The sequence below is a fragment of the Arachis ipaensis genome, chromosome B7 (genome assembly GCF_059453495.1).
Source record: "Arachis ipaensis isolate K30076 ecotype BB chromosome B7, ASM5945349v1, whole genome shotgun sequence".
In the NCBI taxonomy this organism is placed as follows: domain Eukaryota; kingdom Viridiplantae; phylum Streptophyta; class Magnoliopsida; order Fabales; family Fabaceae; genus Arachis; species Arachis ipaensis.
Genome location: NC_142442.1, coordinates 16,833,578 through 16,905,666, shown reverse-complemented (window position 1 = coordinate 16,905,666; position 72,089 = coordinate 16,833,578). Strand labels below are relative to the sequence as shown.

The 72,089-nt window shown below is 29.2% G+C and overlaps 4 protein-coding genes across 5 annotated transcripts; 2 read left to right on the top strand and 2 right to left on the bottom strand.

Annotated features, from left to right (window-relative positions):
• The first annotated feature begins 13,423 nt into the window (after positions 1–13,423).
• LOC107609591 (uncharacterized) lies at positions 13,424–16,239 on the top strand. Its single transcript, XM_016311593.3, has 3 exons — positions 13,424–13,898; positions 14,839–15,076; positions 15,646–16,239. The coding sequence occupies exons 1-3, from the start codon at positions 13,629–13,631 to the stop codon at positions 15,783–15,785; spliced, it is 648 nt and encodes a 215-aa protein (XP_016167079.1). The 5' UTR covers positions 13,424–13,628; the 3' UTR covers positions 15,786–16,239.
• Positions 16,240–18,486: 2,247 nt separating this feature from the next.
• Positions 18,487–26,150, bottom strand: LOC107609793 (transcription repressor KAN1-like). The gene is made up of 6 exons (XM_016311821.3): positions 24,922–26,150; positions 24,526–24,602; positions 23,190–23,235; positions 22,191–22,356; positions 19,045–19,147; positions 18,487–18,888 (listed from the first exon to the last, which is right to left on the bottom strand). The coding sequence occupies exons 1-6, from the start codon at positions 25,727–25,729 to the stop codon at positions 18,769–18,771; spliced, it is 1,320 nt and encodes a 439-aa protein (XP_016167307.1). The 5' UTR covers positions 25,730–26,150; the 3' UTR covers positions 18,487–18,768.
• Positions 26,151–61,384: 35,234 nt separating this feature from the next.
• Positions 61,385–63,974, bottom strand: LOC107609651 (hikeshi-like protein). 2 transcript variants are annotated; one of them, XM_088492425.1, is made up of 3 exons: positions 63,663–63,974; positions 63,076–63,541; positions 61,385–62,805 (listed from the first exon to the last, which is right to left on the bottom strand). In XM_088492425.1, exons 1-3 carry the CDS (start codon positions 63,763–63,765, stop codon positions 62,790–62,792), a joined length of 585 nt encoding a protein of 194 aa, XP_088348551.1. In that variant the 5' UTR covers positions 63,766–63,974; the 3' UTR covers positions 61,385–62,789. The 2 variants fall into 2 exon arrangements, with proteins under 2 accessions (XP_088348551.1, XP_016167144.1); XM_016311658.3 differs by having other exon boundaries at positions 61,385–63,541; positions 63,663–63,973.
• Positions 63,975–67,722: 3,748 nt separating this feature from the next.
• Positions 67,723–70,845, top strand: LOC107606790 (uncharacterized). Its single transcript, XM_088494502.1, has 5 exons — positions 67,723–67,904; positions 67,956–68,125; positions 68,201–68,444; positions 68,497–68,739; positions 70,257–70,845. The coding sequence occupies exons 1-5, from the start codon at positions 67,723–67,725 to the stop codon at positions 70,843–70,845; spliced, it is 1,428 nt and encodes a 475-aa protein (XP_088350628.1).
• The last annotated feature ends 1,244 nt before the right edge of the window (positions 70,846–72,089 follow it).

Sequence of the window (72,089 nt, the reverse complement as noted above, 5' to 3'; positions counted from 1 at the left end):
GAGTAAAGGCATTCAAGCATTGACTGACATGATGAAAGATGGGAATCATTTTTATGAGAGATCAATTAATATTGCTGAAAAGCAAGTGTTAACAGCTGAAGAACAAGTGCAGGTAGCTAAGGAGCAAGTTCAAATCGCTAAACAACAAGTGCGAATAGCTAAAAGGGGTCTTGTGATTCTTGAGCAAAGTAGGCCTCGCATTTACTCTGAAAATGACATGTGGACTGAGTTAGAGAATTTAGGTGTGATGCCATAATTGCACATGAGGTGTTACCGCTTTTTATGCAGAGAAGATAGAGCTAAGAGGAAATTTTTTGGTGTTCCGGCTGACGTATGTCTTGCCACATTATATGAATTGATGAAAGAAGCAGGTGCACTCTAGGAACAATAGTCCTAGTAATGTGGCTAATATTTTGAGACTGGCACAAATATAACTTTAAGATCAAGATAGGTACAAGTATCTTCATATTTTGTGGGTAACATATCTATGACTTAATTAAGGCTTATAATGATAATACCTCATGTCTTTGTATTTTGTGACTTTCATAACTATAACTATTGTTAACTATGCTATTAGTAATGAGTTAGTAAAAAAAGTCTATGCTATTAGTAATGACTTGATCAAAGAGGTCCCTGTATTAAGTTTGTTAGTTTCATATGTAATGACTTGATCATGTAAGACTTTTTTTTATGTGTATTTGTAAGTGTAATATAAGGCATAATGTATTAATCAAATGATATAATGTGATTGGTTAGCCTCTTTAAAATCATGTACATGTAATTATTGATTTAGATATTTTTTCTTCTTGAAATTATTTCCAGTTTATGTATTGAGATGAGTAGTAAACAAAAATAAAATTTATATTTTATTTAATTAGATCACGCTAACTTTATTATTATTATTATTATTATTATTATTATTATTATTATTATTATATAAAATTTATATTTCTAACTTGTTATATTATAAATATAATTAAATTTTGTTGTTATTATTTAATCACATTTATGAATATTTACATAATTGTATACATAATAACATGACTATGTAATATGGAGGGTAATATTGTCATTATATAACTTAATTCATTTTTTCTCTCCATTTTCTTTTCCAAACAAACAACATAAATTATTTATCTTTCAATATCTTTCCATCGTATTTTCCTTCCATCCAAACACACCCATAGAAATTAAATTTCACTTCATGTTCTTTCCTTTCTATTTCTTTTCACTCAATTTCTCTCCTTCCTATTTCTTTCCACCCCCAAACAAAGTGTAAAGAAGTGTGGAATGAAAGTCCTCTAGCATACCTGCTAGCAACTTTTCCTTCTGGTCCCTTCACCCAGTGGTGGATATTATCCACGAAAGCCCTCAAATCCAATCCCATCCGACGGACCCATCCCCAACTTCTTGTTATTCTCCTCTGGTTCTTGTGGAAGGAACGAAATTCATGGATTTTTTTAGCACCAACAAAGATTCTCTGCCGAAGTTCTCTCTTCAGTCTGCAAGCTCCACGATAAAATGCTACAACTTTCGAACTCCCTTCATCCCCAAATTGGATAGAGTGAATACCCAACTCGGTCCCTGATAATTTTTTCGAAGGACTACAAGGCTCCCAAACAAAAAGATACCCTTTCCGCCCCCTTAATATTTAACTTCGTGGGACTGGTTAGCTCCATGTCAATATTGACACAGGGGCTAATCAGTCTCATAAAAGTAAAAAATTAGGGACTGAAAAGAGTTTTTTTTTTTTGTTAAGAGTCTCATTGTCTTTTAAGATAATTGTTAGGGACCGTTTAGAATTTTTTTTTCAATTGTAGATAATATCATTCTTTTTAGGTTATTACCCTTTTTTTTTGTCATAGTAATAAACAGTTATACTTTCTTTTTCTATTAATGAAAGTTTATATCTTTGTAAAAAAAAAAGTGAATAGTGTATAATAAAGCATTAAAAATATTTTAAATACTTTATCATGTAATCTATATGTACACCGTGTAGGCAACTGTATTTTTTTTTTTGAAAAAATTAAAAATTATTAAATAATAATAAGATAAGGTATATCTATTTTTAATAATTGTGATTTTTTGAAAATAGTTATTTTTTAATTGTGTCCAATTTTATCTTTAATATTTTTAATTTGTCAAAACTATTCTTAGATGTTAACTCAATCTAAAATGTTAGGGACAAAATTAAAACCATCAAAAAATAATTTTAACCCAAATAAAAAAAATTAAAAACAAAATTAAATAAATAAAAAATAAGATAAAATTAAATTAAATTAAAAATTAAAAAATATTTTTAAAAAAAATTATAATTTAATAAAAAATATGTTTTATCCTAATAATAATTTCACAGCATTGTTTGAATCTCACCAAATTCGCAGTGTTTTTAATCCTTGAATAATAATAATGTAACATAAAAAATAGAGTATGAGATATATTTTAGAGTACATATTGAGTGCTTTATTTTTTCTTGCTTACTAGTGCATGACGCCAAAATAATAAGAAAAATATTAGGTATATGTGAATAAAAAACTAAGGTATAAAAATAGTATTTAATTAACTTAAGTATCCGTATAGATTAAAATTTAACAAAAAGATATAAATATACAACATAATTTAATATATCATGATAGAATAATTACTATTATCAGCGGTACTAACTCATGTGAATAATAATTTTTTAAGTGGATATAATAATATTTTTTAATGGGTATAAATTATATGAATATATTAAATTAAAAATTACAAGTCATTTTAACGTTAACTAAAAAATTTGAAAATATTAAATCATTTGTAATTATATGTATATATTATATACCTAGTGAAAAAATCATAAGATACATGGAAATAAAAAAAATAATTTATTATAAAATTTGAGTTACAGATAACTTATTAAATTGATGATGTATGACAAAAATTAAATAGTTAACTATTATTATTAGCTTTGTCTGAGAATGCAAAATCAAAATATTTTATTAGAGAGATGATTTATTAATTATACAGAAAGATGAGTACTTTAATAAAAAAAATAATTACATCAATAAAACACATAATATAAATTTTGTTTATGTTTAACAACTAATAACAAATTTTAATTGATAGCGGATATTAGTGTACACTTGGTTAGTGGGTGTGTTTATCTAAGATATAGTTACAGAAGTATACATTTTTTTTATTTGGATCCTCTAAATTTTAAATTTCACTTTAGAGAGTTAAGTGCAATTTTTTACCATTTATTTCATAGGTAGGACCAAGAATAAATATGAGAGAGAAATCATTCGAGTAGAAGATCACACTTTTCTCTCTAAAGTATAAATTCAAAATTTAGAGAGTCCAAAATCTTACATTCTTTATTTAGTTAGTAAGATATAAAATTCTAATAGATAAAAAAAGACACAAAGGCACATAAAAATACAAAATTTGTGCATAGCAGTGAAGAGTGGAATACTAAATTTGAGATATAGATGCAATATTTTTAATATTTAATTTTTAAAATTACCCTTTAAATTCTTCTCCTTTTTCAGTCTCCTTTCATCCATTTTTTCTTCCACTTCTAAAACACAGAGAGTTAAACACAGAGTTTAACCTCTCATTTTCTCTTCTTGTCACTCCGACCACAACCGCCTTTCCTCCCGTCGTACCACCAGTCCGCCGCCACCTCTCTGCCGTTGCAGTTATTGACTCTGCTTCCCTCCTTGTCGACCATCTAGATCTGCGCCATGTTCTCTCGTCTGTCACCCTATTTTCAGATCCGTTCTCTCGCGCACTGTGTTTTCAGATCCGTACTCTGTAACCATATTCTAGATCCGTTTTTTCTTCTGACATTATTTTTTTTGTATAATTTAATTTTTTTATTTGTTTGAATTTTTGTTAAATTTTGTTAAAATAATTATGTATTAATTTTGTTGGATTGAATTTTTTTGTTGATATTTATTGGATTAAATTTGTTATTTAGTTTTACATTGTTATTGATGGTTATTTTTTTGTTGAGATGGTGACTGATTGTTAATAGTAGTAGTTTGGTTGAGATGAAAGTTTTGTAATGGTGATACTGGTAGCAGTTTGCAATAAGAATAATATTAAAATTTAATAAAATTGTGATTTGTGTCTTCTTTTTTATACTTGTATACCAAACAAATTTAAAAATTTGTGTCTTATTGTGTTTATGTCTTCGATGTGTATGCTTTTGTGTGTATGTTTTAAAGGATACACAAAACAAACACAATCTAATAGAATACATAACGAGTAAGTATTTTAAATATTAATTATTCTTTTAATATTAAAAAAATAAAAGTTTAAACATATTTTAATTTTAAAGTATTAAAAATATTCAATATTTTCTTATTTAGAAATTAAGATGATAATTAGAATAACGAATTAAGATTTTTAAATTTTTTTTTTCTTAAATATATGAAGTATCAATTATGATATTAAGATAAATACGTTAATACAAACGAAGTACATTCATAGGTCGCATAAATAAAATAATAAAATAAGTTAAAAAAATACAAAAATTCATTAATTATACGCATAAGGTTTTTGTACTATATGACTTATAGTAGAATTAGCTAATGACTTAAATTAGAAAATAAAATACAATAATAAACGTGTAAAACACTTAAAATAATAGCACTGTTTAAAAATTGACTATTGTTATAATTTATCACATTTTTGTTGTTATCTAAAGTATTTTATTTTGTCATTCTATATAACATTTAAAATCTTGTATAACTTGAGAGTGAAATATAATTAATTCTAGAAAAATATTTGTAAATAAAAAAAATAATGAGAGATAAATAAATCTAAAGATAATAAATAATTATATAAAAACATATCAATCCTAAAAAAATTATAATACAGTGTTCAATCATTATATTTTGAGGACAATAAAACCAAAAAACATTAAAAGAATAAATTTATAGCTAATAAATATTGTAAATAAGATAAAAAATTTTATTGATAAAACATATTTTTCAAAAGATCATAAACAACTCTAAAAACACAACTTCTACAATATATTATCATCACACACACTATTATTCCCAAAGTATAAACCCTCCAAACTGATTGGAATTTAAAATCGTGAAGTTTGACTTTTTAATCAAAATTACCATCATCACCCACAAGGCCACAACCATAATTTTTCAATGCCTGAAATAGTTAAGATTTATTCACAATGCAATAATTTTACCAAAAAAAAAGGTAGAGAACACACTTAATAAAAAAAACATTATTCATGAGATCATTTTTTGTATATAATTGTACTAAAAAATTTTTGGTAAAAAAAATTAGAATTATCCTATATCATTATTATAAGATAGAAGTAATAATAACATCACAACCTGATTTGAATCTCACCAAATTCATGGTATTCTTAGTCCTATAATAATAATAATAATAATAATAATAATAATAATATAACATAAAAAATAGAGTGTGGGATATATTTTAGAGTACTTATTGAGTATTTTTTTTTTTTTGTTATTTATCGTTGTAATAAATTTTATTCGTATTGTGTTGAGCTTTTTCATAAAAAAATATAAAAAAAATAAATAAAAATTTAAAAAATATAAAATATTTTTATTCAATAACAATTATCTCTTTAAAAAATTAGTATTCATTCAACATAAATATACATACCCATCAAAATCACAAATTTATCAAATATTTAAAGTATTAGATATTAGCCAAAAAAGAAAATTGTTATGTTATGTAAAATTTCACTTAACAATAATAATAAATGAAGGCAAAACCTTTAGCTTGATGTAAATAGTAGTAAATAACTAAACACTCCATTTAAGAAATGAGTATAATCATACAACACCCACCATCAAATAGCAGCTTACAAATAATACTAACAAGTAACAACTATAATTTTTAGAATTGAATTGATAATTAAACTAATTAGATTACCTACAAAGGTATTAGATTATTAATTCAATTAATAGATTATAAATTAAACTGATTAATTCGATTATAATTAAATAATTATATAAATTTTAATTTTTTTATTTTTATAATAAATATCTTTTTTTAAGTTTTTTTTATTAAATTAACTATTATTTTTTAATTTTAATAACTCATCAATTAGTTTATATTTATTATACTTTTTAAGTATTTATAAGTTTATATTTATTATATTCTTTAAATATTTATAAAAAAGAAAATAAAGATAGTTTAATCATAAAAATAAAAAATATATTATAATTAATAAAAAAATATTTTTAATTTGTAAATATAATTTAATTTATATAATACATTTAATAGAAAAATATCATGTATAGAAAATATTTTTTTTCTAATATGACTGAATTTTACCAAATTTTATCGAGTCAGTTTTAACTAATTTTGATCAAATTTGATTGATTTTTATTGATTTTGACCAAATTTAATAAAAATAATTGCTTAACCAATTTAAATAAGGTAGAGATTCACATGGAGTTATCTTAACGTAAGCTCATGGATAAAAACTGATTTAATAAATTTGACTAAATTGTTATTTAATAACTTTTAATAGATAATTTCATATAAAGTGCATATGCATACGAATTTTTTACCTTTAGATAATGATTCAACCCAAGTTGATAAGCCGACAATCGGATTTGATAACTATACTAATAAGTAATAACTACCTGTTGAGTTTGGTAAACTAAACTATAATTAAGATGATGACTGAATATTATTGGAATAATTATCAAATTGTGTGTGTAATGTATTTTATTTAGTGTACAGAATTAAATTAATCGCAATGGCCCATTAAGCATGAAAACAAGCTTACACATGTGCTATCCCAATACCAAGTTCAGCTCTATCAAACCATTCAATTCCAAACCTGCTCCAAATTTGAACGACTAAACCATGAGAAAGAAAGAAAAACAAATTGGCCCAATGTCCAACATAAAGCTTAATTGGTGGATCACACACTAAAATCTATACACTTCACTTAGACTCCAACTAGGTACTCAATTTTCATTTTATTCGAATACCTCTTCATACCCACCAAACTAAAATTCTCTCTTCTCTTTTCTTTCACATCACATCACTCTGAAACAAGAAGAAAGAAAAAGAAAAAATCTGAAGCTAGGACAAAGTGAAGAACAAAAAGCAAGCTTCCATTTTCAAGCAAGAAAAGAAGGTCAAACGGACTATAAAAAAAGGAAAGATCACATCAGAAAAGAAAATTACAAAAAAGAGATTTCTTCGTTTATGCTTCATCAAGGATTGTTGAAGAAATCAATTGGGTTACAAGCACCGAACCAGAAACTATGAAGAAATTGAAGTCAATGGTGCTCTGCAGTTCATCAACGGCCAAGAAACAAACTTGGGGCCAAAGTAAAGATGAATGGCCCGGATTAAAGAAACTTGAAGAAAAAGGTTGAAAGAGAAAGGTAAGGTTGCATGTCACTGCTTCTGCTCTCTCTCACTTCTGTGAACGTCGTTACTGATTCTGATCTTGGGAGAAGAAAAACTAACATGTACTGAAGTAAGGTTTCAAGCCTAAGAAGCTTCACTCTTTTATAATAAGGGTGAACGGCCAATGATTGGAGTAAGGAGAGAAAAGCACAAAGTTTGAGTCCTCATAGCTCTTTGAGCTGTTTATGTTCTTCTCCTTCATGGTTTTCATTTTCTAATTCTTTTTCTCAAATTAGTCTGTTTGAGTTTAATTAGTAAAAGACAAACATGGTAAGATTTGTAAGAAAAAGTCAATGAGTGGAAAAAAGTAGAGAGCTAGACTTAGAGAAAAAGCCTAAGTTATTTTAGAAATCCTTTGTTAGTATTTCTGTTTTGTGTCATGATCCTAAGTGGATTCCCTTACAAGTTGGGTTAGCACTTTGCAGTTGAAAGTTAGAGTGAGTCCTAGTCAAGTTCAGGTTGGGTTAGAATCTGGACTTATCCTAGATAAGATTGGGGTAGATCCTATGGAGAATTAGTGTTTGTAATCTGTTAAAAAGATAGTAAAATTCCATCATTGTTGTGATAGAGACTGGATGTAGGCTATATTGCACTGGGTAGTCGAACCAGGATACATCTATATGTTATCTACTCTCTTATCTGTTTCTGATTCTGCACGAAAGGAGACAAAAACGAAGTATCTCCTGAATTATTCACTAAGCTTCGTTTCATCACAACACTCCTTACAAGTAATACTGTTCTGGCTCCTATCACGTCAGGAGACAAAACTAAAATCTCTCCTGTATTCCATCAACAGAACGCAAGATTACAAGTAAAGTTAAAAGAAAGTCAAGATTCAATTCCCTCTTCTCTTAGCCACTGATTACCATCGCTACCTATTCTTGAAAATTTATACAAACATTATTATTTATAAAAAAAATAAAACATATAATAGAAGAAAAATTTTAAACAATGACAATTATTCAAAAAGATAACAAGATCTTCAACAAAACAAAAAATTTATTTTAGTTCTTGAAATTTATTTTCATGAGACTAATTAATCTCTCTATCAGTATATTTTCTTTTTAGATTAATAGAATATGCCTACATGACACATTAAACTGCTGATTTGTTAGTGCCAAACTGAAATTAATAGATTTTTTTATTGGTGAAAATATCAATTGCCTTTTGAAAATAATTGTCAGAAATCATTTAAAATTTTTATTTATTTTTTGATATTTTTTATTTCTTATACATTGTCCAAATATACTGTATAAGAATTAAGAAATATTAAGAATTTTTTATTTATAAAATTAAATGTATGATATATTTTTTAATTTTTTATTATTGTTTAAAAAATTATTAAAATATTATATTATTAGAATTATGTTAAATTTTAAGTGTATTCAATTTAAATTAACCATCATAATTTATATAAATTTATTATTATTAAAAGAAGTATATATTCTATTTTATAATAGATAATAAAAAATTGACGCAATATTTTACCTAAAATAGATACAATAAATAAAAATATTTATATCAATTACTCATTTATATATACCATCAAATATTCAAATTTTAATATTTTAAAATAATTTTTTTGGTGACTATATTTTAGAATAATTAATAACAAATAAGTAAGACTGATAATAATAATTAATAATATTTTATTAATATAATTTTTATTTAATTTTTATAAATAAAAAATTTAAAATTACTAATATTTTTAATTTTTATATAACAAATTAACTAATATATATATATATATATATATATATATATATATATAAAAGATAAAAAAAATTAAATAGCCTAATAATTATCCTAAAATACAAAAAAAAAACTCCCAAAAAAAAAATTTGTTAATCACTTAACGGTAATGGATAACGTGCCAACGCGGTATGTTCTATAAATTCAAAAAAATTATTGATAAAATAATTAATTAGTCTCACATAATTAAAGATAAAATATTAAAAAAAAAATTTTTGTTAGAAATCTTTTTAATAATTTTTTATTTAAATAAATTAAATAAATATTTTATTTATCGAAATAAATATTTTTTAAAATTATTATAAAAATGGGTAAGATTACTTATTTCGTTTATGGTGTAAACAAGATATTGTATGTATCTCGTTTACACTGTAAATGAGATTTTTAACTGCTATAAAAGAATGTGTAACTCTTAGCATTCTCCACATATATTTTATATCTTTTTTTTCTCTATTTTTCTTTCAAAACATAGGCAAAAATATTTAGTAGTAGTGGATATGTAGTTGTCTGTGTATATCCCAATTGTCGTATGAGAAACAGTAACAATGGCAAAGTCCTGAAGACAACCCACGGCACCTCTCAAAGTCCTGAAGTAGTGGCAACTATCGGAGATTGACCAAGTTGTTCGACTTGTCCGTTATCAGGTACCCCCAATCAGTAACAAGCTGTAACACCTCGCATACTGTCGGAGAGTCCGGATCTTCCGTCTGTGGCATATGGCGGACACGGTCCCGCAGCCATGTAAGCTTCAACGAGAACGACTCCTTCCTCTGCGCCCCCTACTGTGGAACCACTGGAGGCCTAACATCGAGCTATCGCTCCACCAACTCCTTTGTCTCTGTGCCGTGCTACCTATAGAAAACATGGATGCACCCCCATTGGCTCCTTGTGCGCGCGTAGCCCAAGGTGGTACGTCACGTCCTGCAGGGTGATAGTGGCCTCACCCCAGGGCAGGTTGAATGTGCGAGTCTCCGGACGCCATCGCCCCACGAATGCCGTGATTAGGGAGTTGTCGAAGATGAAGTCCCTAAGTGGCACCATGTCGCTGAATCCAGCCTCCTTCAGATACGAGACGATGGCGTCGGGTGGTAGAAATGCGTGACTCACTCGTTGGGGCAGAAGTAAGCGAGGTCTCTGACAAAAAAAATTTCACAATTATTAAAAATTTGTATAGGTCCATCGACATATCAAACTGTCTTAACTATTGTATACATTTGTTTAACAGAATTTTACATGTATGTACTAACAGAACTTATGTCGATCCAACTTTTTCCGTTAATATATACTTATTGACATTTTCTCAAACTTTAACTTAATAATCTAATCATCAAATTTGGATAATGAATAATTAAATTAATAAATTAAGAAATGTGTGACTAATAAGTTAACTTCAACATGTAATGAATCAGGTGATAAGTGATATTCAGAGCGCTTTTATTAGAGGAAGATTGATTAGCGATAATATTTTAATTGCTCATGAGTTTATGCATTTTCTGAAGAATAAGAGTTATGGAGACTATGAATTGGCTCTAAAACTTGATATGAGTAAGGCTTATGACAGGGTTGAGTGGACTTTTGTGTGGGAGATTATGAGTAAGATGGGATTTCGCAAAAAGTAGATGGACTGGATCAAAGAGTGTGTGACAACGGTTTCTTACTCTGTTACTATGGAAGGTCAACCTCATGGTTTTTTTAAACCATGTAGAGAATTACGTCAGGGTGATCCTCTCTCCCCCTATCTATTTTTGTTCTGTGCAAAGGGTTTTTCTCGTCTGCTCCACAAAGGAGAACGGAGGCTAGAGTTTTCTGGTTTCAGACTGAACCCCAGATGTCCTAAGGTCAGTCATTTATTCTTTGCAGATGATTCTGTTTTGTTTAGTAAGGCGACAATGAAAGATTGCAAAAGTTTACTAAATTTGTTTAAAGACTATGAAGAAGTGAGTGGTCAGGTGATAAATTTAGATAAGTCTTCTTTTTTCTTTAGTAAGAACACTCCTCTATCTGTCCGTGATCAGCAGGCTGCTCTGTTGTCTGTACCACATGTTGGCTGACAGAACAAGTATTTAGGCCTTCTAGCAGTGGTCAATAGATCGAAAAAAGAGACATTTAACTTTGTCGAGGACAAGATTTTGCAAAAACTATAGCATTGGAAGCGAGCTTTGCTGTCAGTTAGTGGCAAAGGGTTTTAATAAAAGCAGTGGCAACTGCAGTGCCTCTATACACACTGAACTGCTTTAAACTCCCCGAGGCACTATTAGAGGACATCCAAAAGTCAATAATGCAATTTTTCTGGGGCCAAAAGAACGCAGAGAGGAAGATACAGTGGATTAATTGGCGGATTGCTTGTAGACCAAAGAACTAAGGTGGTCTAAATTTTAAGGATCTCAGGGCTTTTAACTTGGCTATGTTAGAAAAACAGGGATGGAGGTTGATCTCTCGGCCTCACTCTCTAATTTACAAGGTCTATCAAAGCAGCTATTTTAAATTTTCAACCTTTCTATGCGCATAAATGGGTAATAATCTATCCTGAGGTTGGAAAAGTGTTCTGGAAGGTAGAAAAATTTTGGAGAAAGGCATTTTTTGGAAGATTGGAAGGGGACATTCAATTAAAATCTTAGAGGACAACTGGATAAAGCAAATTCAACCAGACGAAATTCAAATTTTCAACAATTCACACAATCTCCCGATTTGGATTTCTGAACTACTCCTACCAGATCAAAATTAGAATCAAGAGCTAATCACCTCAACATTCACACAAAGTGTAGCACAGGCAATCATAAACACAAGCATCAGAACAACAGAAGATATGGTTACCTGGAATAAAGAGAAGAATGAATGCTACTCGGTTGCCTCTGAATATACGTTGGCCTTTCAGTTCTACCATGCACCAGTTGAATTTTTGCCGGAACAATGCAGAAGAAGAGAAGTCCAGAGTTCAATTTGGAAGTTAAAATGCCAACCCAAAATTAAAATTTTTCGATGGAAAGTAATGCATGAAGGCTTACCAGTCAAAGAAAGATTGCACTCTAGAATCCAAATGGTGAACCCAATCTGTAATCGATGTGATGCTACAGTGGAATCAATTCTCCACTGCCTCACCCAGTGCCCGGAATCAGAGAATGCTTGGAAAATAGCAAGCCTTCCCTGGATAAACCAAGAAATAGAAACATGGAGATGGTGGTTATGACTCAAAGAACAACTCAAAGAGAGAAGGCAAATGCAAAAAGAAACTCATTTGGCAGCAATACTAACATGACAGATTTGGAAGATGAGGAACTTGAGAATTTTCGAAGGCAAAGTCATTTCTCCTCAAGAAGTAGTAGCTATTGCAAGGTCCGGAACTCTGGAAACAGTGACTCACCTCCATTGATGAAGCTCCAAGAACGACTCTCCTTCTCCAAAAACTCTTCCTTTTTCACTTTACTCTTTTCACGCCTTTTAGTAACGTTTTATGTCTTAATCGGGAGTTAATATCTAGTACTTTTTCTTAGTTGGGGAATTCCCATTTTTCTCTTGCTGTAAGTCCAAAATGGGCCTTTTATTTTATTGCACCAATAAAATTTGTCTTTTGAAAAAAAAAAATAAGCTAACTTCAATGGTTCGAAAATATCTACCTCCATCATTTAATCTCTAAGTTAATAATTATGTAATTAACAACTTAATTATAGAAAAATGATAACCACATTCCTAACATTATTAAATACTATCAGTGACTTGTTCCTAACGATACAAATTCTATTCTAGTTCTTAGAAAGTATTTTAACCATGACTATACATATACGGGATAACACAAACGTCGAGATAAAATAACTAACTGCAAAGTCGGATGCCCCGGCATTGTGTTATGTCACGTTTAGTCTATTGATGTCCGGATTACGTACATTTGTGCGCGCCATATGCGTCTTACTCAATAATATGGCCAGAAAGAGAGGAGAAAGTGGAAGAAAAAAGGTTGAAATGGGACCAGAATGTCGCTGTAACGACATCTATATATAGGCGTGATCAAGCCTTATCTCGTTTACTGTATAAACGAAATAAACTTGCATGTATCTCGTTTATACTGTAAACGAGATATACACGTATCACGTGCACTTACTTTACTGTGTGAACGAGATATGTACAAATTTATCTCATTTGCACGGTAAACAAATAAATAATTTTACCTATTTTCGTAATAATTTTTAAAATTATTTATTTCAATAAATAAAATATTTATTTAAATAAAAAATTCGCCTTCCTTATCCTTAGATAAATTGGTCCGAGTATTCACCAATTAAAAAAAAAAAAGGAGAGAGTCACGAGTGTCACGTTCTAACACGAGGGACTCAGCTGGTCGCTATCGCCTATCGGTTTCTTCTTTGAAGTTTTCTTCACTTTCACTTTCACTTTCACTAACTCAACTCATCACTCATTCATTCCGATCCCTTACACTTTCACGTTCTCCATCATAATACACACTCATGGCGTCAGAAAAAACCAACGGAGAACAAGAGATGCCGAAGAAGAAGAAGAACAGAAATGAGGAGGTGAAGCTTCACGACCTTCTTAACGACGTCGTTTCCCCAATTCTGTTCCCCGAACCCACTAACTCTGCGCCCCTGCTCCACCGAATCAAGACCTCACTCTCCCGCAACGCTCCACTCATCCCCCAAGCTTCTAGAAACACCGCACGTGACACCCTCCTCTGGACACGTGCCGGCTCTCCCCTCCGCCCCATACTCCTCATCTCCGTTAGTCTCCAAACACTCCTCTCTCTTTTCACTTTCCATTCAATTAACGCTCTTCATATTGTCTTTGTTTATTTATTTATATTTCTTTTGTATCGATTGTTATGGTGTCTCCTCTGGTGCAATTTTTCAATCCCTGCGTCCGTTAACTTTATTGCCTGAAAATTGTTACTGTTTCCTTTTAAAGGCTTAGTTAATTTGAATTTGGATGTACATGATTTGCACCAAAAGGAATAATCTGATACTAACAAATATTTGGGCGTTAACTCTTTATATTCTTCAAGCTTGTGCTAAGTATCTAGAAGGTTGCAGAGAATTGCATCTCAATCTTTTTTGTCCATATGCATCATAGAGTAGTGAACTTTTAAAGATTCAAGTATCTTTTATGATTGTGTGTCATTTTGGAGGAAAAATTATCGTAGGTATTTGCTTGTGCGTCGTTTTTTATTTCTTATAATTTTTTGGTTAAATTACTCTACCAATTCTTATAGCTTTACTAAACTTGTAATTAAGTTCATAGTATAAAATTTTTTAATTGGGTCCCTACATTATTTTAAATTTTGTAATTAGGTTTTTATCTTGCAACAGAATATTCTGAAAAATGAGAAGACGTTCATATTTAGGAATTTAGCCCTTAAATGTGGGTATTTTCAATTTGGGGAAGAATATTCTGTCAACTCTAACGTTTTTTGCAGGTCAAGAACCTAATTATAAATTTCAAAACAGTGTAGGGATTCAATTAGAAGCTTTTCAATTAGAAACTATAGGGAATGACGGAGTAATTTAGCCTAATTTCTCCTTTTTGATATCATACTATTTAACCGGTGGGCGAAAAGTACTTTTTATGCATTACAGTTTTCAATCCTTTGTTTGGAGAAAATGGAGTTTTGTAATTTATGTTTAGATTTTAATGTTTATGATGTTTTCTTCCAATTTCCTGCAGGTTGGGACAATTACTATTCTTGCTTTGACAGGACTACTTGTATTTACGCTTTTCTTTCTCTTTGCGACTATAAATGTTGTCATTGTCTCCCTTCTTATATCTTTGGCAGCAGCTGCAGGATGCTTGGCTCTTTTCTTTGCTTGCGTGACGGCTATATATATTGCAGCATTGTTAGTAGCAATATTTGCTATATCCACGGTTATATTTTGGACCATTGTGGCTATTGCAATTACTACAGGTATAAAAAATTATGGCATCCTCATTTCTTTTATCTATATTTATCAGATACTTCATTTTAGTAGATCTTGGTTTTGATGATTTGAATAGAGTTAATATGTTTTCAGCAAGATGCAACTCTGAATTTTAATTGAGATGCAACTTTTTGTTGAAATAGGAAAACTGGTAGTATTTCTGATTAAATAACTCTGCTAGCAGTAAGATTTAATTTTACAATGTCACCAAATACATGGACATATACTGATATACATATACATGATAAATGCATGTTCAAATTTTTGCTTGCAATTGTGCTGTGGCATTAGACATATCTTCTTGACAAAGACCTCCAATGGATGATTGATTTAATGCTTTAGTTTCCCTTTGTGAGAGTTCCCGTGCTCTGTTGCATATCAAAGTATAAAATGGCAATAAATTTTGTCAGTTCCACACTAAATTATAATTTATAAGGCTATGCTTTACCTTTTTTCCCCCTAAAAAAAAGATAATGTTGCTCTTTTTTATGCACTTTTCTTTTTATGTGGTTAACACTGTAATGTTTCCTGCTGGATATGAAATGATGCAACCCAGCATGGATTGGATTCTTTTACACGGTGTGGTTGGTAACTAGAAAGAGCCTCGGATTTGCCAAACAATCGTTGAGCGTGACCAGCTCGGCGATTTCAACTTGCTCTGCTGCTTGGGGTACTCGCAACTTAAAACACGACTGAGATCAAGTGCTGAATTCATAGAGTAGACGATGCAGACAAATCATAAGTTGCATTTGCATGTTATGGAATGAATGGCACAAGAATCTTCTTCAGTGGACTAGTTGTGGTTCATGTCTATTCTCTTAGTCACGGTTTCTTCCCCCTTTTTTTCTGCTTTGGATGCCTATATTCATGTTTTTTTTTGTACTTGTGAAGTGGCAGTGAGTAGTTTTGATAAAAGCTGTAGTTATGTTTTGTATTGGGTTTCCAATTCTGTGTTGGAATCTTTGTCAGCCTATGTTGTTACTCGGTATTGTACAACTTGTAGCAGACATGAGAAATTGCAACTTTTTTATTTTGGGTAAATGTTGTAATTTTAGAATAAGCTTGTGTGAATATGTATGCGATGTTGATAGAAGCTACTCATTACATAGAGGTAAAAGTGAAATTAAAAACATCTTTAATTTGTTGTATTTATCGAAACTAGTTAGAACGAACATGAACATTTATTATCACTCATTGTTTTCCATGATTGAAAGATACTTGTATTCTCAAGGAGGAAGAGCATTTCATTTCTTCCTTCATCACTTCATGCATCTCACACCATGCAAAGTCAAAATTAAAATGGATAGGACCAAACATGATTTGATGGTGTGACTGCGATGTATATGAATGTGGAGTAAGAAATCCTCTTCAAATTTTTCTTCCATGATCCCCCTAAACTTTACTTTTTAACTTTTTGTGAGAATTGTAATGATATATAATATAAGTTAAGCAGTTCATTATTGTTATTATAATTAACTTTCTAATGCATTATGCATATATGTGTAATTTAGGAGTGTATAGTTTGTTATAAGCAGGGGAATGGATCCTCTCAATCTTTTTTAACAATTGAGGGAGTAAAGTGTGATCTCTCACCGTTAATTTTATAAGTGGGACCAAGAATAAATATGAGAGAAAGAGTAATGAAGGATTAGAGATCATACTTTACACTCTCAATTTTTTTTAACAATTGAGAGGATCCATTCCCCTAAAATACATGTATCATAGGGTAATTCATACTGAACAATTATTTCGTAACTGTACATGCATCAAATGCGTGCAAATTGTTCTAATAAGTTTGATTTGGGATAAAATAGATTAAACAAATACTATTGAGTTTGAATTTGTTGGAGAGTTTTTTTTTCTTTTTCTTTCTTTAATTTCACGTTTCACTACACACAATTGGTTCAAAATCATACTGGGTGTAAGGGATACACACAATGATAGAATAGAATTAGTTGATAACTGAAAGTTAGTTAAGATAGGTTATTATTAAAAGAGGTTCTGTTATTCTATTTTGGTTGTTATCTCATTTTCTTGTTTTGCTCATTTTCTAACAAATCATGATCAATATTCCAACGTTATATATGCATGCATAATTGAGAAAAGTCTCACATCTCTTCTAAGTTCTAATCTCTTTCTCTCTAACCTGCTGCACAAGCTGTTCACCATCCTTTCACTGAGAAATTTCTGATGAGTTGTCTATTATACTGCTCCCGTCGTGATCTCGCATAAGTTGTGTGGAATACATGCATATTGGATTTATACTCATTCCATGGAAAACCATGTAACTGTTTGTTTAGAGTTATATGACGAGGGAATTATTGTTTAACAAAAATGTTCGTCAAAAAATTAGTTACTATATATTTTGTATAATTTTACATATGGTGTTCATACATTTTCAATCGTATTTCATATTTTAATATATATTTTATATAAATAAGTAATTAGTAGCTAATTTTTTATATACATATAACAAGTTACACGCTTGGTTGTTTAAATAGCTGGACTCTAAAATTAAAGCACCAAATATTTGCCATATTGCCATCTAATAACCAAACTATACATCACACATAGATGTGGTTGTCATGATTAAAAACTGTGGGGATGTGGTTTTATAAGAGTAATAATAGTATCAAATTTAGGTTATAAAATAAATTAAAATTTATTATTTTATGTAATTTTTTTTTTACGAATTGGGAGGATTAAAGGGTTTCACATATAGGATTGGATAGAATTTCTAAACAACTTTATATCTACGGATAGAATTAGGGGAAGCTTAAATTCTACTTTACTCTATTTATTGTTACTCCTAATAATAGATAACATTTGACAATATTAATTTCCAAATTCTCTATGTTAAATCCCTCGTGCATAGAATAAATTTTTTTGATTTTTTTCTCGATTAATGTTGTCAAATCTAATCTATTATCATGCAATATTTTTTGTCACATATTTTTTCTTAGTCTATTTAAAAATATATATAATGAAAAATTATACCTTATAATATTAATAGGAAAAAATTGAGAAAAATTATTTTTATATATATAAAAGAATGAAGGAAGAACAGAACAATAGTGAAGGATTTCGTTATATTGAACAATGCAACAATATGCAATACGGAGAGATAGAGAAAAATTATTTAATGTAAAAAAAAAAAGGAACTCTTTTTTTTTTTTTTTTTTATATGCATAGCACATATGATGACACCAAATAATAGATAGTTCAGTACAGTTAATTATCAGTATATTTTTATAAGCTGATATTAAAAGAAAAAATCCATTAAATACACTAGTAAAATGTGTGTGCCGATTAAAATTGCAAGCGCATGAATTTTTCACTATAATAAGTGTGGAGATGAGTTCTATATTGAAAGGGGGAATAGTGAAATAAAGAAAGATTTGGGGAGAAAACAATAAGTATATATTGTTCGTTAAGTGAACAATATATATGCATGACTAATAAATATAATTATAATAATAAGATAAACAAAATTGTTCGTTAAGTGAACACAGTTCCGGGAGGAACAATATATATATGCATGACTTTTTCTTTTATCTCCTGAATCCTGAACCCTAGGCACCACTCTCTCCATATATATATATATAATTAAAATGCATAAAATTAAAAGAGAATGAGGGAATCATAATTAATCGATCAAAATTAAATTATTAATATATAATTAGGCTTGTTCTTTGCCATTCCAATCAGGTCTGCCTAATGTGAACTCCAAGCATGGGTTCTTGCATTCCAAATTATTAGAACCTTGCAAATTGTTCTTTAGTTGCATTGAATCGCACTCCTGCATGGTTATTATTTCGTTATTATTCTTCTCACATTTTGTTTTTTATAGGAAAACTATGGTTTAATTTTCTCTATTTCAATGCAAAAATTTTGAAAAAATAAAATTACATAATGCAATTAAAAAGTATATTAATTCGTCATATATAATTAGTACCTGAATATGACTATTTTGCCCTCCCGATTTTGTTTGAGAGTGTAAGATAGGTTGTCTTAGACCATTTATATCAGATGTAGTTTGTTGCCATGTCTCTCTACAACTGAACAATTCCACCAAATTCAAAAAGCCACATTAATAATCAAAGCAGTAATCATATTCTATAGACCATAGCATATAATATAATTAACTACCAAAACTCAATTCATGCAAATGAAAAGGGTCCTATCATATATATTTTATCAGAATTTATATCTGCTAATGTAAGTTGCAACCTAGCATAAAACAAATTAATTAGTATGTATTCATAAGGTAAACTAATTTTATTTTATTTTGTTAACAAATCAAATTTAACTAGGAAAATAACCGCACCATATACTACCATTCACATGAGTAGATTTAGTGGATACAATTTAAATTTTATTCAATTCATCTTTTAACTTTATGAAATAAAAATAAAAAATAAAATAGTGACATGACATTACTAACTTCAGGCTAGCTATACCACATTAAGTAAGAAAACAAGTTGTGCATGCGTTCTGGTTTTTCCAGCCTTTATAAAAAGTGCAAGCTCTCTACTTCAAGAAATGACATGGGATGACAGATACAACTTTAAGGAAATTATTCACACTGATTCATATATTAAATTGTATTATGAAACTAATATTTTTATAAAAATAATTATATTTTTAACACGTTATTTTATGCCAAAAAAATTAGACTTTGTATGAATTTTTTTATAAGTTTTTTCTTTGTATTCATCTTACTTTTTTCTTTTTTAAAAACAATAAAGATCAAATTTTAATTTTTTTTCTTCAAAAATTTAAATGTAAAAATACACTCCTTTAATATTATACCTCTAACGAATTGATTTATCATTATATATCAGTTTAAATGTAAAAATACATTCGCTTATTATTCGCTATATCTCTTGAACCGTGTCTAGACGGCTTTTGTTATTTGTTTAGCGACAACACAAAAGCAAACGCCATACCATGTACTTCTTTTTTCATACTATATATATAAGTTAAATAATTAATAACATCATTCTAATATGACTATGTTATTGTGATTATAATTATTATAATATTTTAAAAAATATTATTAAAAATAAAATAATACTTTTTTATTATTAAACAATAGTTTTAAATAATAGTTTTTTTTTAAAAAATATTTAAAAAATGTATAAAAAATGTGATTTTAATATATAATCACCGTAATTACCATAATATAACAGAATCATACTAGAATCTACTTTATAATAATTCTGTATAAGTAATTCAAACCTATTCACTTTTCAATATTCTAAATATATACAATCTTTGTGTACGTAAAAGAAATTTTGTAGTATCATCTTTTAAGAGGGTCAATTCACCTATTCAATCTCCAGGAGAACCTATGGATATTTTTTGTGTACCACCATTTTAAGGTAAAACATCAAAAGCAGTATGTGACTTTTTTTCGTCCAACATCATATATATATATATATATATATATACAAAAATACTATTTGTACACTAAAATTAATTATTAAAATTAAATTAAATTATATATATTTATGTATAAATATATATAATTTAATTTAATTTTAATATATATTTTATACTAATAACTAACTTTAATGAACATAATATATATATGCTTCTAAATCATATTATTAGCACTACTACTAATAACTACTGTTAATGCCTATTTCATGATACCCAAAGATATAGTTCTGATTTTATTCAGTAGTAGCTAGTACTAATAATATATATTAATTTTGATACACTAAACAATATTAAATATTTTATATAATTGTCCAATCATATTCGTTCATTTAAATTATTTATGCTATTAATATAAAATGTAATTATTTTTATTGACGTAATACTACGTAATTAAATACATATGTAAAACCATTTTATATTATCAGTGCATCAACATTATTTATATATATATATACCTAAAGAAGAAAAGTAAAAGTGCATGCAGCTGCTAGCTGCTACTGCTTTGCTTTTGCATTATATACCTATCAAAGTATCAAAGTTATATACAGAACTCATGAGTTGGAAAAAGAAAATTGCTAAGAAATGGATTTCATTATTTGACATCAAATTCGGACACACCAAAATGCGTTACCTTCTCACATAAAACACAGTGTAGCTTATTTTTTTCATTTTCTTGTTATTTATCTCTTTCAGTTTTTGGTATATTATTTTTATTAATGTCTCTAAAGACAAACTTATATCAAAATCTGCCAATTTAATGATATGATAAAAGAAATAATGTAGCATATCTTATTATCTTATACTATATCTATTTATATATGTGATATTCGAAAATTATTTTATCTTAGAAATCATATATCCTATATGTATATAAAAGTAAGAAAACAACCCAACACATCCAAGCAAAGTAAAAGCTGACAACAAGAACTGTTTTTGTTCTCCACAAGGAAGAATTGATATGGTGGTGAACGTACGTGTGGGTTTGCATTGATTTCTAAATGATCAATAATACCATGCAAAAGTAAAAACAAATTATATCAAGAAATAGTGTATATATATATATATATATATATATATATATATCGAGCAATGTTTGAAATATATCTATGTGTTTTATTTTTAACTAAGTAATTTTATGATATTATATCATTACTTTTATAATTAAAAATATTGAATTCTATTCATATTATTTTTAAAAAAATCAAATCTAGCATAAAAAAACTAAAAAAAAAAAAATATACACAATCACACTTCAAGCTATATATATAAAAAGTATAGTGCTAATGATTGTGATACTCACAGTAGTTATATAAATATTGTTAAAATTGAAGTTATGTTTTTTACATTTTGATAATATTTTTTTATCTTTACATTAAAAAACATTGTTAAATTAAATAATAAAAAACATTACTTTAATGTTAACGACCATTTTTAAACCGCCCTAGTATAGATAATATAGCATGCACCATATGTATAACCATCTGATGAAAGTGATTTTTTATCGGACAAAAATAAAGGTTTAGTACAATATATCTATAAAAGGCTGCATTCTCGAGACACAATATAAAGCATTATTCAAAATGAATTAATGTTCTAATTAAAAAGAGAAATTAAACAGGGGTTGTTATAATAATATACAATGAGGTAATTTTGTACCTTGAAGAGTTACTCCACAGAGTGGTGGTGGTGGTGGAAGAGTAGTCCATATCTTGTTGCAATAATGACCGATCCGGCCGCCCTCTTTGGTCCGAAAATTGCCGGAGACTGCCACTACAGTCACCGCTGCCGCCCACCGGTGACATGTCATCGTCCCCGGATCCATCTGATTGGATGCAGGCCAAAAGCCGTGAGACTCAAATATGAAATTATTCCCATATGGTGTTTTAATTTGTTCCTATATATGCATTTGAATTTCTTCTAATTTTCAGGTATTATATATTGCCTATATAATATAACATATAGTTACACATATAAATGAGTTGGATTAATTAACATGCACTTCCAAGATAAATTCAAGACTTTGAATGACATTTAATGTCATGCATATAATACATATGAATATATAAAATTAAAGTACCATAAAAAATGTACACTTTTTTAAGTATATTCAAATGAATTTATATAAACAAATATAAAAAATATTATTTATATACTAAAATTAGTTATTATATATTTGTGTATAAATATATATGTATAAGTATATTTTATATTTTAATATATATTGTATTCCAGCAACTGATTTTAGTGTATATTTATTAGCATAGTTAGTTGAATAAATATGTGTATGTGCATGCATGAGTCTTCAAAGTTTTTATTATTATTATTATTTATTATTGTTATTGAGTAATGTGGATACCAGAGTAATGACTATTTGAAAAGCCTTTAAAGGGTGTGTGGTAAGTTTTCGATGTAAGAGACAATAAAGAAAGGAAACAGGTGCTGTGAAATTCAAAAGTAATAGTAAAAAAAATGTAGACACTGAAAAAAGAACAACCTAAGGTAACTTCTAGGTAAGTGAGATTTTCTTTACCTTTATTTAAACATTTTGAACTCTATATGAAAAAGGAAAATTGAGTGTGCTTAAGGAAAAGTTATAAGGCTGCTAAAAAAAGAAAAGAAAAAAAAAATGAATGAAGATTAAGCAATCCGAATTACCTGAAGAAGCTGCAGGCTTGTCAGTGGTCTTAACAGTTCTATACATCTGGAAAACAAGTCACTCACATAAACGAGGCATTTTATAGAAGCCTTTTACTAATGCTTGCAAATTAATATTGATTTAACAATATATGCCAAATACATTGATTTAAAGTTATATTAAAAGATAAAATAATAAGGCCTTGTTTGATAACTATTTTGTAACGAAAGTAGAAAAATAATAGAAGACATGTATGAGTTTATGCATAAGAAGAATATTACTATTTGTATAGTTGGCATACATCAACTTAAGTCAGAAGTAAGAAATATGAAATAAAAATTACAAATTTACAATGGTTATAAATTAAATATCTACAAATAAAACACCAATTTAAATTTAAAAATAGCAATTCTAAATAATTTTTTTAGATTTATTTAAATTTTTACTTAAGTATTCTTTTTTATTTAACTTATGTTAATTTTATTTTTCTTTTAGAATTATTAAAGATCGAATTTTAAACTTTTAAGTTATATATAAAAGTTTTATTATTATGTCATAATATTATTTTTAAAAAAATTTAAATTAATTAAAAAATATATAAATAATTATATTTCTGACATATATAAACAAAGTTTATTTCTTATTAAGATCATTCTTTTATTATCTAATTAAAATTAATAAAAATAGAGATAAAACATAAAACAAACTATTAATAAATAAGAAAATAATGAATTATAATAAAATTAAAAAAAAAAGTGAATAATCCTCATTTGGTATCTGAATGAGTCAAGTGAGTGAGTGATATTATGTATAGGATAGGTTTGGGTTTCTGGGGTTGTGTGGGTAACCTCATTAATCACGAGGTTGATGTTTGATAAGATTGTAATGAGACCCTGTATTATTATTGCTAAATGATGACTTTTGTCTCTTCTTTTCTCTCTCTCTCTCTCTCTCTCTCTCTCACTCACTCACTCAAAGCAGAACCTGTTTCTGTGTCTGCTCGTCTCAGAAGTTAAAGTCTTAATTTCCTTCCTTCCTTCCCTTACCTTACTAGTTACCACTCTCACTCGCTCTTTAAATTCAAACAATTCAACTTAAAAATAAAATAATTGAATCCCACTGCCACATTATATATTAGCTTCATCGGTTACCGTGCTCTACACCAACACACCGCCCAACATGAGCGGTAGACCTGTTTTTAGAATATATTTAATATAATATATCTTATTTAAAAAAAAAAGAGTATTATTTGAAAATTACATAAAAGCATAAAAATAAATAGTTTTACAATATGACCTAAAATATGTTTAATTTAAAAATTAATTAACCGAGCATATATAGTCCTAATATATATACCTGCAAATGGCTTTTGACATGGGCTAATGTGAGATCCTTCACATCCATGAGTTCAAGAACTGACTTTGGAGTTGCTCCTATAATAATAATAATAATTCATCATATATTAGCTACCCCTAATTAAATAAAAAGGCTTAGTAGAAGGTAAAGGAAACAAAGAAAGAACAAGAAAATAATAAACACCCACCTAATACAATAAAATATTTTCAAAAGCTATTAAAAATGGTGTGGTGGTGTGAGAAATTTAGATGATATAGACGAAGTTCATTCTGGAAAAAAAAAAGTCAATTCCAAAAGAGTTTTTAGGGGGAAAAGAATCCCTAAAATAAATGATATAATAAACATAAAAAAAAAAAAATAGGGTAGGGGAAGTGGTTGATGAAGAAAAAGTTTTACTTTCATGGCCGCCAAGAAGCTCAACAGCATGAACAAATCGGGCATGGAGGGTGCTTGTCCACCTCATTCTGGGCGCTCTCATGCTCCTCTTTGTAGGTAGCTTGGGCAAGAACCTGCTGGATCGCATCATAAACCCAGCATGATGATGATGATGATGATGATGCGATGCTGCTACTTCATGATGATGATGGTGCAATGGATGATGATGAGATTTGAAGGCACTGAGCCTTGTGATTGGATCCAAAGCCGGCGAAGAAGAAGAAGAAGAAGAAGGTGCGGGTCCAATAAAGTAATTACTATTATTATTAGGTAGTGATATAGATGAAGGTGATGAAGAAGGAATCATGTATTGGTGGTGGTGATATGAACACATATTAACCTTGTTGTTTTCTCTAGAATATTCCATTGTTGACGGTGATGATGATGTTGCCATGAAGGGAAACGAACGGTTGTGATACACCGGAATACCCTTGATTGGCCTCCTTAACACTCCTCCACCGTCAGATGCATCAAGAAGTGAAACTCCTCCGTAATTTATGTGATGATGAGCACCACTAATCGCTCTATAATAACTGTTGTTGTTGTTGCTGCTGCTATTTGAATAATTGATGAAATTGCTTCCAAGAGAAAGCTCAGGGAAGTTATTATTATTATTATTATTATGATTATTACTGCTACTACTACTACTACCCTTGCAGATCAAAGAAGATGAAGAAGAAGAGATAGTTGGAGGGCTTATTTGAAGGGAAAGATCAGGGGTAGGTGTGGTTGATGAACTTGCTTCCATGAAAATCCCTTCTAACGGCATCTTCTTTTAGCTTTACTCAAATCACACAAGATGATGCTCACAAATTAAAGCGGAAGAAGCAGTTAAAGTGTGATTTGTTTATACATACTCAGATAGATTCTCTCTCTTGCTTTTCTTTCTTTCTTTTTCTTCTGAAAAAGATGCAAAACTTGAGAGAGAAGGAGAAGGTAATAAGAGAGAAAGAGGGAGAATTAATTTAGAAAGAAGAAGGTAAGGGAATAATGTTAATATAATTAGCAATGGGTAGTACCAAACATGAAACAAACATGCTCATCATCAAGAAAGTTAGATAGAGATTGTGATGAGTGTAGTAAAGGGAAATAATGACACATGAGAGAACGAACTGAATTGAATTGAAGAAGAAGAAGAAGAAGAAGAATGAAAAGATAGATAGATAGCTAGGGAACTGTTGTTCAGCAGTGAGAGTGAGGTAGAACCAATTATTATTATATTCATTCTTATCTATTTTTTTATTTATTTATTAATTAATATTGACAACAATTATTAAAAGATAAAAAAATCCAGAAAGGTATGGCAAGAAAAAACAGGTGGATTTGGGTTTCGGTTTTGTTTTCCTCCATGGTATATCTCGGAAAATGACACTAGAACAAGAGGAGAGAACAATTAACAACATCAATATAATATATAAAAAAAATAGCTGTCTTATTTTATTTGTTTGTGTAGGTATATATTATTTAGAAGCTACATTTCCGCTTAAATACAAAGTCAAATACAGTAAATTATCTATTTTGTACTTGCAATAATTATTGACCAATATTAAATTTTTAATAGAATTTAGTTTCACAATAAATTAATACTTGACACTTGACACGTCGAATTAAAAATATAGTGAAAAATATAAAAATATTTACTAGTAATTTTATTAACATTTAGATTTGAGTTCCAGAAAAGATGTTGAAATTTTTTTCTACTAACAAACTCCTAAGCACTTTTAGATTTTATACTTTTTTTTAATTTATGTTAATAGAAAATTCTCTATTTAATTTCAAGAGAAAAAAATTTACTAACTTAATATAGTCTCAATTAATAAATAAAATAATTTATTTACGATTGATATTTATATTTCAAAAATAATTTATAACATGATAATAAATGAAATATAAGTGAAGTTAATATATCTTACCTCTGATCCCACAAAATTGTACCAACAAAAAAATAGGGTGACTATGGATTTCCCCTCTGCGTAGAAGAAGGGATAAAAAATATTAGACAGAAAAGGACACACTCATGTGTGATTCCTTTTCCCCCACTCTCTTCGCTACCACCATATCTCTTTCTTCTTCAATTCTATCTCACTCTTTTTAATATATATTATATTATATTATTATTCTCTATGTAAAGTGATAAATAAAATTCTATGGTGTCTCATTTCCTTGCTTAAATGGGAATGCCAACTTGCCAAGCTATAGTAGCATACTTTTATGTTGTTACAACTTTTCAAATTCTCATGGCATATTGGAATTTTATATTGTTCCATCGCTAGCTACTATAATGAAAAACAACAAAGAAACAAACACCAAACGATTGACTTCACTGAGAGTGAGAGACCCACACAAAGGGGTTTTTGTTTTCTTCTCTTATAGCTAGTAGTCTCTATATAATATTTATATCTATCCTTAATTTAATTTATCTAATTAATCGTATAAAACCTTTTCAAATAAATTAATATTCTCCCCTTTGTCTGTTATAAGATCCAGGCTAATTAGGAGTATCTATTTTGTTTTGTACTATCTTTCCTTTTAGGGTTTATAGACAGATATAAAAAAATCAATAATTTATTTTAATATTAATAGAAAAATAAATTTTACAATACTAAATTTTTTGGAAGGCATCTTTCATTTGTATTTGTATATTTTATTGTGCTCACTCTATTCATAAGCATAATTTAAAAAAAAAAAAAAGAAGAAAATTATTGTCAATAATTTGAGAATTATCAAATAAAAAAACTTGTTGGGACATGAAAAATATCCAAATCAAATGTTGAGATAATAAAGAGAACAACCATCTTTTAATTAATCTAACATGTTATTGAGGACTAATTGGCTTTGAATTTAAAATTTATTTAAGGGTATGTCATTTTATAATATAAAATTTAAATTTTTAATATTTATTTAAATAAATGAGTTAGCTGAACACTCAACTAATTAATTTAGGAGAATAATCATAATTAATTTCAAGTTTTTGCACTTAAAAATTATTTTAGAATATTTGTATGTAGTAGTTGAAAGTTTATTAGGTAGTGTTTGTTTTCGGATAGTGGAACTGAAATTGAGATACTGAGACTCGGTATTGTGTTGGTGGACTAGAGACTAAAATTAAAATTTTAGAGTAATAAAATGTTAGCTAAAATATTTGGTAACCAATAGAAATTAGCCAAAAATAATTAGAATTTGTCTTATTTATTATTTATTAATTATTATAATAATTAATGAATATTAAATAAGATAAATTTTGACTTTTTTTTTGTTTTCTAACATTATCAAAATTTTAATCCTTTTATCAATACTTCTAGAAAATGAAAACAAGAAAAGACTAAAATTTTTAAAAATAAAAACAAATTTTAATAATATTTTTTAATAATTAAAAATATTTTAATATTCTTATTTTATCTTTATATTTATTTTAAACTAAATAAAATATTAAGAGATAATTAATTTTATATATTTTATATTAAATATAATAAAAAATTTAATTTAATTTAAATTTCTCCATTTCTGTTTTTCAATTTTTATGCCTCACTCTCTCTTCCAAATTAACGCAGCCTTAGAGCATTGACCACGGTGGAAGGTGATGTTAGGGTTTCCAAAACCCTAGGCTGAATCAAGATAGTAATATATAATTAATAATTAAGTGTAGTATAAACAATATGGGATCAAGCATTAACTCATATATTGGGAACTAAACCCCTTTCTGGCTTACTTTAATTGCTGACACCGTAGATGACAAACTTTGTTCTAGCTTTCTCTTGGAGTGTCGACTTTTAAATCAAGCACATAATTAATGAGAGTTTTATTACTCCAACTGCAATGTTACCGAAGGGGAGAAAACACTAATTCAGAGGCACTGTTTTGGGGGTTCTCATTTAATGCACAAATTGGGTACAGTGAATGCAATTTTTTTATGCTCACGACTTGTGTTACTTGTTATTCTTTTAAGGGCCTTGTTTGTTTATTTGTTAACAAGTATTTAAGAAAAAAATTTAAGGATATTACTATTTACTAGTAAAAACTTTGAATAGAAAACATAATTCTTTTAATAAGTCAATGGGTTAAAAAGTAAAAAAAAAAAATAGTTTAAATTTTCTTAATTCGTAAGATACCTTTTAGTTTTTTTTTCTTTTATAAATATTCTTACTTATATCAATTCTCTATTTTTTTTTCAGCAATAAATGGAATATAAAAAAAATGTTTTGAAATAAAATTATTTTAAAAATAAATTTAATCTAAATATATTTTTAATAAAATTTTAGAATACAAAATATATATTTTTTAAATATGAATGTTAACCTGATATCTCACATTTATGTATATGTATCTATACATAATATTCTTTTGTTTAAATTTTACTAAAATTAATTAACATTCTTAATTTTGAAGCTAAATAGGTTAAGAATATTTTTTATTAGTTTATATTTTTAACTAAAACATTGTTTATTTAAACTTTTTTGTTAATGTAAATTGTAATCTAAAGTAGAGTCTCTACCCTATCTAAATATTGTCTTTCCTTTTTCCGTGTCATCTTCTTTTTGACGCGTTATGGGATGAAGGGGTCTTTACCCGACATGTACAGAGAAGTAGTTAAATATTTCGTTCAAATTGTTCATCATATAATGGAAATTATTAAATTATTGTAACCAGTTTTACAGGGCAATAGATATTCGAGTTACATAAGTCCAATCAGACTTTTGTCGCTCCACACTACACAGGAATTTTCAGGAACACTGTTTAAAATAATAATAACAATAATAACGACTTAAATTATTTTCTTATGACAGAAGAAATGATGTTTTAAAAAAAAGAATTGTACGTTTCGGTTTTAGTATCTTATAAGCGTTTGGGTAAAAATCGCATCCAGATATTTTTTATTTAAATAAAAAAAATAAAAATTTCATTCAGCGTTTTTTTTTAATTTAATAAAACATAAATCTTACACAGCGATTTATATTTTAAATTAAAAAAAATAGAAATTTCACTTAATAATTTTTATTTGAATTTAAAAAGAAAAATCTCACCTAATATTAGAATGTAAAGTGAAAAAGAATTGTGAATTCATTGCTACTATTTATTTACAAATAAAGTATATATAGAGAGAGAAAGGAGTATGGCAGGGGCTACACTAATTATCTACATCAATCCAACTAACTAATATTTTTAATTAGCTTAAATAAATTACATGAGGTATAATATCTCTTTCAAGTTGGTAGATAACTGTTTATCATGCCAAACTTAGAAATGAGATTATTAAACTAAGCTAGATTACAGGCTTAGTAAACACATAAGTTAGTTAGTGTTGTGTTCGAACGTGAATGAGATTCAGGAATTCTACCACTACTCGCTCTCGAACAAAGTGACAATCGATCTCGATACGCTTTGTTCTCTCATGAAATGTGGGTTCGTGGCAATGTGAATGGCTGACTGTGAGTCACAAAAGAGCATAAAAGATAAAATGTCAATCTAAAAGTCAGAGAGAATGTCTCTCAACCAGGTTAATTCAACTGCCATGGCCCGGTATTCAGATTCAGCGGAAGGCCTTGAGATAGTGTATTGCTTCTTTGATCTCCAAGGAATAAGGAAATCACCAATGAAAATATAGTAACCAGTGATACTTCTTCTAGTGTCCGGATAACCTGCCCAATCAGCGAATGTCATAAGTCACAGTTTTGACTTGGCAGAGAAGAGAAGGCCTTGTCCCACAGTCCCTTTTAAGTACCTCATTAATTGGTGGAGAGCAGCAAGGTGAGTGGTGGTTGGTTTGGATAGAAATTGACTCAATGTGGAGACAATGTATGTGATATCAGGATGTGATATTGTAAGGTACATTAGTCTCCCAATTATACGCCTATAAGTGGAAGGATCATGCAATGGGTCCTATCAAAGACACTCATCCTCATATTTGTCTCCATAGGTAAGGAATTCGGCTTAGCATCAATGAAGTTGGTATCTTTCAATATGTTCAATGTGTACTTTCTTTGACTAAGGACAATGTTTTCAGGGGATTTTGCAAGTTTCAGCCCCAGAAAGTATTTTAAATCACCTAAAATCTTGAGTTTGAACATAAATTCTAATAAGTGTTGCACCTTACACATCATTTTCTTAGAGGAACTTGCTAAGATGATATCGTCCACATATACAACTAAGTAGATTATGTTGTCACCTGTGCCAAAGGTAAAAAAGGAGTAGTCTCTCTTGGATTGTTGAAAATTGTGGTTCAATAATGCTGTCACCAATGGTGTATTTTCCTTGTGGAAGAGGTGCCAAGTTCCATGTGTTAATTTCTTCCATCACCCGAAGCTCTTCATTCATGGCTTGTCAATATTCTAGGTATTTCACAGCTTGGTGGTAGAAAGCAGGTTCGGGTATGGTGTTTACATTGGCTACAAATTTTATGTATGGTTTGGTCAAATATTTGGAATTGGTTATGTTGACAACATTGTGACATTGGTAGTCATAAAGATATTGTGGAGGTTTAGTTATTCTAGTAGATCTTTTAAAGATGGGTTGAGATGGTTGAGGTTCAGGCGTAATATCATGATTGTGATCAGGTGTTAAAGGTATTATTGGGTCATGAGGGTCAAAAGTATTGGCCAAGAATTGCTGAATTGGTGCTGAACCATAAAGAGAAGTGTCTTGGAGCACTGTAGGCATCACCACATCTGAAAAATTATCCATGAAAGGGGACTGATTAGCTAGCAGCTCAATGAAGAAAAATACACTTTCATTGAATGTGACATTTCTGAATATGAAGAAACTTCTTTGCCTCTAAATCATATAATTTGTATCCCTTATACCCTGAAGGATATCCAACAAAAACTGCTTTTACAGCCCTTGCATGAACGAGACCCCCGAAAACTCGCAGTGCATGATAATTTGGTTGCTTGAGAAATAATTTCTCATATGGTAAAGTGTGCTGCAGGGCTGGACTAGGCAACCTATTCACCAAAAAGATAGCAGTCAGAATACATTCTCCACAGAATTTGATGTGCGCCTTGGACTGAAAAAAGAGGGCTCTTGCAAAATTAATCAAGTCTTGAAGCTTTCTTTCTATAATTGAATTCTGCTCGAGTCTCTCTACACATGAAAATTGGTGAATTATGCCCCTCGACTGTAGAAAATCAGTGAGTGATAGCTTCTTGGCATTGTCAAATCGAATCTGTTTTACTTTAACATTTAGTTGAGTTTCAACCATGTTAACAAAATTCATAAAAATATTAATAGTATCGGATTTTTGTTTCAAAAGATAAGTCCAAGTAAATTTTGAATGATCATCCACAATTGTGAGGAAATATCTCATATTATTGTATGTGGAAGCACGATAAAGGCCCCAAATGTCACAATGAATTAATTCATCGGTATTATTATGAAAATTATTTTGTGACTAGAAAGAAAGACGCTTAAGTTTTGCTAAAGGACAAACAGGACAATTTGAATGATTGTATTTGATGGGTTTTAATCACAAAACAATACTCAATTTATTCAAAATCTTTTTAGATGTGTGACCTAAACGAGCATGCCAAACATCACTACTAACAAAGGATACTTGATGACAAGAACTAGTGATGTGTGTGGAAGGTGCTATGGAAGGTAATTGTAGTACAAACAAATCATTTAACTCATCACCTTTGCCAATCACTTTCTTGAAGATCTTGTCCTATATAATGAAAGAGAGGTCAGAGAAGGTAACCATGCAACAAAACAATTTCAGTAAGGAACTTATAGAAATTAAATTCACCCGAAAAGAATGAATATAAATGACATTGTAGAGAGTTAGATAGGGGCTAAGAATGACATTATCTGTGGCTAAGGCCTTAATTCTAGTTTGATTTAGTAGGGCTACAAAATGATGAAGTAATGGTTATGGGTTGATAAGAGTGGTGAAGGTGTTAGTTATGTGTGTGGTTGCCCCTGAATCAATGATCCAGGAGTTGGACACTGCCTTTTGATTCATGTAACATGAGGAAAATATTTCATCTGCACAGATTTCAGGTTCTATGGCTTGCATTGCTTGCTGAGTCTGAAGCAACGCCATTAACTGATTGTATTGTGATGTTGTAAGTGAGAATCCGTTGTTTGGCTGGGAATCTTGATTTTCTTGGCTTGGCTCGAGCTTGTTGACATAATTCACCTGAGCGACTTAGGGAGTATTTCTGCTCTGTAAGTAGTCGGGTAGGTAGCCATGCAGTTTGTAACACTTTTTTTGTGTGGCCGAGATAGCCACAATGTGCACATTGAAGATGATCTTTCTTGCCTTTCATCTTAGATCCAGAAGTTGTCATGCTTCTTGAAGCTTAATTCACGGCAAAAACCATCTGTTGAGGTGGTTGAGATGAAGTATATTCGCTGTTTCTCCTATTGCAGCACTAGCGAGAAAACTTTTTCAATTGGAGGCAGGAGATCTGAGAGTAGAATTTGGCTCCTCACATTTACCAAGTGTCATTCAATCCCATGAGGAACAGCATGACGTACTCCTAATAAAGATACGCTTAGTTGACCTTCACTCTACCGCAAGAACAGGCAACAAGAGGCTTAAAGGTGTTGAGTTCTTCCCAAAGAATCTTTAGCTTTGTGAAGTACTGTGAGACAGTAAGAGATCCTTGATTCAGAATCATCAGTGATTTCTTTATCTCAAAGATTCGAGGCGCGTTGCTCTGGGAGAACCTAGCTTCTAGATCTTGCCATAAAAGCGCAGTTGAGCTAGTGTAGATCACGCTTGCTGCGATATCTTTTGAAATCGAATTTGGCAACCAAATAGTGACGATATCGTTGGTGCATTACCATATTTTTGTAAGCACTGGATCAAGAGTGGGGTCTGATTTTGGCAGGCAGCCATCAATGAACCCGATTTTGCGCTTTTCACTGAGTGCGAGCCGCATCGATCGGCACCAAGAAGCATAGTTGTCTTCTTGAAGTGGTTGAGATACCAATATGAGTCCTGGGTGATCACTTGAATGAAGTGTGTATGCATCAGAAATTGACGAACGTAGCATTGAAACCGGAAAAGCCGCTTGTGACGGAACTTCATTTAAAGGGGTCGACATCCTTGCTCAGGAATTAGTCAAGAAGAAATCGAAGAATTAGAAGAAGTATTAGTAGGAGCGAAGAATAGAAAAAATCGAAAGAATCAATTGAGAAAAAAAAGAAATTTAAATGGCTATGATGTTCATGATGAGAACGAGAGAGGATCGTGACGAAAAAAATTAAAAGGAATTTTCTCGAAAAGGGTTACCAAAAAGGAAAAAATGACAGAAGTATAAAAAATTCTCATCTGATACCATATTGGGATGCAAAGTGAAAAAGACACTACAAGAATTTTGCTCATTTGTGGCGATTTTTTTCTGTTTGTGGCGGTTTCAAACCCCCACAAAAAGGATTGTGGCAGTTTTAAAAACTCCCAAAATTGGAGGTGCCACGAACTCCTTTGTGGCGGTCTTTCACAACTCCCACAATTTCATTCAGTGACGGTTTTCTATCCCTTTTTTAGGGGATTATGTGCTAGCATTTTATGGCAATTCTTGGTTAATTATTGTGGCGATTTGGAACCCCATAAAAAGAATCTCCAATTAAAAAAAAACACACATTCATGTGGAGTTTCAACCTCCACAAAGATGTCAATATTATTCTTAAACAATTAATCTGAATACTAGAATTACATTATTATACTACTAAATAATTATCATTTAAAAAAAATCTTTGAATAAGACACATTAAAAATTTAGAAGGAAATTAAAATATTACATATTTGAACAAAATTTATCCCCTATAAAAACTATAAATATTTATGAGAATGATCAACACTAAACTATAAAAACTACCTATATTTATCTCGTGAGAAGCAACCAGAGAGATATGAGGAAAAGGCTTCTTGATTACTGATATGTACTAAAATCCTCCAAGTGCAGAAACCGGATAAATCTATATTAATTGATTCTTTATATTAATTGTATTAATAGAAGAACAAGAATGTAAAATAAAAATTATCATCATAGATCTAAAAAAAATTAGAGTTGGGATCAAGAGATTAGTGCATCCCTCCTATGAGCCGAAAATAGATGAGAAAATGCAACGCAAGAAAAACCAAAAGTGTATACTCTTCCATGCAGCAAGTTTGCATACACACTCTTATCTATATTTGATTATTTGAATGTTCTTCAATATGGTAAACTAAACAAAACATTAGAAGGCCAAACTTGGTAATTTTAGCTCCTGCTTCACATGCAGACAATATCTGTATTAAGAATAATAAATGAAGATCAAACGAATGCTGGAAAAGATGCATAAGGTGTGGACATTAAGGAAGCAAGCATTCATGTTAATAGAATCTCTAAATTGAGCCTTACTTCAGTTGGAGTCATTGTGCCAGGAATGTATAAAACTTCACCATTCTGAATGTAATACATAACATCCTGGTAATTGATCGGAGCGCCCAAAAAAAAAATAAAGAAAAAGAAAAAAAAATAAAAGAAATAACAAAACATTATGACCAAGCACTAGCAATTGTTATCTGAAATCCTAATATACTACTAAGATCTCAAAATTCAAACCTTAACAATTGCTGGACTCATCAGAAATTTTGCTCCAGCATTGATTGCTGCTTTTGCATTCTCAATCCTGAGAATAGTCCCAACCTAAGAGCATATGAGAAGAAATGTAATCTCATGTAACAATTATCTTAAAGGGAGCATTTTTTTTCTTTTTCAAATCGTTTTTATTAGAGTTAATTGAGAATTTTGATGATCTATATGTCAATACAAATCATAAGAATCTGAAATAAGGTTGTTTTACAACCATTGATAATAATCACAATATGATGCTTCAACCAGCAGATCGAGTCCATGGTGATGCTTTATATATAGACACAATCTCAAATTTCAATGAAACGAGACAATGCAATGATGCTTCTCCATATCATAAACTTGATGTAGGTTCATGTGAACATATACACCAAAACAAAGAATATTGGAAGAAAGAGAAAACAGAAACTTAAAGGATGCAAGCATACTCCGAGTGCCATAGTCGGCTGCTCCTTGACCAGCTGGTTTAGAACCTAAAAAGACCAGGATTAGAACAAATCTATCTCCTGCTACATAGGTCTGTATAAGAATAGGCAGAATTCAATTATATGGCAGAACTACAAATCTATGATCTCCAAAAAATAGCCATGTTTAATGATTTTGCACCCAATGGGATTCTGTCTAGGCAAAACTGATGATTTATTACCTCTTCATTGACAACACCATGGCTGACTAGGTATCGCCATGCATTTAGGGGATACCCTCCATCACAACTACATCCACACAAAAAGCCACAGCATGCTAGAAGATCGTTCACAGAGAGGGAGATATTCTGCAATTAAACATATAGAGCATAAATTCCTGTTTAAATATCCTCAATAAGATATGTATTTATTGATATTCACACACAGCAATATGTTGCTCAGTAAGAAGAATACTTACCACATCAAAATGAATGCAAAATCGATCTAATAATGACTATACAACACCAAATGCCTGTCCTCAACATAGCATCATAAATTTCCTCATTCGATGCTACCTTTCCTCAACAAAAATAAATAACTGCCCAGCCGAGTCACATTCATCATCATCTGAAAAACAAAAAACTCTTTGTAATTGACTCATTTTTAAGAGAGGGAAAAATAAAAAAATCTAAATTTTCGAAGAAATGAAAACAATACCTCCATATGACAGGTTGAAGACATAATGGTAGAACTACTGTGCAAAGATATGGGAGAAGGATAGAAGTCAACCAAAACCAAAGCTTTCACTGGCCTCATGAATGGCTAGTAATAACCATTCTTGAAGCTGTTCTTTAGAAGTATACTCAGAAAAGTCTAGTTGATTGAAGCTGTAGAAAGTAATTGGGAAAAGGGAAAAAGAAATTAGCATGGGATGGCCATCTAATTTGTAGCATATGAAAAAGAAAATTGCATACAAAACTCACCATGTATGAGCCGATGGCAATCGATCCGGAGCTCCATATGCCTTGTGAATCTGAAACCTCTGAGGACCAGAGATGCCTTGCAAGGCCTTAAAACCTTCCAAAGGAACCTGATTACCAACAAGCTTAGAACTATAAATCTATGCCAACAAAAAACAAAACACACAACTACAACAGCACAACCATTTACACCATACTTTTACAAACAAAACAAGAGTAGAGTATGAAAATTAACAATGTTCACAGTAAATCACCTTTGATGTTCCAGTCACAAATTGCAGAAATCTTGCCATGTCTTTCTTGTTAAAAGTTTTGACCACCTCCCAAAACCATTGAATGACATTTGACGCCACAGTATAGCCAATATATTCTGCATTGGCCTTCAAGTCTTCCACTGAAAAGAAATTGATGCTTATTAATGCTTAGAAGGATATCAAAGCACATTACATAATTTAATCAAATAGATAACTCTACGGCATAAAGTAAGGATATTAAAAATTGTAACCTTCTTAAGTCTTTCTTCCAGATTGTATCCAATTTGGGATTAGATCGAAGCTAGACCCTTCCACATTCACTTGGTCTGCTTCCTTTGGTTGTCTCTTGTACTCAAACCAGTCAATTCCTATAATACAGAATGTGTCATATACAATTCACATAATTAAAACCACAAAATTTAAGTCCCGCACTAAACAAGAACAAATTTTCACCGTAATGACTTAGAACGACATGAGAATTAGTTCCACGAGATCTGATAGCTTCGAACGCAGCTTTAATCGAAGCTTCCAGACACTCCAGCTCGCTCACCTTCCAGATCTCCTCAGCCAGTGCCACCGAGTCCGCAAAGAAATCGCGCTCTGAGTGCTTCAAGCTGCCGGAGCAAAATCAGAACCAGCGAAAGAAGCCGCCATGGAAGACGATGCAGAAACGGAATACCTAAGCATTACCTCAACGATTTGAATGAAATCATCCCTAAAATACTATCCCGAGTGGTGAGAGCTCCACGAATTGAGAAGCTCCACGATCACCTCGTCCTCCATTCATAACTCCAGCGGGTGACGCGTTGACGGAGGAGACTTGGCGGCAACGGCGGCAAGGAGATGAATGGCGGTGGCAATACAATCCAGATTTTAGGGTTTTGGATCCTCATTCTCTCTCTCGAATAACTCATTTATTTTTTTATTTTTGGTATAGGCTTGGTAAGTATTTGTTTGAGTTGGGTTTTTTATAATTTATTGGGTAAAAAACAAACTGTGGGAGTTTTTTTTAAATATTTAAAATGATTACAAATAAAATAGATTATGGAGGTTCTAATAACTCTCACTAAAAAATTTTCACAAACAAATAAAAATTTTGTAGTGAAAATTATAAATTCATTACTAATATTTACTTATAAGTAAAGTATATATATATATATATTTACATCAGTCTAACTAACTAATATCTTTAATTAGTTTAAATAAATTACATAAGGTAATACAAAAAAAAATTTATTTTAATTTTTTTAAAAAAATACAGAAATCTTACTTAAGAATTTTATTTTATAATATACCCCTATTCTAATAAAACCTCCCAAAAACGGAATATTTTGTATTTAAAAAAAAAATGCCTAATAATAAAAATTCACAAAATATAGTTGTCTTCCCAAGAGGTCAGTGTATAATGTCATGTAATGCTTCTAACAATAAATAGATTAACTAAAATTTGAAATTTTAAGGCAATATGGTTCGAAAAATAGTCACTATTATTTATTAAAGAGTAAATAATTATTGGAAAATAATATTGTTATTTTTATCTTTTATAATGTGTTACTTCACATATAATCACACATAATTTTTTGTAATGTATATTTGTATGAATTTATAAAAGATAAAATGGTATTAAAATAAGAGTGGCAATATCTATTCTTTAATTATATAGGTTGCGTTTATTTTTTATTTTTATTTTTAGTATTTTTTATCTTTTAAATTTTTTGGAAAAAAACAGTAAAAGCAATAAATTTTATTTTCTGTTTTCACCTCTTATTTTTTCTTTTTTTCATAAATTTTAAAAATAGAAAATACTAAAGACGAAAATAGAAAATAAAAACAAAAACTAAACACATCTTTAATTTTCTAGAAAAAAAAAATACACCAAAAGAAATAAATAGTATTGCAATAATTTTTTATAAACGACACATTATTCAGCATTATATATATTTGATATATTTTTTGGTAACATTCAAATAATTATTTTAAATATGCATAAAAAAGAAAAAAATTTGATCTCTAAACCTTTTTTTAATTAAATTTTTCTGTTATTTGTGTAAGAAAAAGAAACTACAAAAAGAAAAATCACCTATGTACCATATAAAATTACAAAATTCAAAGATTTTTAGATATGTGCTTTAAAAAAAATTACTTCAAAATCTAATGTATAAATCTCTTTTTAAAAATATATCTCTTCATATTTAATGCATTTCGTAGAATAAAATTATGCTTAAAAAATTCATAGTCTTATTTCTTCTTTCAAAAGTCATACTGAATCTTTAAAACCAAAATGATGATGGTCTTCTTTTTTCATTGTTGTATTTATTTTATCACATTAGTTGTATTTAGTTATTCACTTTTGAGCTTTGACTTAGCTTTTTGTGGCATATAATGCAGAAGTATGAAATAATAGTAATAGTAATATATATATATATATATGAGTGTTATTTATTAGTGTGCTCAGAATTCTGAAATACAAGTCGGCAACCATTATGTATGTCCTTGGTATCGATTTAATCAATCTGAAGAAAAATTACATAAAATCAGAGAGTGAGAGTACAACTTTAATTTGCTCAGATCAAGGGCCATGGCGTAGTCGGTTAACTTAAACCAGCCGACACACATTTTTGTTCAATTAAATTTATATCAAAAAATTTTAAAAAAATGATGTACCAAAGATAAGATTAATTTGGCTCCATGGCTAATTAAAAGCCATTATAGATAGAGTTTAACAATGCAAGACGCTTCGTTTTCTCAGCTAGTCTCACGTGATTAACATGCATATGATGAGTCTAAAGTTTTTAATTAAAACATAAAATGTGCTTGGTTTAGATAGAGTTTAACATGTTGATTCTAGAATACAACACGAACGACTTCAATTAGGTTTGAATCTGAATAGCTGAGAACCCAACCATCCTTTTTAATGAATATTGACTTGGCCTTTATTTCGAGTCTAAAGTCTAAACCTTTTTTAATTCTATATAATATAATAATCACCCTAAACGTGATGAATGTGCATTTCCAGATACTAATAACAAACACTTCCATTTCATTCAATCCTGGCGGCAACTGGCAAGGATTAGAGATCTATAATTATTTGATGAAGAGTACTAGGAGGTAGCAATTTTTGTATTTTGTAACCATCAATTGGTTATTAATAGTATTTTTAATGGTGTGAGATTAAATCTAATGGTATAAAATTATTTAAATTTTTTTTTATAGTTAAATGCTTAATAAAATGCTGACCCTGATACTTTTCCTTATTTGATTTCTCATGTTATTATTTATTTGAGAGATTAAGAATTAATTTATGGTAAATTTAAACTATATTTAAAAATTTGCTATTTGAAATAGAATGTTGATCTAAACAGAAATAATTTTGAGCGAAGGATCACCAAAATATATTTCTTCAAAAATAAATTACGTAATATTATTGTGTTATTGTTGAGTCTTTTTATTTTTATATTTTTATTTATAAAATTTTGTAAAACTACAAACTGAATGCAATAAAAATAACAAAATTTTGTTTTTATTATTTTTAATCTTTGCTTTCTTAAATTTTAAAATTATAAAATAATAAAAACAAAAATAATATATATGCTTATATATTATATATAATGATTGTTATTTATTAAATTATAAGTACTTGTAAAAAAATATTGAATTTTTCACCTTTTAACTTCTTGAATATTTTTGTTGGTGTTTTACTTAAGATATGCCTTGACAATTCATCTGTTGGTATTCAATAATAGACCCTAGCTATATGTATAGGTTAGGTCACCCCTAATTAATTAATATATGGAATATACTTGTTCTTAATCTAACAGAATAAAGGTCAAATTACGCAGCATGATAATTATTAAGAGGTGCACTGATAGGGGAAGACTTAGTTGACGACATAACACACAACCTTTTAAGAAATTCCCCTTATTCATCACATTCTTATATCAAATCTTATAAAGGGCTTTTTCTTCCCCACATGCATATCATTTATTGGATGTCAGATTCACAAGAATGTATGGTGAAGAATTTCGAAAATTGACTTAATTTTTCATACTTATAATTCGCTACAATACTTTGTATATTTAATATTAGTGAGGTGTTCGTGTGACATATTAATATTTAACAAATATTAAAAATAGAAAAACTTGAATTTAAATTTTATGATGAAAATCACATTTACAATTTAATAGAAAAAATAGTACAATCCGATTTAAAATACAGTGATTTTGATGTTCAAAAATTTCATTTTTTTTATTCTCAAATATGATTCAGAGAATCAAATCGAACTAATCGATTTGATCTGATTAATTGAAAATTAGTTATTATATTGGACTAATTTAAATAAAAATAAAAAAATAAAAAATTAATTAATCAATGGAATTGATTATATAATTTTTTAGTAATTAATTTGTTAAAAATTTTTTATTTTAAATATAAATATATTATATTATTATATTTAATTTAACTCCAATTAAATTTTGTTTGAATTTCAATGAAACTTTTAAATCTTTAATTCCAGTGATTAGATGTAAACGAGTTCGGTTTTGCAGGACCTTGATCTCAAATAAGAATGAACTATGTTATTTTTTTAGGTGAAAACTCAGGTGCAGTCGACTTCACATGAAGTTGATAACTGAGAGTCGTTAAATAATTTAATTAATTGGACTAAATTTTCATCTAACGACTTTTAACTATAACTTTACGTGAAGTCGACTCCAATTGAGTTTCCACCATTTTTTTATCTTCCTAACTGACATTATCATTAACCATTCATAGGATCCCAATATAATACAATACTGGTCCCACCTCATAAAACAACTTAGACCTATGCAGCACAATAAGCTAATAGTATAATTGAAAATTAATGTAAAGCTAATTACTAGTACTGTTTAATTTATAGCTGTAATAATGGCTACTACTGTGTATCTTTCATCTAACTGTTTTTTCATCACATACTACATACGCCAACAAAATGAACATGAAATGGCAGCTTATAAATCAATCGTGTATTCCCGAGATATGGAATCTCAGTTATGTTGTAACTTTTCTTCTAATGGTGTTTAGTTTAATTTGGTTGGGTTTGTAAGTGTTTTGCCTTTTGTTCCAAAGACGACATACTATTTTTCCTTATTTTATTTTTAGAAAAAGCCAAACATTACAACTTAACCATATAAAAAATTGGTAACATTGGTTTAGGTAAGCCATGTATATGCTAACAAAATATATCTATCTAATTTATTCTCTTTTTTATTTTTTTTTCCATGGTTTAAAAAAGGTTCCAACTCAACAAAAAACGGATAAGGAAAGAAAACAGGTAAGTATCCAAATGAGAGTAACAAAGTTACAAAGTTTGAATTCAAATAATATGCATCATATATATCAGAAGAGAAAATTTTAAGAGTCAGCAATTTTTAATATTTTTTATTATTATTTAATTAGTATAAATACTAAAGTATTTTTTAATAAATAAATTTTATTAATTTATATATGTAAATTTAAAAAAAATATAAATTATTAATTTATGTATATAAATTTTAATAAATATAAATATAAATTATATATTTTTGTGTGTAAAACGTCTATAAATATAAATATAAATTATTATTAATTAAATATTAATAAAAAATAATAATATTTACTGAATAAGTAACCTGACTCATATCAAAATTTTCATGTTATGATCTTAGGAAATTGAGTAGCAATCTAAATGGAAGGTTAATTGGAGGAAATTAGACTTACTACTTAATTAGTGTAGAGGGTCCCAATTCTTCCCATTGGCGTTATATGTGAGAGATTTAATAGATGATAACATACACTACATTAAATACATTCATGAATGGCTTTTATTAAAGAAAGAGATAAAAAATTCAACACAATAAGGATGATAATGAACCATCATTCATTACAAAATGCACATATATATTTTCTTTTTTGATGTGTTGCATTCATACTTATGGCGCTTAGGACAATTCATTAACTATATATATATAAATATGCCGAGGGTATTTAGACCTCACAATATATAGAAACTTATACGTATATGTTAATAAACACTCGTATATTATATTGAATTATTTGTTTGTCACTACTTATTATGAATCCATTTTTTAAAATTATTAACAATAATTTTATCAGAAATATTTGATAACTAAAGAAAATTAGACAAAAATAATTACAAATTATCTTATTTAATATTTATTAATTGACTGTTTTTTATATAGGTTTAACTTTGGTTAAGGAACAAAATTCCGATAACCGAATCGGTCATCGTATCAACAAATTTAAAAATTTAAAAATTCAACTACTAATATCAAAACGTACTTTCAGATTTAATAAACATTTATATATAATCGACTAAAATGATCCTTTTACAACAACAAAAAGAAAATCTCACATTCACGTACATCTTTATATAAAAAATCTGTGATCATTTATCACCTCTAACAACAAATTTGAATTTCTAAGATTCACAAAATTTGATGCTTGTTAAGAATCTGAAATCCTCAGACCCACCATGCATATATATGCCAAGATTACACAAGTTGGAACAAGCTGGAGTCTCAAGCATGAGTGGCCATGCCATATACTATATGCTACCTCAACTTCCAACCACTTTAATATGTGACAATCACTTAAGTTTTGAGATTGAATTACAATTGCTTCAATAACATAAATAATATCTGACCAACCTGTTTTTTTTTTCAAATTTACTACATTTGATTTAATATTAGTCATTTTTTTTTACTTTTTTTTAATAAAATTAAATGTTAACTTTTTAGTATTTTTTTAAAATATTATTTGTACATTAAAATTAGCCATCAAAATTAATTATTATAAATATATATATTATTTAACCCATATTTAATATGTATTTTGTATTATAACATATATTTTATATTAATGATTAATTTTGATAACTGATTTTAGTGTATATCTAAAAGATGAGAGATATAATATATTAGTCAATAACTATTATCAGCTATGCCTCTTGGTATTAGACTATTAGGCAAGGATTAGGCTAGTTAAGCAATTCGGTTATGGCAGTTACAAAAATATGTTAGGCTAGTTCCTAATCTTCTGTTATTTCAGTTAGTTATCCGCTCCACTTTTCGGTGACAAGTTTTCGATAGACTTTGGCTAATGCTAATTCTAAAATCCCTATTTTCCCTTCTCAATATATAAATAGTGTAAACCAACAATCATATAGCTCAAGTAATAGAGACGAAAAATGTCTTGAATTCAAGTTTTAGGGATATGATGTTAAAATTTGGAAGAAAAGAAAGGAAAAAAAAATTCTGGTGTAAGTTCTTTTTTAGGCTACATTTATTTATAGATATGAGACATTAAAGATAGAAATACAGAGATATAAAATTTTGAAAGAATGTTAGGAGGCCAATAATTTTTGTGATTTGTAGCCATAAAATAACCATTAATGATAATTTTAATGGTGTAAGATTGGTGTGAGATTTCATCCAATGACTCACTTTTCTTTGCTGGTTACATGCAGACCAGAATTTGAAAAATTTGCTGGCCCCTAAACTTTTCCCAAATTGCATTTAACATATGAAATATAGATAGAAATATTATATCCAAAGATACTAAATTAGTGAATTTTGTATCTATCCTAACAAAAATAACATAAAGATACTAACAAAATTAAAATTTAACTTAAATTTTAGAGAATAAAATAATATTTTAACGAAAAAAAATATAAAAAAAAACAGTGGAGCCCCAATAAATAAAAAGCAGCATAGCCGTTGCTGCATGTACCTATTGACCTTATTTTAATTGGGTACCCTTATTTTGTGGGGGACGGGGGAGTGTGGTACTCTACAACTTTTATATTCACAGTTAGGGTTACACTCACTGCGGTAATTCTACGCTCTTGACCACAGTTTCTTCTTCTGGGAATAACTCATATAGTAAAGTAAAGACAATACTAATTAGCTATATCCAACAAGTCAGATTATGTCATTTCAGTTAGTTAATTAAATAAAGCCTATATATGTTTTTGAGTTGTAAAAAAAATGAACTTTATCATTTAATCAATGATCAGTTATGTAGATTTTAATCCTTTATTAAAGATGAAATCCTCATGAATCATTATTATTATTAGATGTTGTGGTATGAAATATATAAAAGAGAGAATCGAAAGGTAGGTAATATATGATAGGCTCTACATTATTATTCTCCTGAGTCTTTATTTAGTTACTTGTTGAAGAATTAATTAAAAGACTTATATAGTAGGTACCTTGAAAAAGTACTATTAAGTGAGTGTTGCTTCTATTTCTGAATGTTTATAAGGGACTAATAAATTGTCTCATTTATGAACAAAGGTACAGATTGAAAGCAACATTTGATAGAATGAAACCATGCATGTTGCATTTCTATGAAGGGATTGACTTTCTTTATAGTATCACGGATATAGTATATGATTATACAGAGACACACATTCTGAGGGAACATGAAAAAAACAAAACACAAATAAATAAAAAAGTAACAAATAAATTTATCTTTTAACATGCATTATGGTCCCCCTCCTACTAGGCACTGATGATGGTGAAAGTGAAATGTGTGACAAACACAATAGTCCAAAAATTCATGAAAGCTTCTTTTAATTTTTCTTTGCCATGAATTGTTAGAAGCTATATGAGAAAAATAACTGCTATGGGAAAGTGATATTGGGAGCATTATGTTAAGGGAAATAAAGAGTATAGATAGCAATAAAGGGATATTAATGTACCAAAGCAATGGAAAAGAGAGCATGAATATTGCTATAGTATGAGTTTAATGGAGAAGGAAAGGAAGAACAACATCCCCACCTGCCAAATTGTCCCTTACTGACCCTGTTTACAACTTTACAGCAATTATTGGACTCATCATGGACATGAGAGTCAAAAAAGAAATTCAAAAGTAGCATAGATACCATCAATATGATTTGATTAGAGAGGGATAATGCATATCTATTTAAAAAAAATAATATATCAAAATAAATCAAATTTTAATTAACACTAAAATTTGGTCATTAAATATTTGTATATTTTTATTTATATTTGATTTTGATTGTAAATATATATCTAATTTGGTTAAATATTTATAAAGTTTTAATACATTATTTATGATATTTAATTATATTGTCTATAAAATTTGATTATAATAAATATAAATATATATTTATTTAATATTTTAATATTTATATCTTTACGAATAGTTCATTACAGATTGCTTTTTTGCATGTTTAAAACATGGTTGTATATAAATAGAATAAAATAACTTGATATAAATTTAAGTAAATAAATGTTATCTAATAAAAATTTATTTTTTAATATACTTTCAATACAAAAGAAAAAATCACACATATTATTTCAATACAAAAAGATTATATATGAAGTGGTAAAAAAATATATATATGTGTGTCAATAAATTTATTGTAGACATAATACATGATGTGATGCACACAATGATATTATTTTTAATTTATGTAGCTGATCTCACTTGATAGAATAAGATTTCGTTGTTATTGTTGTATTATATTTGAATATTTATTAAAAATAAAAAATATTAATTAAATGTGATAATATAAAATATTTAAGATTTTTAATAGATTAGAACCAAATTTATCACAATATATAAGAATGAGTTAATTTCATTTGAAAAGAAAAACCTTTGACCTCCATCCCCTTCCAGCTTGGTCATGAGGGGACCATGGATCAACCTTAATTTAGAATCCCTTTGACATTACCATCGAGCCTCCAGAATCAGAGAAATTCATTAATCAAAATCAACAGAATTGTACAATAATATCGTATCTTAGAATCCTTAGCAAACTTGAGTGTGATCTCATATCAGATTTCTTAATTATTCCATTGTTCTTCCGAAATTATACTTATTATTCTTTTTAACCTTTTTTAATCTTTTGAGAAATGGTTACCATAAAATCAGAATTCTTCTCGCAAGATTTGAAAAGAAAATATTGAAAAAAAATTAATCGATTAAAATTTATCTAACCATCCCAATGTTTGAAAGATATACTTATAGTTTAAATTATACATATACAGGTTCACGCAGTAATTCTAGGCATAAACTAGTGCAATTGTGCCCGTAAAAGTTAAATTCTATATTTATATTAGAGATGGATACAGAAAAAATTCATCATTAAATTCTGTCACTAATTAGTGACGGATAGAATATGTTGTCACTCATTATTAGGCGATGCCATTTGTATGAAAAGATACTATTTATCGGTCGTTAATTCCGTCAATAATTTTTATATCCGTCACTAATTCATTAAAACTTATTAAAAATCCGTTAATAATGCGAAAGATTTTAGTAGTGATACCTTTTATTGTTCTATAAGGAAAAAAACTGTTATAGAAATTAAATCACGGTTGCTTAGGATTTTTCTTGTAAAATCATTATAATTCAAATAATGTTTTAATTAAATTAAGTATCTAATCTTTATCTATGCTATCATTATTTCTTATGAATTAAAAGGGAAAACATGTAGAAAATATGCAAGATGTTCACTGATTAATCTATAGCGCAATATTCAGTCAGTATTATTTGCAAGCATAGAGAAAATAAATAAATAAATAAAACATATATCAAAGCATTCAAAACTTAAATGGGTCTTGCAAAAATGTGCCGGCATAATTTAAGATCACCACAGAAAAAAAAATTATTAAAACTTATTAAAAAGATAAGTTTTATATTTTTAATGTATTAAATATATTAAAAAAATAAAAAATTTTAATTATTAAATTATTTTAAAATATCTCTTTAAAACACAAGATAGTTAATTTTTTTTTTTTTATAATGGCCATCATATAATATCGGTGATAGGTCAGCCATGATATATTGCCAAATATAACATATGATTGTCACGTACACGCGATAATAAAATATTATGTCTAATTAATTACTATTTCAAACACATTAACTACAAATTACTTGTACGCTAATCAACAATGCAATTATGATGTACAATATATTCCTCTTTTTTAATTTCTGTCTGTGCACATTCCTTCCTCAAAGCTAAGAGAGAAAGAATATATTGGACAATGAAAATCTCCGATGATTCTGCCCGGACCCCTACCTTTTGCATTGACTCCTTCAATTCCAGTTAGATGAAAACATAAGATATTCAATTCAAATTGAAGTAGTTTAATTTATCACAATTCATATTGTTTTGTGGTTTACTTTCCGTGAGCTAATACAACAAAATTTAAAAATAGCAACCGATTTAGCGACAAATTAAATTAGATGTTGATTTTGTAATTGAATTAATTTTTTGACAAAAAAACAAATTGGTTGTAAAATTGGTTGTTAATTTTTATTTTAACAACCGATTTAACGTCTGAAATTAATAACTAATTTAGCAATCAATTTTTTTTTTCAAAAAAAAAAATCGGTAATCGATAATTATTTGTTGGTTATTAAAATTGGACACTATTCTCAAAATTTTTTATAGTGTGTGTATCTATGTATATATGTATATATAAAAATATTATTTATACACTAAAAGTAACCACTAAAATTAATCACTAAATTTATATTTAAATATATTTGTAGTTTAATTTATTTTAAATGTATATTTTTATTTTAATATGTATTTTATATTGGTAGTTGATTTTTGTGATTGATTTTAATGTATACGTAACATATTTGATGTATGGATGTGGATTCGGTTGTGAATGGAGCACAGAACAAAAGAGCTTTCGTGGTTTCCAGAAACAAAAGAGAGTATTATGGGAAGGTCCTTTGTGTTCTTTTTCTGCATTGTCTCTTATGACACGAAAAATGTTCACATATTCACCAAAGCAACAAACTAAAGCTCACCTCAGCATCACAAACACATTGTTTCCTTTCCTTAAATTTTGTTATCGTTTTATAGAATATATGTCTCTTTTAATCTTTTGAATGAAGGAATTCTTTCACTTTGTCTTTTCTTCCATTATGGTAAACCAAACTCCTAAACGAATATCACATACCTAATTTCCTATGTTACAAGCCATGCAAAACATTGAAAATAATCTCTGTCACTATTGATTTTTGGAAAGTCTCGTGGTTTTCGATTCTGTAATGCAAGAATAATGGGAAAAACGTATATATAATGGCAACACATAATTGTCGCTAAATACAAATGTGGTAGATATTGCAGCAGTGATATTACAGTCACAATTACAACTCTGATCACATTTATTTTTTATTTTTCACAGTATCTTCAATCTGACAGATCAATAATTAATATATTGCGAATCTAAATTTAATTTAGGAGTATGTCATTTGTTAATAAATTATTATATACACAGTAAAATTTAAATTATTGAAATTTATTTAAGTCGACAAATAAATTAACTATTTGACCAACTCAAATTAATTAAATTTCTGACTACAATTTAAAATCCTGAGAAAAAACTGTGATAATTTAAATATTTAAATACTAGAAAACTAAATAATTGAAATTATTAGGTGCAGCTAATACATACATTGGCTCGGACGCTCGGTTATGATAATTAATATAAATTGGCCAAATTGAAAAACGAGTCATGAGCGACCTAATCACGTGATACAATTTTCTTTTTTAAAGTAAAGTATTGCCTTGTTCTCTTTGTGTTTCTCTACATTCTTGGCTTCCAATACTCAACTACTTGACGAATGATGATAGTTATATTTAACAAATAAACTTGAATTAATTAGACCTACCTGATTAAATGATGTAATGTTTCCTCACCTTAAGGAGAGCATCTGGGTCACCCTAAAATTATTATTATTTTAGATTCCCAAAACATTTATATCTAAAAATAAAATATTAAAATGCTCCTTACTAATAAGCTGTTGCATGGTCTTACATTAATTCTCTTCCATTCTTTTACCTGAGTATAGTGTGCAACTAGCTAGCAACTCCATACCACTAAGGGAATTAATTAATCAACTTTCATTTTTTTGTTCACATATTTTTATTAGATATATAACTATTTATATTTTTTTATTAATTTAAATTTAAAAAAAATTATGGTATGATATTAAAATTCTATATTTAAAAAATTTAGAATTTTATTATTGGTGAACCCAAAAAGAAAAATAGCACAAAACAAATCAAAAGAAAAAATAAAATTTGTACAAAAAAAATCAAGCAAAATCTAAAAGAGGCTTTTACTTTAAAAAGTATGTTAAAAATATAATTAAAGAAATTTTTGGAGTTCAATAACTTTTAGTATTTTTGGCCATCATTTGATCAGCATAAATACTAAATTGTCATTTTTTTAGTTTATATGTGCAAATTTTGAAAATACGAGTACAAATTATATTGATTTATGGGTGTAAATTATATTGATTCATGTATACAAAATACTAAAAATGATAATATTTGCTAACTATGTAACATTACTCATATAATTATTCTTATTTACTCTTTTTATCGGGTTAAATTTTTTAAAAAAGCAGTTTCAAAAACAATTTCGAATTTCGAATGGAAGAATATCTTAGAAAATTAAAGTAACAAGAAGAGGGGGGGGGGGGTTGTTTTTGAGCGGCAGACATATATGTAAAATTAAACTTGTGACATTTTTATTGATTTCACATGCATGCCAATATTTAGGTGAAAATTTATTTTGTCATTTCCAATTTTCCCTGGGTTTTATTGCAATCTTGGTGATGTTTGAACAAGAAGCCATCAATTGAAGCGTGCATATCATGTATGATTCTTGAAATTAAATATTATCATACACATTTATAACTACTTTTTTTTGTCAGCCTAGGTTCTTCAAGCTAAAATGGAAGTTGTTTTTTTTTTTATCTTTATTCCAAATAATTAAGTTGATAGATAGAAACAAATAAATAATTATATATCTAATTTATCATGAAATTATTTTTGTCAAAAATTTAAATCAATTAAAAAAATAAATAAATAATTATATGTTTAATATTTTTTCACACAAATTTTTTTTAAAAATAAATAATTAAAAATATAACTATATAATTTTTTAACTATATATATATAACTATATAACTATATATGTTCGTATCAATTTACACTTTTTAGAATAATTACTTGATTATATGAAACATTGTAAAAAACAAGATCCCAATATATCACATATGCAGGGAGGCTTTTTTTTTTTTTTTCTTTTCTTTTCCGTATCAATCAATATGTATAAATTTATTTAGACCGGAAAAAAGTATATCCTCTTTTCAAGAATTAGTCCACGCACTTTCTCTATATACTAATGATGATGACCACCTTCGTTTATATGAGTTAAGAATTTAGTTGTTTTTTTTTTACTACATTCGTGCATGAGACTGGTAAAGTTTATATTTACTATGTACTGTACTATATATATTGAGGTACAAAAATTAAGAAATCACTAAATTATATATACCTCAAATTTTAGAAAACAATTTAAATTATTATGTTAAATATATTTATCTTTTTTTTGTCTCTTTTATTTATTAAATTATAATTATTTTATTTAATTGGAGTAAAAATAAATAAAAGAGTTAAATTAGAAAAGAAAATTTCAATTGATATTTTTATATTAAACATATTCTCAAATGATTAAAATTTAAAAATAAAGACAATGATTGATTAACAAAAGGAGTATATAGACAAATTAGGAGAGTCCCTTATCCTTATTAACTTTTCTATATCATTCCCAATAAAAGCAGCGCATTTACAGCTTCATATTTCAACACCAACCAAATTAATCTCACCCTGTATCAACAAAAAGCTAGGTGCTATATATGCACACATGTAAATTAAAGAGAAGGTACTACTTATTTTATTTAATTACTTTAGATTGATGAAGAAAGAGAAGAAGCTTGAGAGGGACATGTCAAAGTCCACTACTTTGTATGTGAGAGATGAGGAGGAATTGAAGAAAATGAAATAATAAATAATAATAATGGGGTCCAAATTCTCATCCACATTGAGAAACGAATATAATGAAGGTGAAATACCACCATCCAAAGAATGTACCTTTGCTGTCTCCCAACCCAACCACCCCCACTCTCACTTTCATAATCTTCCCTCTATCACATACAATTTCATTCACTTCAATTCAATTACCTCTTCGCTTCTCTACATTTGACAATTCTACCATACATTATTCAAGTGTTAGACAAAAAAGTCATATATATATGTATATATTAGCCATACAATTATTTTATGGTTTATCTATTTTGTGCCCTAAAGATACAGGTTAAGTTTACTAATTAATTTTTTTTATTAAAAATATAAAAAATTTAAATTTTTAATATATTTATTTTATATTCATTAAATAAAAATATTTAAATTTTTTTATTAATAATAAATTTATTATGTGTCTTTAAGGCACATGTGAGTTAAACTTTTATTTTATTTAGTGGCTTAAATTTTTTGAGATAATTAATTTTATGAAGATTATGTCTGCTTGTAATGAAACATCTTAAAAGTTTAAGTTAATAGAAAAAGATAACATGAATGATTATATATATATATTTTTTTTCAAGTAAGAATCTCTTTTTGAATTTACTTAATTTTTTTATAGGCCTTGTTTTTTTCTTTTATTTGTTTTATACTATTTTTTTTTATTTTTGGAATTCACTAAAGATCAAATAATTCTAGATTTTTTGGACATAAAATTTTAATACTATGTTATGAAATCACTTATCCCAAAAACTTAAGTTCATAAGAGAAAGTAACATGAATAATTATATCTCTAACACTATTTTTTAATTTTAAAAGTATAAAAATAAAAGAAAATTTAAAAAAAGTTATATATTAATACTTAAATATTTTAGTTATTTTAAAAATTTGGTGAAATAGTTTCTAGTCATCTATCGTTATATAAGTTGATATATACCACATTCACCAATGACAATAAAATGAGTAATAATTAAGAACCATTTTAACTTTTGATAAACTAGTTCCTTGGTGAAAATATTTTTTAAATATATTTTTTATCAATTTAAATTTTTGAAAATATTAGTTTTATGATATAATATCAAAATTTCTTTAATCTAAAAATTTAAAATTTAATCCTTGTTAACAAAAAAAAATAACATAAGACAACTAAAAATTTTTATATAAAAAGTTTACATAAATTTAAAAGAGTCTTATGTAAAAAGATATATTAAAAATATAATTATTTATATATTTTTTTTCAATTTAATTGATAATGAATTTCTCAAACAATGATTTAACTATTGATGATTCCTCAAAGATTGATAATAATGTTTTATTTTAATCTTTAATAAACCATACACCATTTAACCGATGCATTGAATTTGGATATGCAATTATTAGGGTCATATAGGTTGTCTATCTCGAGGAAGTTGTAAAATTGTTTGCATTTACAATAATTTTATGGGGTTAACTAACATGTATTTTAATGGTATATAATAAATTTATTATTAAACAAAAAAATTTAAATATTTTTATTTAATAAATATATTAAAAGTTTAAACTTTTTATATTTTCAATAAAATCAACATGGAGGGTATATAGTGATCTAATATCTTGATTTGAAAAACATAATGATGATTTCATTGGATACCAAATAAAAAGTTCATTCAAACTTTACAGTAAAAATCTTTCCCTAGAAAAGTCGAAGATGTCTCACCCCAAAATTCCTTTTTCTTTCTTTCTTTCTTCAAACCTGCATGGTCATGTGGCTTTTATAATAATTAGTAAGAAATGCTAAAGTTTTTAAGGATTTTTTTTAAAACAAAAATATTACGATATCTCTCAACTCAATAAATCAAATACTATTTAATATAAATTTAAATTTTATTTAAAAATGTATTATTAATCAATTAATTACTATATACACAAAATGAAATTTTTTTTTTATTAAAGATAGGAGACTCGAACCCGCAACCTCTTAATTGAGTATGAGAAGACTCAAACCCACAACCTCTTAATTGAGTATGGAGAGTTTATGCCATTTGAGATATTGCTCATTGGCCACCAAATGAAATTCTATCTTCCTATCAAAGTGTGGTTGAAATTATATTTCCCATGTTGTAATATACACGCGCCGCATAGTAAAATTGTATGTAGTAGTGTTTGATGAATTGGCAAAATCAACACAAGTTGGTAAGGGAAAGTCATAGTCATCACACATTATTATTACAATTGACACATGGAACAAAGTTGTACGCTTTTGAAGTTGACACATGAATGTATGCATGAGAGAGAGAATTCAATGGAGAACAATGAGCTAGCTTAGGTTGAGCATAAAGAATACAAGAGGTGGTAATAATATAATATAGAGAAAATGACTTTTCTTTGTTCTGCCAAATATTTAAATGATATTTATTTTTCTATCTATTTATAAAATATAAAATAAAATATTATTTTAATTCTTAACATTTAAATTAAATTTTAAATTTATTTTTAATATTTAAAAATGTCCTCTTCTAATATAAATATCTTATTTCATTATATTTTAGTTATTTGGTTTAGGAATATTTTTTTTTCAAAAATACCCATTTTACCTTATGATTTTCTTTTAGATAATGACAAAAATCATAATTATATTAGTTATGGTACTAGTTATAGTGATTTAAGAGTAAAAATAATAAAATAATAAAATAATAAAAAATATAATAATAAAGGAGAAAATACTATTTTTAAAAGAAAAAATTTTAATTTTAACTAAATGAATAAACTAAAATAATATAAAATATTTTAGAAATAAATAAGATATTTGAACATTATAAATGAAAATAAAACATAGCCCTAACTTTAGAGATTAAAACGGTATTTTACTCTTTTATATATATAAACAAGATTAAAATAACCTACTCTTTAGTCATCTTGAGAAAAGTACTTTTTAATAATCATTATGAATATATACAAACTAATAATAGTTATTTGGTTAATTCAAATAATAATAATTTTTAGACATTTAATTTAGATATAAATCTATTACAAAACATTATTATTTTTAGACATATTCATTAAAATATTAATTTCATTTAAAATATTTTGCCTATCAAATTTTCCAAACCTAGCCAATTTTTTAAAAGCATAATTTGTAGCATAGATTTTTTTTAATTTATTTTATTTTATATTGATTTTTTCATTTACAAATATTTTAAAAAATATATTATAAAAATTATGCGAAAGTATCATAAAATTATGTATATAAAATTTAATATAATAAAATAATAATTTAACTATTATATGTCTTAAGAATAAAATATATTAAAGTTATTACTAGTTAAAATTTTAAAATTTTGTATTTTAATAAAAATATAATAAATTTATTATTAAAGAAAAATACTAATTATTATATTTTTCAAAATAAATTATATCATGGCACATTCTTCAAGAAAAGAATAATAAATGCAAAATGTCAGAATTTAAACAGTTACTTTTCTGGCAGGAACAGAAAAGAGGGTCCTGATGTGAGAGGTGAGAAATGATTTTGTAATCGATTGCTTTATGATTGATGAACATTGAAAAAGGTATATCTATGCATTTTGAGCGAGTGAAAGAGAGAGAGAGAGATAGGAGTGGGAAAAAAAAAAGAAAAAAAAATTGAAAAGCAGTATTGTTTTTCAACTTTAACTTTTTCAACTCTGACATATATAGTCAAAAAAAAAAAAAGTAGATCAGAGAGAAGGAAGTAGAGTATGTATTTAATTATGAGGTTATGATGAGTATATGATCAAAAATGCAGGAACATGCGTGGCTTCAATTCCTCGGCTCCATTAACATCATAGCCACAGCTACAATCACAGGTACACTTTGTACTCAGCTGCAAGATGGGGATAGATGATGTGTAAATCATAAGTTATAAAAAGAAAGGTAGTTGAGGACTAGTTTCTTTCTTCTTTTGAAATTTTATCATTAATATTCTTTTTCTTTAATAACAAGGAGATATGTGTTTAAAGTGCATAAAATTAAATCACTATATTTTGCAACTGCTATATATATATGATTCGATCAGTGTAGATTTTATATATTATGCTAGTGTATCAATAGAGAGTTGATTTAGTTTTATTTATAGATAAATATTTAATTTAACCTCTAAAAAATTTTACATCAAATATTTTAGGTTTTAATATAATTTTATTTTTTAAATAAAATTTTTTGTAAATTATTTTTTTCAAATAGATTAATTACTAAGTAGCTTTGAATAATTTTTTTTATATATGTGTTGAACAAATAAATTTCTAACAAATTTTATTATAAGATAATTAAGTCTTCAAAAAATACATTCTAAGATAAATTAGTTTCTCTTTAAAATGATATGAGAATCAATCTGTTTGATAGAAATAATTTTTAAAGACTTTTCTAAAATAAAAATTTATTAAAAACTAAAATATTTAATTTAAAATTCTTCAAAAATTAATTTAAATATTTATTCTTTATTTATTAAATACTTATAAAAATAATAAGAAAATAAATTAACTAAGAGGATGAATGGTTATAAAACTAAGTATTGGATTTAAATCTTGAAAATAAAAATTGAGAGAGAGAGAGAGAGAGAGAGAGAGAGAGAGAGAGAGAGAGAGGATTTTAAGAGAAAATTGACATAAACTATTTTAACGTTTTCATTATATATAATAACGATAATAATTTTATTCAAATATTAATATCTAAAAAAAATTATTTTATCCTATTAATTACGCTATCTCGTGTCTTTATAAACCTTATTGATTATGAAATATATCACATAATCATAGAGAAATTCTAAGAAAAAATAATCAAACAAGTCATTGGAAAAAGTTTACGAAAGAATTATAGATTTATAAATAAAAGAAAATAGGACCTATATATGTTTTTGAAGAATTATAATAATAAACTTATAAATTCGTGATATAGATATATAAGACGAAAAATTTAGAAAGATAATAAGATTCTAATATTTTGAAGAAGTTATAAATGAATGAAGTGGAGAATATTTGTAAAAAGCTAGGTGAAAGGGGGTTTGTTGTATAAAGAAATAGATAATTATTGAGAGCACATGTGGAAAATGAATGAATTTCAGTAAGGCTCCCGTCAATGGTGTGTGGGGATGAGTGATGCATGTGTGGGTGAGTGAGCAGTCACCATCAATGGAGGAAGGGCCCTGACACACCAAAGTCGCTGACTCTACTCTCTGCCTCGCATTTAAAGCCTCTTCTCTCTCTCTCTATACTCTTCCCATCCTCCACCCCTAACCTACGTACTCTCTTCTATATACTCTATGCTATTTTCTTCTTTTCATAACATAAATTAAGAATTAGTTATTCATTTATTTTGAAAAAACAATTGGAAAATATAAATTTTATATAAAAATATATTATTTTATTATATTCAATTAAATTTTTAATTAAATTTTAGTAAAAATTTTTTAGTTTTTTTTAGTTTAGAATTTAATTTTGATATACTGTCAGTGTAAGGTAGTTTTATACGTGTATCTAATTACGTAATGATGCATAAAAAATAGCTATTATTTTCATTAACTGCGTGAATGATCATATAAAAGAACGAATGTAATTGCACGACTGTGTAAGATATTTTACACTGTTAGTATATCAAAACTAAATTCTTTCCGTTTAATATATATATATTAGAGATATAATCATTCATGTGTTGTTTCTTATCAACTTAATTTTTTATAATTTAAAAATTTAGAATTCAATTTTTGTTAATTTTTTAAAAAAAAAATGCTTATCAACTTAAATTTTAGAAGAGTAATATTATGACACAATGATTGATCTAGTTTTTTAAAAGCTTCGATCGCATGGACTATGGACTCCTTTTTCATTAAATTTATAGCCATTTCAATATGTAAAATATCTGACTTAGACTTTTAAATATTTCTGTACATATAAGATAAAGATTGACTTGTTGACATTTAATTAAAAGATGATGGGTCTCTTTTACTTAACCACTTCCTATTTGTTTATCGTGTGTGGACTCTCATATATACCGTTATCTTTTCTACTTTCTTCATGATTTATTACCTACTTCCCTTTATATTAGAGGCCCAACAATAAGATCTTTTTCTTAAAATAATGCTATCTGAAGGGATGGATCGGACCTAGACCTTTTATGAAGGAGGGTATGTTTTTTTTTATCAATAATTAATTTGCGATATGGAGTATGTGGAGTTGTGGACACTAATATTTTGAGTTCTATGATACAAAATGAGTGATTAAGATGTTAATGTCTAACCCTTGAGGCTTGAACTAAACATTTTGGTTCAAATATACATCAGTGCCCTTCTTTCTGCTTAGCTTTTCTAGGATATATATATATATATATATATATATATATATATATATATATATATATATATATATATATATATATATATATGATTTATACTTTGGATATATATATATATATATATATATATATATATATATGATTTATACTTTGGCTGTTATGTTATATATGTACATATTTTATGCGATATTAAAAGAAAAATTGAATTGTGCCTAAAACATGGTGAATGCTAAATCTAAGTTAATACAGTAAATTATATAGAATAAACAGTTTCTTAATTATATTAAATGTTTACTTTACTTAGTAGATAACTAGGTCTCTAAGCTCTTACTTGATCGCAAATTTGATATTTTTGTGTGTGACGACCCCTAACCTTTTTGTTTATAATGTTTTGCTAAAAGTTGGAATTAGCTTCTTCTTTTTTTTTTTAAAACCAACAATCAATCAACAAAGTAATAGGTGCAACAAAGACTAAAAAGAGGATAAAAGAAATTAAAAAAGAATGTTGACTGAAAAAGTTAGTTTAGTAGTTTAGTTTTATTTTATTTTATTTTATGATGCATACACTAATTTCTAATAAAATTTAAGTTATATACCATTTAGTATATCCTAAATTTCCTAAAATATAATTTGACAATATTTAGTCGATAAACATGATACTAAGAAAACAACAATGTTTGGAAGACAATAAAAAAATCAGTCTAAACAATTTAAAATGGTCTTATTTAATATTCATTAATTATTACTAGAATAATTGTATAATTTTAGATGTAATATATGTAACTACGAATGTTATATGTATATATAAGGTAATTTTAGATATTATCTCTTTAACATTATTACTAAAAAAAATCAATATAAATGTGGCAACTTAAAAGAGGCGTGTATAATATCAGTCAATATATTTAGTATAAAAAAAAAAGAAAAAAAAAGAATGAAAATATGTCATCAATGTAATTTAAATTCAAAGTATTAATAAAACAAAAATGTTTAGTAACAAAAAATATTAACAAAACATAGTTAGAACTTATCTTATTTAACATTTATTAATACATACGAAATAAGATAAGTTTTGATGTTTTTTCCCCCTCCTTAGTATTACCGTTAATAAATTAATTCTCAAATTCCTTTCTATTAAAAATGATATTACTCGTATTGATTCCAAACATTGAAGGGCTTTTGTTATTAAAATCGAGTGAGATTTGTCCTTGTTAATGGTATGTGCCATTTAGGGGTATGTCTAAAAACACGTCCAAACATTGATAGTATCCTCCACCTTTGAGACCCTCAGGTTGGTGAAAATTTAATACGAATAGATAATAATGACCAACCTCTACCTCATGAAGAAGTTAAAGGAAAGGACATCATTAAAGGGAATGAAGAAGAGAATGGCATAAGGAATAAGGCAATTCCGCAATTGATCATCATCAGCCTCAAATTTTTGTTTTAGTGTGGACCCTAGAGGCTAGGGTGTAGCAGAAGATCAGATGGTCCTCCTAAGGCTATGACGATAACAACTAGCTACGATTTTAGCTAAAGAAGACTCATCTAGCTTGTCAAGTCCTCCTCACTTTAATAAGTAATAACTTCCCACACTCAAAGTCTTGACCAATCAAATAATTAGTTTAATTTGTTGTCATAATTAGAACCATTCCTTTTTTCTTTTCTTTTCAAAGGAACATATTAGGACATTTTATCGGATAAACCCTAAAATGTTGAATCTAATTTGAGCATCAATTTTGGTCTATGATTGAGGTATTCAACGTTTAATATAATGATGGCTAATCTCTAGCTAAATTGTAAAAACCTACATAGTTAAAACCTAAAGTTACCAATTGAGTGTGTATTTAATTATTAAAAAATCAAGAAAACAAAGTGTAGTTATTACATATGTTTAAATGGTTAATGGCTTCTCTTTGTTACAAGTAATTTTCTTTTCCAAAGAATTAGATATTGGGATATGCCAAATTTGCAAGACTTAAATATTAAGTGATTTGATCATGATTAAGAAATAGGTTCTGAAACATCTTAAAAATTGCTTAATCTCAACAATTATGTCACAAGAGATTTATCAAATTTGAGGAATACCACTATTTAAAAGTTGTCTTCTCTTTTTCTCCAATCCAAGCATACTGCTATTTAAAAGGCTCCCGTAAGCTCTTCAGCAAATTTTGTTTAAAGAAAATTCCCAATGCATTTTCAGTGAATGTAATTTTACATCCATTTTGGTTAAACGCAAATTTAGCCACCCCACCATAAAACAAAAGAGGCTCTTGTTGGTCCCCATCAATATCTGTAATGTTACAAAATGTAACCAAATGAAGTGAAATTTCTTCCTGACAATGGTATGTACGAATTGTGGATTATTTTTCTACATACGCCCAAACATTGATACTATCTTGTATCTAATATCTATGGCCATCTCACTACCTGAAGTTGGTGAAAACTATAAAATCAATAATAACCAACCTCTACCACATCAAATTGAAGAAAGGGAAAATTATTAAAAAAGAATGGCGTAAGAAAGGGTTTGTGTAACTTATACAACTAAAATTGCTGTATCCATTACACCCAACGAAATCCAATAGAAAAATAAAAAGAAAAAAGAAAGTTTGTCATTAGAATAGAAACTCATAACACCATTCAAGGGGAATAAAAATTAAAGTCCATATGGGTGCCTAATAATAAATTAATGCAACAACTCACATTCAGTTGGCCCAAGTAAATTAAAAATTGAGACCCAGAACTAGGAAGGTAGAATACGAGGGAAAACAGATAGACATAAATGGGCTAGCTCGTGGCCTGCTAGCCTACACCATCACTATAATAGAAGGCCTACTATTATACCAAAAAGGAGGGCAACCATTTCGGCCTTCAGTTTGAGAGAAAGAGAAAGGAAACAAATCCATTTATAACTTCTTCACATATGATAAAATTTGAATTTATGACTACGTTAATATATTATTATTTGCATACAAAATCTATTTGCACCTTATTAGAGATTCAATTTTTGAACAAAGTAATGATCAAAATTTTATTTCAACATGAACAGGATAGTAACACGATAAAATTAGCATCAAGAAAACTGTTCTTCATGCTACCTTATACATATCTATGGGTAAAAAACTAAATGGAACAACAAAATCTTTATTATCACACACAATGGCACATTTCCCTCAAAGATGGCACTTACTACTATTCAATTTGTCATTTCTAACTGTTACATGAAGGAAACTTGTCATCAAGTAGAAATTACTCCTTGGATGGGGAGCATTGACAATGGAAGCCTCATAGGACAGTCACTTATCTATGATTACTTTAATTAGGAACACAGCAAAGGGTGCCGGAATACATATTCAAGAAAACCTCTTAACAACAAGTGCAGGCATGATAGGGTCTTGCAATATGAAGGCAAATTGAAATAAGTGCCACTCATAATGGATTCATCATAAGTAGGAGGAAAGAAACTATTAAGAGAGTAAATAAACAAATGAAATTCTTCATCTGATGCTTCTCTATACGATTCCAATCTTATACACAGCTCACAGAGACCAACACGTCTAACCAACTAATGACTACTACTTCTACATAAGTAACTAATTCTTATGTTCTGACATGACCTGTCTGTTCTGTTTTGTTGCAATCAAATTCAAGTATTACAATTAGAGCTCTATATAACTACCAAGCATCATGACCCATTCTAGTAGTAATATCCATAATCCCATAAAATATGTGCAGAAGAGATCCATTAATGAGATCATCTTAAAAGATTGCATATTATGATTCCATTCATATAGGAGACAGCAAAAGTATTAAAAGCATGCCTAATACAGAAAACTAACCATTTGCCAAAGGTTCAATAACATACAAACCCTCCAGATAGATATTCTAAACATCCTTGTAACTTCTAAATGGGGCAAAACTTAGTAACATTTTTAAGATTCCAAACATTGAAAGTATCTACTTTTTACTTCATCTTCTGTCTGCCTCCTAAAAAAGCAACTATCCCAACATTCGCTTCTTGTTCCAGCCCATTCTTAAACCCTATTATCTACTCACTATCAGAAATCAAATCAAGATAATTTCGGGAAAAATAATGGCCATTGACTAGCGTCCATCATGATGAGGAATCCCATAATTAGTTAAAGAGAAGAGTGAAGACTAAATGTTACCACTCAAATGGAATTCAGAATCTAGTACAACCAACAACATTGCTTTTTCTTTAACCCAAGCTAAAAGCTAGAACATGATTTGTCAGCATCAAGCATCAACAATAAAAGGTGTCATACTTCAAATCCTAAACCCATCACCCATCGACTTAGACCACAGTCCCCTGTCATCAACTCTACATTAATAGCAAAGTGTTCTTTCTTTAGCCGCAGACATAGCTTTTCTCGTATAACTTCCGGCAATTAACAGTCTATGCCTCTGTCAACATGATCAAAACATATTTCAAATTCAAATATCTAAAAAGAAAAAGGGTGCAACATCTTCATTTAGATACTAATTCCCCTCCTCAATTGTAATTGAAGTGCACAAAGGCATCTCCATGGATTGATTTAATGGAGGCATAGAGTTACATCTAATCTATCATCGCAATTCACACAAACACTATCGCTTTGCATTCTCTATCATTTCTAGCACCCTAGAAAAAAAAAGGAGAAATTGGAACTCTTTTCTCAATTAAGAAACACTTACAAAGCGAAACCCTTCAAGTACTCAGGGTCACGCTTGGCCCTCTCCTGAAACTTCTTGAACCACCGATCCAAAATATCCATCGGCACCACAAGCTTCGAACCATCAACACCGCAAAAACTCTGCATGAAGTTGAATAGATTCTCCCCTACCTTCAACGCCACGCGCTCGATCCGCTGCTCGCCGGCGACGTCCAGCGACGGCAGCGCCGCCGCGTCCTCCACCGAAACACCAATCTTCGCCGACAGAGGCTGCGCGTCCGCCGCCGTCAATTGCAGCTGGCCGCCGCCCCCGGGCTCCGGCCACGGCAACGAGATCACGGCGGAGGGGCGAGCAAGCGTGACGGCGCCGCAGAAGACGAACGGTGATCCCGGCGACTGGACGTAGACGGCGAGCGCCTTGTCCGGAGGAAGGGTAAAGCCGTTGAGAAGGAAGATGCAAACCTCGCGAATTTGATCGTACGCCTCACCTGCGCATGTTAGAGTGAAGCTGTTTGTTATGGAGAGGACGCTAATGTGCGCAGGATAGTGAGCTGGTAATGTTACTAATTATATTTACAAAAATAAATAAAAAAAATAAAAATTGTTTACCGACGAAAGTGTTCATGTCGAGAACCCAATGGAAGGTATCGATTTGGGCGAAGGTGGAGATGTCTATGGGGAAGCTGCGGTTTGGGAAAACTACTCCGAACATCTTTTAATTTTCTTCGTGGTATGTTTTTAGCTTTTAGATTTTCTTCTATTCAAGAATCAAGATTGAGAAGTAGCAGCGAGGTGGAAGTGGTGGTGTTGCGACGGGGTTAAAGATGGGGTTTGGAGTTGAGTTGAGTCCCGTCATGGGTGGTCTAGAACATTCTGGACTTGAAGAGGGACGTATGTGTCTTTTCAGCGTTGTATTTTTATCCCATGTGTGGACGGTGGAGTACTGCACTAATTATGTTCTATGAATTTCTACCAAAAGATTTTTTTAAGAAATTTTTTTAGAAAAATAAAAATAAATTTTATATTTAAATATTTTATTTAAAATATTTTTTATTCAATAATTATATTTAAATATAATAATATAAAAATATTTTTTAGAAAAAAATATAAATTATAAATTTAAAGGTAATATATTTTTTATTCCTAAGATTTGTAATTTTTTTAAAAATACTTCTAATATTTAATTTTATTGAATTTTATTCCAAATGTTTTCTATTTATTTAATTTTGTCCTTAATATTTTCGATTTGTTTTAAAATTATTCTTAAAGGTTTCAATTTTGTCTCCAACATTTTAGATAGAATTAACATCCAAAAATAATTTTGATATAAATCGAAAATATTAGGAACAAAATTGAATACCATTAAAAATTAAAAATATTTTTTAAAAAAATTACAAACGTTAGAAACAAAAAACATACTTTAATCTAAATATAAACAAAATTATTTTTTTAATATTTTTATTTTTATTATTTATTTTTTATCAAATACATTAAAAAATATATTTTTTATTAATTTTTTCAATAATTTAATGACACCGAAAAAAATTTAAACAAACAAACCCCAATTTAGATTTAGAAAAAAGTTCAATTCTAGCAAAATAATTTAATGGACGTTTTTTATGTAAATCGAATGACTATGTGTTAATTTACAAGAATTTCATGCATATCGAATTGGATTGATTCAATTTATGTATGCATGTTGTCAACCCTAGTAAATCAAATGAGTATAATTCGATTTATCCATAGTTTCTGGTTGCTAGTAATTCGAATCTGTCTGCATCGAATTAGGCAGTTTCGTTGTTCATAGTAAATCAAAACATTCCAATTCGATTTACTATGTATTGAGTTATATATATATAAATCGAATTTAGAAAATTTGATTTAGTGTGAGGCCAACCTATATAAATATGATCTGAACGTGAATTTCTTATGGTAGTGAAACACAATGGCTAGTGAGAATGGTTTTTTAGTATTGGTGTACTATAGATGGTCGATTAAGAAAAAAACGCATTCCGAAGTAAGGATCCACTTAGTGTTTTCCTGAAACCTTCAACGAGCTTCACTGAGTTCTTGAATTTTATAATCCAAAAACTGGAGTTGTAAGGCGTGAAACTGGTTGAGAAGTTATTTTATAGAATTTCAATTTCAGTTTGCAGGATGATGTGAAATACGATTGATTCGTCATAGGGAGTGACGAAGATTTGCAAGTTCTGTTCCATTGTCGTCGAGAGTTTTGCCGAGGTCATCGTGCACTCCCCGAACGGCATATGAAACGTGTGCGTCTCCGGATGCCATCGCTCCATGAATGTACTCACTAATGGCTCATCCAACTTAAACCAAGTCTCGTACAGTCTCAAAAGATAGTATAAACCGGCCATCTGCAAGTACGGAACGATTCTCTCATCCAGACGCATACCTTGCTACCGTCTCATGCTCGTGATACATCGGTGGGGCTTTATAAATAAGATAACAAATTGTCTCTTAGGACCACATCAAAACATATTTCTATAACAATATCAACTAATGCATATGTTAATCCAAAGAATACTATAAACGCAACCAAATAATATTACGGGTTGAAATACAAAATAAAATTATATATTCATCCAACTAGGGCTAATAAAATAAGTTTAATATTAATAAAAAAAATTGATTTAATGTACAGGATCGTACAATCTTGGATCACTAACAAGTTTATCACTGACAATATTGACGTCACATGAATTCTAAATAAAACAGCAGGTCATTACCCATACTTTTTTTAATAACAACCCAAATCACAACATAGACTCCAATCACTACTCTTACTCTAACTAAGTTTCACTACTCATTATCTTCGCTACTCATACTCTTCTAGTTATTTATAATCACTATCTAAATTAGAACTTGTCCCATCAAATCTCTATAAACTAATAAGTCACTACTCTAACTACTTTATCTAGTTTAAAAATTGTAAATTGTGACTAACGTTAAAAGAGACAAAAAAAAAAAGAATAAAACATCTAATCCTATTTTCGAAAAAAAAAATGTATGCATTAACCTCTTCATTGATGATACCAGCAATATGGGCAACGCCGTCCAAGCATAAAGACGATCCGGGTTATCCGCCATCAGCAGAGTATCCAAATGTTGGAGTCTTTGGGTTGAGGTTTTTTCTGGGATTTGGTGGGGTAGAATTTTTGAATTGTAGTTTGAATGAGCTCAATTCGAAACAATATGGGAACAAAATTAAGGATAAATCGAAACAACTTGTTTTGATTTATTGTGGGAATCACGTGCATGTATAAATCGAATTGGAATGATTCGATTTACTACCATGACAACATGCATGCATAAATCGAATTAACGTACTTTGATTTGCATCTTACATTAGCGATTTGAGTTAGCTTGATTCGATTTAGTAACAAAATTGCTAAGTCGTATCTAACTCATTCAATTTACATAAAAACGTCTATTAGGGAGATCTATATCACGTTTTTTCGTTTGGGTAATTTGTATAATTTAAAATTGGCTTTGGTTTATTTAAGTATTATACCATTATTATTATTATTAATTTTGTAATGCATTGATCCTCTATCTTTCTCTCCTCTCTTATCCCATACTCTTTCTTCCTCTTACTTTCTCTCTTTTCTCTTATATATTTTATTCAAATGATCTAAGTTAGATAAAAAATTAGACAATTTTTTAGTCTAAATAAATTATAAAGATCAACAAAGAATATTAATCTTTTTATTTTATATTCATTTTTAGTTTTATTTTATGATTATATTTTTGTTTTTGCTTAATCTCTTTTTATACGTAGCTTAAGTTAATCATAAATTAAAATTAAGAAAGAAGTAATAAATGTTTTGACAAAATTTAATAAAAAAAAAAATTCTCATCAATATCATTCTTTAATTTACTGAATTTTATTAGTTTTAAGTTCTTTATAATTGTTGTTTTACTTTTTCTTATTTTTTTTTATAAAATTGAAATTGATGTCAGAAATAAAAATAAAAAATGACAAATTTAAATAAAATTTAATAAAAAGTGTTTTCTTCTTATTACTCCCTTTTTGTAAATCTTTATTTTTTTTCAGTTTCATTTTGTAATTATCGTTTCTTATTTTTAAATAGCTTGAATTTATAATAAAATTTAAAAAAAAAAACATGATCATTAATCAAATTTTGAAGTGACTAAACATTGTGATTGATGGTAATGCAATGTTGATTCAATAAATACCTTTATTATTTCAGAATATCTTAAAAAAGGACAATTTACCTAAATAAAATAGTTGGAAAAAATCTTTACTCAAATGCAATAATTGTAATTCCTTTATTTGCGTATCCTTTTTCATTTTTATGTAAACTGTGGGAAGTTATCACGTTTTAAAATTTACACATAAACCGTGGCAAGTAAACACGGTTTATGAAGGTAGTAAAATGAGCATTAACCGTGGCTAGTAAGCACGGTTTATGAAGAGAGAACTTTGATCATAAAACATGGTAAGTCATAGCGGGTTAAGAAGAAGACGTTTTTGAACATAAAACCTTGTTACTTGCCACAGTTTTTATGAAGGAATATTTAAATGCAAAAACTTTTGTTACTTGCCACGGTTTATGAAGAGAAAAATTCTATATATATATATATATGAGTGAGAATCAAGCTATTGAAGAGGAGCATTTTCACAATGGCAAGTGAGGAAGAGAGTTTTCTTGTGTTAGTACATTGCTTTGGGAAAATTCAAAGAAGCAAAAAATACGGTGTGAAGTTCACTGACAGAGAACCATTGAGTGTATTTATCAGTTCATCAAGTACTTTGTCAGATGTAAAGAACATCATCTTGCAGAAGTTTGGGGTATTTGGGAGCAAGTGGGTGAAGAAGCTATTCTATAAGATTCCCATCTGAGTTGTGTCGACCAGTGTTAAGTATGATACATTTGTGATAGCGACCGATGAAGATATTCGGGTTCTGTTTCATTGTGTTAGGAGTTTTCCAGAGGTCAAAATACACGAGCTGTATGCGAAGTTGGAGGTTGGTGTCGATAGTTCTGGGGCATCAGCTCCGGTTCATAGCTCGACTGCCATGGACGGTGTGTCTAGTTCGATGCCTGCAGCCGCACCAACTGTTCCGTAGGTTGCATCCCCTTCCTTTGCGGCTGATTTAGATTGTACAGAGGTAGTTGCTTTTGTACCGTTCGAGAATCATGGGGTCCGGCAGCAGACATATAAGGTGGATACTGGTCCTGGCATTATTCATGATGTTCAAGGGTTCGGGGAACCTGATCAAGTTGAGAATGCAATGCGGGACGATGACTCAGACCAGGAGCCTGTTGATATAATTGGGGACGACGATGATGACACAGGTGCCGATCCACATACACAGCATGGCCCTTCAAGTTCTAGCACACAGTAGTACCCTCCGCACTTCTTCACTCTAAACTTGGAGGCAATGTGGCAACAGGCAGACGGAGGTGCTACTATTGGGGGGTTCTTCTACAGAGTTTCAGATTGGACAATCATTCCAGAATAAAGATGAAGCTGTTTTGAGTGTGAAGGACTATAGCATCCGTCGAGGTGTTGAGTACAGCGTCTTAGAGTCGAATCATCTGAAGTATCATGAGAAATGCAAGGAGTTCGACAAGGGTTATAGTTGGTTGATTCACATACCGCTTCGTACACGAAAGGGCACTTGGGAGGTTAGGAGGTACAACGGTCCACACACTTGCTTGGCCACCTCCATTTCCAGTGATCACCGGTGATGCGTGATCATATTTTCCATCTTTTTCTAGTGAATTTGTATTTAAATTGTTGAGTTTAATCAAGATTTAAATATCTTTTAGCTACTATGGATGCTACTTTGAGTTGTGTGCAATTCTATTTATTTCAGGTAGCATTCAGATGGATTTGACAGAGATTTTGTAGAAGAGAAGAAAGTGGATGATGTTGTCAACTCTGACCTCCTTGCACTCAAATAGAAATAACTTGAGTTATAGAGATCCAATTGACGTGATTTCAGCAGCATTGGAAAGCTAACTTCCAGAACTTTCTAACGATATATAATAGTATATACTTCTCTTCCAGCTGTACAGTCAAGGTGGCGCCTAACTTGAAATTTCTCAAGTTAGGCGCCAAAACCACAAATTCTCCAAAAGCACATGATTACATGCGCCAGTTAAAAAGGGAGCAGTGGTCCCCCTTCCATCTATTTGATGCTGCACGATTGTTTTCAATTTAATTTTGATTAAAACTTTTATTTTAATTACAAATAGGAAAAGATATTATTTAGTTTTAGAAAATAAATTTTACATTTATTAGGATTAGATATAAAAGGGAAAAGAATCAGCCCTTCGGGTAAATCTCTTCTCTTCTTACCTGATTCCAAATTTACAGTTTAGGAGAATCCTAGTTTCCACTCTGAACCATGAGCAACTAAACCTCCACTGTTAAGGTTAGGAGCTCTGTCTATTATATGGATTGATTCTATTGTTTTTCTATTTTAATTCATGTATTGATTCATATAATTCAAGAATTATTTTCGTTCTTTATTTTATGAATTTAGGTGGAACGAAAGTATGACCCTCTTTCTAATTGAGTTCTTGTATAACTTGGAAAAGCTCTTTATTTGAACAACAGCTTGAAAACATATTCTCATAAATTTCTAATTATCTAAACTTAACGGGATACATGACATATAATCCTCTTATAATTGGGTAATTAGGATTTTTGTGGCATATAATTAGAATTAAACTTCACCCTCTAATTGGAATTAATTGACCAAGGAATTGGCGGTTGATGAGAGTTAGAGGAGACTAAAAAGGTCTAAGGAATTAGGGTTTAGTCACATCTAGTTTGCTATGAATTAAATCTTGCATGATTAAAATAGTTAGTAAGAAAAGTCAATCCGGAAAATAGATATCTCTGAAGCCTTAACTATTTCTCCATATATTATTCACAACTCATTTACTGCTTGCTTTATTAATTCTCTGAATTACTGTTTCATGCTTTTGAATTCTCAAACACCATTTTCTGCTTGTCTAACTAAGTAAATTAATTAACCATTGTTGCTTAGTCCATCAATCCTCGTGGGATTGACCCTCATTCACTTGAGGTACTACTTGGTACGACCCGGTGTACTTGCCGGTTAGTTTGTGGTTGTAAATTCCACACCAACCGGCAGCTTGATTACCATGTTATCTGTGCGAGGATTTATCCATTGGTTAGGGCGGATGCTGCAGTAACGATAAAGGTCTTACAAGAAGCAACGGAAGCCGATTATGGATTCAGGCCTAGTTACAGGAAGGTTTGGATGGCAAAACAGAAGGCAATAGCACAAATATACGGAGATTGGGAAGAGTCGTATGCCGAGTTGCTACATTGGATGCTAGGGGTCCAGTCCACCATGGTCGGAATAGTTACAGTGTTGAAGACTTCTCCTGTTAGACTTGGGGATCAGGTCGATGAGTTTACAATGTACTTTCATCGTCTTTTCTGGACATTTCCACCCTGCATTGAGGCCTTCCGACATTGGAAGCCCCTCGTGAGCATTGACGGTACCCACTTGTATGGCAAGTATGGAGGCCTTGTTCTGCCTATCCCAGAAGGCCTCTGGCCGCCATATGCTTATCCGACTGTCATTCCCGATCCTAACATGAGGCGTTCAAGAGATGGATGTCCAAAGGCAACCAAAATCCCCATTAGCATGGATCAGACTGCTCAAAACCACCCGAAGCGCTCTGGACTCTACCGTCAGCCTAGTCATATGCAGAGGAATTATGACCAGCGACGACATACTGCTACCGGGGATGCTTAGATGTTATCATCTTTTTTTGTTGTTGATGTTGTGTACATTGTATTACGAATGCTTAAGTTGTTTAATGTTAGGTGTTGAGTTCATCGATGTCGTTGTTGAGTTCATTATATTAAGTATGTATGTTTAACTCGTTTTATTTTAGATGTTTAATTGAAACACGTTGGTCGACTCATGAAAGAGCTAAAAAGTTGTTACAAATGGGTTCATAACCATATATCATAAAACATATGTATCACACATACATGTCTACCACTATATAATAAGACTCTCATACATAAGAACCTAAACATGTTGCGCACAAGATAATGAAACATAAGTCCTACCATATCTAAAAACAACACAATCCTAATCAGAATCCTCGATGGTGTCATCGTCGTCAACATCGAAACCACCAAGCAAGTGAGATCTGGTGCCACATCTAGGAGGACGCCGCACCCTCGTCAGTCACTGAACATGCTCTGCTGCGGATGTATGTGGCGGAACGGCGCTGAATGCTGATGAGGGAGTCCCACTCAAAGTGAACCATGGGTCATATGGAGATGCTGCAGGCTCATTGAGATCCACCCGCATCTGAGGCTGAACATCCTGCATCCGTGGCTGGTACTCGGTAAACTGGGACTGAAAATCCGGCATCTGTGGCTATAATGGGTAGCATCGTCATCCCTCAGCATGTCTGCTATATCCATATAGAACTCTGACTCACTGACATGATCCCCGATGTCCATGCCTACGTCTGCGGTAGCAAAATTAGTAAAGCCCTGTGGCCCGACAGTCCCGAACATTTGAGAGCTACCCCCAACTTCGTAGTTGGCATGATCCATCCCTGTGTCTAAACCTCCAGCACCCTCACCCACAGCATGCTCAACCTGCTCATCCCCATCGGGGGGTCCTCTGCCTCTAGCCCGTCCACGACCATCCCTCCCACCGTGACGTCTGGCTCTACGTCGATGAACACGATGATCCACAAAACCTCTATCATCAGCACCACCTTTGTCCTAATCCATAAGGTCGTCGAGCCATCACCACTCTCGATCGGTGGCACGTGTGCCTATACGCCGACGCCGCTCTACACGCCTGTTGTCAGGTCTGTCCAGGACTTGCACCCTGGGAGGTGCCTGGGACAATCCTCTGTAACGAGCCTCCTCCGACACGGCAATCGGTCTAAGATCACGAAATACAACATCTGGAGACAGGAATCTGTAGGCCACACGATGCCACCAGTCCATTAATGGACTGGGATCAGC

Excerpts from the sequence above, each read along its gene's own strand:
- LOC107609591 (XM_016311593.3), top strand. The coding sequence starts at position 13,629 with ATGGCGTCAGAAAAAACCAACGGAGAACAAGAGATGCCGAAGAAGAAG. Across the intron at positions 13,899-14,838 it reads GCCCCATACTCCTCATCTCC|GTTGGGACAATTACTATTCT; the intron begins GTTAGTCTCCAA and ends AATTTCCTGCAG. Across the intron at positions 15,077-15,645 it reads GGCTATTGCAATTACTACAG|CATGGATTGGATTCTTTTAC; the intron begins GTATAAAAAATT and ends GATGCAACCCAG.
- LOC107609793 (XM_016311821.3), bottom strand. The coding sequence starts at position 25,729 with ATGCCGTTAGAAGGGATTTTCATGGAAGCAAGTTCATCAACCACACCT. Across the intron at positions 24,603-24,921 it reads GCTTCTTGGCGGCCATGAAA|GAGCAACTCCAAAGTCAGTT; the intron begins GTAAAACTTTTT and ends TTATTATTATAG. Across the intron at positions 23,236-24,525 it reads ATGTCAAAAGCCATTTGCAG|ATGTATAGAACTGTTAAGAC; the intron begins GTATATATATTA and ends CTTGTTTTCCAG.
- LOC107609651 (XM_088492425.1), bottom strand. The coding sequence starts at position 63,765 with ATGTTCGGAGTAGTTTTCCCAAACCGCAGCTTCCCCATAGACATCTCC. Across the intron at positions 63,542-63,662 it reads CGACATGAACACTTTCGTCG|GTGAGGCGTACGATCAAATT; the intron begins GTAAACAATTTT and ends TAACATGCGCAG.
- LOC107606790 (XM_088494502.1), top strand. The coding sequence starts at position 67,723 with ATGGCAAGTGAGGAAGAGAGTTTTCTTGTGTTAGTACATTGCTTTGGG. Across the intron at positions 68,126-68,200 it reads TAGCTCGACTGCCATGGACG|ATTGTACAGAGGTAGTTGCT; the intron begins GTGTGTCTAGTT and ends CGGCTGATTTAG. Across the intron at positions 68,445-68,496 it reads CCTTCAAGTTCTAGCACACA|GCAGACGGAGGTGCTACTAT; the intron begins GTAGTACCCTCC and ends ATGTGGCAACAG.